A 72089-nucleotide genomic window follows, 5' to 3' on the forward strand; every position below is an offset into this window, starting at 1 on the left:
ACCTACTTGTTGTGTGTATGGGAACACAAAGGGGGGCAACCAGGGGAGTTCTGAGGTACCAGAACGCATGATCATTTTGTTTCTCATAATAAAGCATTGAATGCTGTTAGGTTCTAATTCTCAGAGTAAACCACTCAGCAGACATTATGAAAGCTTAACCAAGTGTATTGCTTCCCAGAGGGTCAATACAGCTGCATTCAGACAAAACAGGTTTCCACCACCACAAGTATATATACTCCAATTTAGGTACTCTTCCTTCTTGCAAATCCTTACATCTTTTAAGGTTTGACAGGAAGACGAAGTAATAGGGTAATAAACCATAATTTCTCCCTTAAGGGGATCTGACCTGACCTCAACCCCTCATGTGCCTAATCCACAGATGTCCATTCGTATCCCCTATAGCAATCCTGTGACTTCTTCCCGTCCACCCAACACATTCCAAAGCCATCTGGCTCCTACAGATAACCATTAACTTCTGATGTAAAAACCAGTCTCTTTCACCCCTCAGATATTATACTGCTGAGTATAACAATGTTCCAAGTTTAACCCAGAATCTAACAATCATTGCATTTGCATAGTGGCATAGAGCAGTAGAGTGGAGCCATCTACATTTTGGTATTTCATGCAAATCTACATCATTTTGAATAATGACTGGAGACTTTAGCAGAATGTTTTTTAATACCACACAAGTGATCGAAATGACAGGCTACTTTGACACTGACAAACTGAGATCAATAAAATCAGCATGGCTGACCATGTCACATGCTGACCACATGGATAGTGGCACATGATTGAGTGTTGCAAAATAAATGTACACATACATGTTCTTCAATCATTGCACCCACACTGCTCACGAGCGTCAGCGTAGCCAGGTGCTAAAATAGGTCTTGGTTCTATTTGTGACGCTTGACGAGCTGCAAATCCCGCCTCTCCCATCTCCTCATTGGTTTTTAGGAGCATATACCCACGTGGGGGATTGAAAGATGAACTGAGGTCCACACTCCAGTCCAGTTGGTATTGGTAATGCACCTTAAAGTTGGTTGCCAATCGCCATATACAGTCCAAAGAAGAAGCCTGAAGGAGGAGAGTTGACTAGAAACGAACTCGGTTTACACTTTTATCTGTGGATTAATTGTCAGAGTAGAGAACCTTGTGCATTTCAGGTAAAATAGCAACCCAATGTTTATATCCCAGGACAAATTAGCTAGCACCAGCAAGCTAAATTGCCATAAATGTTGAGTGCTTTTTGACCTGTCCCCAAATTAATAAAGTTGGTTCAGAGTTCATTTTGATATTTCAACCTGCGTGTCCTGATTGCATCTAGTGTGGGTGGAGAAAATAAACATGCGAGTGGTCTGGTCAGCACGCCAGGCTGCAGTCCAAACACGTTATTTTTATCCCCTCGGCCCTTGTGCCACTTTCCCTCGGGGGAATCCACGAAACCGGATGCAGTTTGATTGCCATCTTAAGTCGAGGTCCAATTCACTAACTTTGCCCCCTCGGTATGGAGACAGATACCTGCCAAAAGGTTGAACGTACGTATGGTTAGGATCGTAAGAAAATCCATAAGTAAATTGTTAGGATCGTAAGAAAAGCCATGTGTGAAACATGGAACGTAATGTTAAAATAGATGTACAAACCCTATGTTGACTATGAATGAACATTTATATGTTTAATTTTTACTATAGGGTTCCCTTTACTCGGCTACAGATATTTTTTATTCTGTACTTTTCTATGCTTACAAACTTTTGTTAGTAATGTGGCATCTGCTATGATGAAATTTCACATTTACTTTCACATTTCACGCATGGCTTTTCTTACTATCCTAACGATATTTACAGTGGGGAGAGCAAGTATTTAATAACCTGCAAAATCGGCAGTGTTTCCTACTTACAAAGCATGTAGAGGTCTGTAATTTTTTTACAATAGGTACACTTCAACTGTGAGAGACGGAATCTAAAACAAAAACCCAGAAAATCACATTGTATGATTTTTAAGTAATTAATTTGCATTTTATTGCATGACATAAGTATTTGATACATCAGAAAAGCAGAACTTAATATTTGGTACAGAAACCTTTGTTTGCAATTACAGAGATCATACGTTTCCTATAGTTCTTGACCAGGTTTACACACACTGCAGCAGGTATTTTGGCCCACTCCTCCATACAGACCTTCTCCAGATCCTTCAGGTTTCGGGGCTGTCGCTGGGCAATACGGATTTTCAGCTCCCTCCAAAGATGTTCTATTGGGTTCAGGTCTGGAGACTGGCTAGGCCACTCCAGGACCTTGAGATGCTTCTTACGGAGCCACTCCTTAGTTGCCCTGGCTGTGTGTTTCAGGTCGTTGTCATGCTGGAAGTCCCAGCCACGACCCACCTTCAATGCTCTTACTGAGGGAAGGAGGTTGTTGGCCAAGATCTTGCGATACATGGCCCCATCCATCCTCCCCTCAATACGGTGCAGTCGTCCTGTCCCCTTTGTAGAAAAGCATCCCCAAAGAATGATGTTTCCACCTCCATGCTTCACGGTTGGGATGGTGTTCTTAGGGTTGTACTCATCCTTCTTCTTTCTCCAAACACAGCGAGTGGAGTTTAGACCAAAAAGCTCTATTTTTGACTCATCAGACCACATGACCTTCTCCCATTCCTCCTCTGGATCATCCAGATGGTCATTGGTAAACTTCAGACGGGCCTGGACATGCGCTGGCTTGAGCAGGGGGACCTTGCGTGCGCTGCAGGATTTTAATCCATGACGGCATAGTGTGTTACTAATGGTTTTCTTTGAGACTGTGGTCCCAGCTCTCTTCAGGTCATTGACCAGGTCCTGTCGTGAAGTTCTGGGCTGATCCCTCACCTTCCTCATGATCATTGATGCCCCACGAGGTGAGATCTTGCATGGAGCCCCAGACCGAGGGTGATTGACCGTCATCTTGAACTTCTTCCATTTTCTAATAATTGCGCCAACAGTTGTTGCCTTCTCACCAAGCTGCTTGCCTATTGTCCTGTAGCCCATCCCAGCCTTGTGCAGGTCTACAATTTTATCCCTGATGTCCTTACAGAGCTCTCTAGTCTTGGCCATTGTGGAGAGGTTGGAGTCTGTTTGATTGAGTGTGTGGACAGGTGTCTTTTATACAGGTAACGAGTTCAAACAGGTGCAGTTAATACAGGTAATGAGTAGAGAAAAAGAAAAACTAACAGGTCTGTGAGAGCCGGAATTCTTAATTGTTGGTAGGTTATCAAATACTAATGTCATGCAATAAAATGCAAATTAATTACTTAAAAATCATAATGTTATTTTCTGGATTTTTGTTTTAGATTCTGTCTCTCACAGTTGAAGTGTACCTATGATTTAAAAAATTACAGACCTCTACATGCTTTGTAAGTAGGAAAACCTGCAAAATCGGCAGTGTATCAAATACTTGTTCTCCCCACTAAGTTCAACCTGTTGGCAGGTATTTGGCGCCATACCTCGGCCCTCGATTTAGCTCTATTTTTGGCATTTATAAAAAGTATGAAACTATCTTGATTAAATATATATATAGACATTCATTTTAGCTTTGGAAAATTGGCTTAGTCTCATAGTGAGGAGCCTATAAAACGTGGTTAGGTCATAAACATGTTTTTTGGAATTCTGAAATATATTGGAATAAATGACTAAACTATAAAACTAGCTTGCCAGCTATGGGTAACTGTAGCTAGCTACCTGACAGGATTGCTAGTTAGCTACATTAACTTACAAGGTACATTAATAGCTTTAGGTTGGTTGTTTTTTAAGCTCAACTTCAAAGATTTCCACCAAGGACGTTTCCTCTGTGATCGTCACTCTCCTTTGCTTGGGTAAGGGACATTTGAGATACATTCAGATATGACCATGTAAAACATCATTCAAGGGCTGAGGGTTTAGTGCCGATGGCTGTCTACTTTGAGTTTGAAACGCTGCCTTAAAATAGCAGTCCCGGCCTGAAAAATCTACTTTTTCATATGCATTTAAAAAAAAACGAATTAACAAAGAGGCTACTCGAAATTAACTTTGATCACTTTTATTAGAATTTTTACATTGCAGAAAGTCTAAATTATTTTTCAAACCAAGAGGTACCAGATCCAGACAAATATGTCCCAGAACAAAACAGTGCGGGATCCGGCTCAAATGAAGCACCGGCAACTGATAGATGCTCACTACATGTTCATGCTTTTTAAATGTATGCCAATTGTAAAGTCTTTTGACTGTAATGTCTTTTCCTTTACATGTCGGACCCCAGTAAGACTAGGCGTCACTATGGGGATCAGAATAAAACTAATCAAATCATGACATTGAAAGTCATTGCAATCTTCCTCAAAAATAATGTTTTATTAGTATCAGCATTCTGTGATTTAGTGGTCATAAATAAACAATGTTAAGGAGGGGTCTGTGTGTGTGTGTGAAATTGGCTTATTGTGCAACTTGTAAAAAACACATATTGAGAGAAGACGACAAAATGTCCTGACCAAGCTTCTGATTATCATACATATTTATTTTAAAATCAGATCTTGTGGACAGTGGTTCTTAGGTATGTGTGTGTTCTGTTTAATCTTCAGTGGGTGAATTCAAAGTCTGTCATCATCAGAAAGAAAAATGAAAGCGAGGGAAGAAAGGTGCATCTCATACAAAGGACAAAAAGAGGACACTACTAAGAAGAGAGCGCCACACACAGACACACGCAGCCTTCCCGCTATAACATTAACACACAGATTGCTCATCAAGTCTTCAGTCTAGACAGACGATCACTTCTCACATGAACAAAGTCCTAGGTTGCGTCCAAAATGGCACCCTTATTCACTATATAGTGCACTACAGTTGACCAGAGCTCTATGGGCCAAACATGGTGCACTATATATTGAATAAAGGTGCCATTTGAGTTGCAAGCTATGAAAGTTGACGTTTCAGTTTGTATATTTCTTTCAGCAGGCAGATGCAGCACTGAGTCGGAGGAGGAGCCTCAGAGATGGAGGGATGGGGTGGAGGGGTGCTAGGTCCCCCTGGCGGAACCCACTGACATGGTAACTTCCTGTAAGACAGAGGTCTCAGGGGAATGTTCACATGTTGGTGCTCATTCGTGATTGGCTGTTGGCAGAGTTAAGTTCGCCTTGGCTTCCCTCTCTGGGAGGAGACTGGAGGGAGATCGAGAGGGAGAGAAGGAGGGAAAAACAAGGTTGAGTGGTGGACGTTCTGGTGGACGTTCTCTATAAGCAAAGTAGGGAAAAATATATCTTAATTCTCATCCTGCATGCTGATGTGTTTACCAGTTTTCAGACGTAAGAACACATACAGTTAACTGCCAAAATAATAGAAACACTTGATGAAATGAGGGATACAAAGTATATTGAAAGCAGGTGCTTCCACACAGGTGTTGTTCCTGAGTTAAGTAATAAACATCTCATCATGCTAAGGGTCATGTATAAAAATGCTGGGCAGGCCATTATTTTGGCTACCATGGTTATTAGGCTTGGGTATTTGGAAATAGCCACGGGATGGTTTTTCAATACTGTCAAAACTATTTCTTTGATGTTTTCCCCCCAAAATAATTATATTAATAGCTACTTTTTAAGTAAATACCTGCAGTCAACTTGGGCAATACGTTAGGAGATAAAGCAAATCCTGTTCTTCATTTCACCTGTCACATTATGAAGCTTTCCATAGTTCCCCAGAACAGTTGAGCCAGTCATGTGTTTGTAAATAGCACAACGGGAGAACGCAGGAGCAGATGAGTCCAGCTGTGTATTGACAGGGGTCGCGTTTTATATTGAAAGTCAGTGAGGTTTTTTTTCATAATAGAGTTATGAGGGGCGTTTTCCTTCGCAGAAAATACATTAGTGCAACACATTCGGCAGAAAATATACTGAACAAAAATAAACGCAACATGCAACAATTTCTAAGATTTTACTGAGTTAAAGTTCATAAGGAAATCAGTCAATTGAAATATAAGTAATTAGGCCCTAATCTATTGATTTCACATGACTGGGCAGGGGTGAAGCCATGGGTCGGCCTGGGAAGGCATAGACCCACCCACTTGGCAGCCAGGCCCACCCACTGGGGAGCCAGGCCCAGCTAATCAGAATTAGTCTTTCCCCACAAAAGGGCTTTATTACAGACAGATATACTCCTCAGCAAAACTTGAGACATCTGTTTGTGTGTCATTGTGTGACAAAAATGCACATTATAGATTGGCCTTTTATTGTTCCCAGCACAAGGTGCACCTGTGTAATGATCATGCTGTTTAATCGGCTACTTGATATGCCAAATGTCAGGTGGTTGGATTATCTTGGCAAGGAGAAATGCTCACAAACAGGGATGCAAACACATTTCTGCACAAAAGTATAGAAAAATAATGTTTATGTACATCTGGAACATTTCTGGGATCTTTTATTTCAGGTCATAAAACATGGGACCAACACTTTACATGTGGCGCTTTTATTTTTGTTCAGTGTAGCTACCCAGATATATATTTAAAAAAAGTTAACCAGCGCTTGCTATTTTCCGCTGTTGCTATGCCCAAGGCTATAAATCCCTACCGCCAGCGGGTGAGTGCAGTTTGCCGTTCAAGACGTGATTTGCATCTCTGGGTAGCCCCCATTCAGTGGACTGCTAAGCCCTCGGCAGGCTGCTTTTGCATCTCTGGGTAGCCCCCATTCAGTGGACTGCTAAGCCCTCGGCAGGCTGCTTTTGCATCTCTGGGTAGCCCCCATTCAGTGGACTGCTAAGCCCTCGGCAGGCTGCTTTTGCATCTCTGGGTAGCCCCCATTCAGTGGACTGCTATGTCCTCGGCAGGCTGCTTTTGCATCTCTGGGTAGCCCCCATTCAGTGGACTGCTAAGCCCTCGGCAATCCAAATCAAACTGTATTTGTCACATGCGCCGAATACAACAAGTGTAGATTTTACAGTGAAATGCTTACCTCCAAGCCCTTAACCAACAGTGCAGTTCAAGATGAGTTAAGATAACATTTACCAAGTAGACTAAAATAAAAAATAATAATTAAAAGTAACATAAGAATAATAATAACGAAGCTATATACAGGCAGCACCGGTAAATGGTTCTTATGCAGTGAAAATGGCACTAAACCCTTGTTCATCCGGTACATCAGGTGGCAGCTGATAGAATGTCTGTTTGTGAATTCTCAGAGTGGAGAAGTGCAACAGAAACACAAAATTAGTTTGATGCCGAGCAAAAATTACAATAAGGATTTCAGATCCGTTTACAAAACGCTCGTTAGCATATTTAGCTAGCAACCTCGATGGAAGGTGACTATAACTTGTGCAAATTTTTGGAGCGACGGGGGGGGGGGGGGGGCAGAGACTCCTCTGAATCTAAGGTATTTTATTTCAAAACCCCTGATGTGTGGAAATGAGCTGTGGTGGGTGGCTGAGAGGAGAGGGGAAGGACAGCCTGGAGAGAAGACGGGGTGGACCAGAGGGCAACGAGAGAGAAAATGAAAGGAAGAAAAGCAGAGATGGGAAAAGGGAGAGACAGAAAGAATATAGATAGTACACTGAAAGGGAGGCTGTTGTGAGGGATGTCCATATCCCAGAGGGAGAAGAGCAAAGAGAAGGCTGCCATAAAACCCCTGGGAGATCCCATGCACAGCGGTACCTTGACGTGTATCTGGTTGCGCAGCACGGCAGCTCGTAGGATCATGGCTTTGGCTCGCCTCTGGAACTCTTTGCCCATGTGGATCGACTTCTCAAACGTGTGGCTCCGCTGATCGACATCCCGCGCATACAGGATCTAAGATGAGGAAAGAGAGCACTTCATTGTCTGTCTGTAGAGAAACGTGCTTGGCATCTCAAAGAGAGAAGGGTGGAGAGAGACATGCTGGGGATAAGAGTGATGTGACAAACCATTTGGATCACTGTCAAATCAATATACCATGTTGCATTACAAGTCTTGCATTACAAGACAATGAAAGAGTGATCTGAGCTCATTTTGTGTGCATGTGTGTGTGAGAGAGATGGGGGTGGATATGTGTCTTGACTCTTGAGTGTGGGTTACCTTGCTGTGAGAGTCTATACGTGTGTGTGTGTTACCTTGCTGTGAGAGTCTATACGTATGTGTTACCTTGCTATGAGAGTATATACTTGTGTGTGTTACCTTGCTGTGAGAGTCTATACATGTGTGTGTGTGTTACCTTGCTGTGAGAGTCTATACGTATGTGTGTTACCTTGCTATGAGAGTATATACTTGTGTGTTTGTGTGTGTGTGTTACCTTGCTGTGAGAGTCTATACATGTGTGTGTGTTACCTTGCTGTGAGAGTCTATACGTGTGTGTGTGTGTGTTACCTTGCTATGAGAGTATATACTTGTGTGTGTTACCTTGCTGTGAGAGTCTATACATGTGTGTGTTACCTTGCTGTGAGAGTCTATACGTATGTGTGTTACCTTGCTATGAGAGTATATACTTGTGTGTGTTACCTTGCTGTGAGAGTCTATACATGTGTGTGTGTTACCTTGCTGTGAGAGTCTATACGTATGTGTGTTACCTTGCTATGAGAGTATATACTTGTGTGTGTGTGTGTGTGTTACCTTGCTGTGAGAGTCTATACATGTGTGTGTGTTACCTTGCTGTGAGAGTCTATACGTGTGTGTGTGTGTGTTACCTTGCTGTGAGAGTCTATACATGTGTGTGTGTTACCTTGCTGTGAGAGTCTATACATGTGTGTGTGTGTCCTTGCTGTGAGAGTCTATACGTGTGTGTGTGTGTGTGTGTGTTACCTTGCTGTGAGAGTCTGTGTGTGTGTGTGTGTGTGTGTTACCTTGCTGTGAGTCAATACGTGTGTGTTACCTTGCTGTGAGTCTATACACGTGTGTGTGTGTGTGTGTGTTACCTTGCTGTGAGAGTCTATACGTGTGTGTGTGTTACCTTGCTGTGAGAGTCTATACGTGTGTGTGTGTTACCTTGCTGTGAGAGTCTATACATGTGTGTGTTACCTTGCTGTGAGAGTCTATACGTGTGTGTGTTACGTTGCTGTGTGTGTTACCTTGCAGTGAGAGTCTATACGTGTGTGTGTTACCTTGCTGTGAGAGTCTATACGTGTGTGTGTTACCTTGCTGTGAGAGTCTATACGTGTGTGTGTGTTACCTTGCTGTGAGAGTCTATACGTATGTGTGTTACCTTGCCATGAGAGTATATACTTGTGTGTGTGTGTGTTACCTTGCTGTGAGAGTCTATACGTGTGTGTTACCTTGCTGTGAGAGTCTATACGTGTGTGTGTGTGTTACATTGCTGTGTGTGTTACCTTGCTGTGAGAGTCTATACGTGTGTGTGTTACCTTGCTGTGAGAGTCTATACGTGTGTGTGTGTTACCTTGCTGTGAGAGTCTATATGTGTGTGTGTGTGTGTTACCTTGCTGTGAGAGTCTATACGTGTGTGTGTGTTACCTTGCTGTGAGAGTCTATACGTGTGTGTGTGTTACCTTGCTGTGAGAGTCTATATGTGTGTGTGTGTTACCTTGCTGTGAGAGTCTATATGTGTGTGTGTGTGTGTGTGTTACCTTGCTGTGAGAGTCTATATGTGTGTGTGTGTGTGTTACCTTGCTGTGAGAGTCTATACGTGCGTTGATCAGTCCCTCCAGTATGAGCTGGGTCAGTTCATCCTCCAGAGATAACACTGTGGTGTTGAAGGACTGGGACATCTTAGTCATGTCTGCAGACACGTACGGGCTGAAGTACTGACACACACACACACACATCCGCATGAAAAGTACAGAGATACTGTCGGCACACACACACATGCCCCTCACCCACACCACTATACCCACTACACCTAAACAAAACAACAGTATAGATTAGAGCAGACCTTCCTGCAAACACACCCAATAATACTGTCCATGGGAGCAGGGGACAGGAACTGCTGAATGTTTCATGTTCATTTTTTGACTACATATTTATAACATTACACCAGCGTAACTCACACAATCATCCCACTGTGGTAAAACAGAAAAGGCACACCAAGATGTTAAGTAGAACTAATTTAGTGCAAAGATTAAATAACCTTAGCAGAACCACCATTTTGGTGCCATCCACTACCTGCTGGTCCAGTTAACCCTGGTTGTCCATCCACTACCTGCTGGTCCAGTTAACCCTGGTTGTCCATCCACTACCTGCTGGTCCAGTTAACCCTGGTTGTCTATCCACTACCTGCTGGTCCAGTTAACCCTGGTTGTCCAAAGTGGCAGCCAATTGACACCCTAGAGCTCTGGTCAAAAGTAGTGCACCATATAGGGAAAAGGGTGCCGTTTGGGACTTATCCCCTGTAGATGTTTGCCACTAGGGGTCAGAGTTATTCAGAATCCTCAGCTAAATGTAGTTTTGATTGCTGCCTGAGCTATAAGTATGACAGAGAGAGAAGTTTTGTATCTGATTCTTTCCCTCCAAACGCATGATTGCCTATTATTTAAGTCGATGGGGGAACCCTTGATTGACAAATTGATTATTAGAACTCAAACGTAGTTGTGAGTGTTCAAGGAAGACAACACAATACCCAATGGTGATGTTCAGTGTTATATGGAGTACTGTCTCACCTGTATGAGAGCTCTGTTCCTGATCAGTGTGTAGAGCGTCTGTACGTGGGGGGCCAGGTACATGTCTAACAGCAGGTTATCCTGAGAGAAAAGAGGGTGGCAGTCTGAATTTAGGACAGCTTTCAAACACGTGTTATCAACATCATCATCAACATAATGAAAACGCATCATTGTTTTCAACGTATCAAATCATGTTACTTGCTTTAGTTACTTTGTTTCATTCCCGTTTCCAACTTCTACTCTACCTGTTTTGTGGCATTCACACCAATGTATCATTAGTATTGATTACTGACCGTACATCTTTAAAACATCAATCTCACCTTGATCTCGTCCAGCATTTTGAGACAGGAAGCGTACTTTGACTCGTAGAACTTAAAGATGATGTCACGGACCTGAGGTTCCAACTCTAGGAATAATTTAAAAGAGCTGGGACAACAAAGACATGAATCAATGACGGTGGACTGTTGGACATCTCAATTACGATACATGAACACACACAGTTTATACAGCAGAAACACAGGCGTACACACCTGCTTGAGATGACGTTTTTCTGCAGCTCCTGTCTGTCAAAGGTGGCGAGGGCACACATCCCTCCGTACACAGCTACATTACTGGGGGACAGGAGCTGGAGACGCACGCACACACGCAATCAATAGCGCCATAAAGTACAGGACATTGGTACATCAACAGAAACAATAATTAGCATTTGTCTAGTAGCAATTGTTGATAAACAATAACACATTATGGAGAACTCTCCATTCATCAACAGCAATATTTTGTTTTTTAAAATATGTTCTTACTTTCTCTGGCCACAGGGGACTGCGAAGGTACAGAGTTCACTTTTAAAAAGGCAACTCAGGGAAGTCACAGACTTCACCTTTAAGATACTACACAGACAGAAAGACAGGCAGACAGGCAAGCCGACAGACAGGCAAACCGACAGGCCTCAGTGAAGTCACAGACAGGAAGACTAACCTCAGCAAAGTCACAGTGGTCGAAGGAGGCCAGCAGGAAGCACTTGGCTGCTTGTTTGTACTTTCTGGAGGCCAGCTCTGCTAGGCCTGGGGGACAGAACCACAGACAGACGGGGAGGAGGAACAACAACGAGAGGTCAAATTAAACTGGGGAGAAAACCCGGTAAAAGCACAATGGATTAGTCGGTTTAAAACGAATCCATTTTCATTTAAACAAAGTATTAGCATGAGCGTCTGCACCCTTTAAAGGTTGGCATCTGTTGTTAGCGTGTTTGTTGAAGGTTGGCATCTGTTAGTGTTTTTATACCTTCTAGAGAACGGGTGAAAACACTTACAGTTGAAGTTGGAAGTTAACATACACCTTAGCCAAATACATTTAAAAACTCTGTTTTTCACAATTCCTGACATTTAATCATATTGAAAATTCCCTGTTTTAGGTCAGTTAGGATCACCACTATATTTTAAGAATGTGAAATGTAGGAATAATAATTATTTCAGCTTTTATGTCTCATCACATTCCCAGTGGGTCAGAAGTTTACATACACTCAATTAGTATTTTGTAGCATTGCCTTTAAATAGTTTAACTTGGGTCAAACATTTCAGGTAGCCTTCCATAAGCTTCCCACAATAAGTTGGGTGAATTTTGGCCCATTCCTCCTGACAGAGCTGGTGTAACTGAGTCGGTTTGTAGGGCTCCTTGCTCACACATGCTTTTTCAGTTCTGCCCACATATTTTCTATAGGATTAAGGCCAGGCCTTTGTGATGGCCACTCCAATACCTTGACTTTGTTGTCAACCTCTTGAGTGTAGGGGGCAGTATTTTGGATGAAAAACGTACCCAAATGAAACTGCCTATTTCTCAGGCCCAGAATCTAGAATATGCATATAATTGTCAGATTATGATAGAAAACACTAAAGTTTCCAAAACTGTCAAAATATTGTCTGTGAGTATAACAGAACTGATATTGCAGGCGAAAACCTGAGGAAAATCCAACCAGGATGAAACCCCTCTGTTCCATTGCATGCCTTCCCTCCAATTAAAGGGATATCAACCAGATTCCTATGGCTTCCACATGGTGTGAAGTCTTTAGACATAGTTTCAGGCTTTTATTCTGAAAAATGAGCGAGAAAGATCACATCGCGTCATTGGATGGCTGGGTGCCAGCAGAGTTTTGACCAGCTTGGAGCAGACATTTTCTCTCTCACTCCTATTGAAAAAGCTACGGTCCAGTTGAAATATTATCGATTATTTATTGTAAAAACAACCTGAGGATTGATTATAAAAAACGTTTGACATGTTTCTACGAACTTTAGGGATACTATTTGGAATTTTCATCTGCCCCATCGTGACCGCTCGAGCCTGTGGATTTCTGAACATAACGCGCCAACCAAAAGAAGGTTTTTGGATTTAGAAATAATCTTTATGGAACAAAAATAACATTTATTGTGTAACTGGGAGTCTTGTGAGTGCAAACATCCGAGGATCAAAGGCAAGCGATTCATTTTATTGCTTTTCTGACTTTCGTGACCAATCTACTTTGCTGCTAGCTGTTTGTAATGTTTAGTCTGCTGAGGGAGATGTCCTAACATAAATGCTTGGGTAGCTTTCGCCGAAAAGCTTTTTGAAATCTGACACGCCAGGTGGATTAACAACAAGCTAAACTGTGTTTTGCTATATTGCACTTGTGATTGCATGAAAATGTTATATTTTTTGTAGTTTAATTTGGCGCTCTGCAATTCAGAGGATGTTGACGAAAATGATCCCGCTAACGGGATGGGTGCGCCAATATTAAGCCGTTTTGCCACAACTTTGGATGTATTGCTTGGAGTCATTGTCCATTTGGAAGACCCATTTGTGACCAAGCTTTAACTTCCTGATTGATGTCTTAAGATGTAGATATATTGAAGCAACATTATTTTCCTACCTCATGATGCCATCTATTTTGTGAAGTCCATCAGTTCCTTCTGCAGCAAAGCACCCCCACAACATGATGCTGCCACCTCCGTGCTTCACAGCCTCCCCCTTTTTCCTCCAAACATAACAATGGTCAATATGGCCAAACAGTTCTATTTTTATTTCAACAGACCAGAGGATATTTCTCCAAAAAGTACAATCTTTGTCCCCATGTGCAGTTGCAAGCCGTAGTCTGGCTATTTTATGGCGGATTTGGAGCAGTGTCTTCTTGCTTGCGTAGCGGCCGTTCAGGTTATGTCGATATAGGACTCGTTTTACTGTGGATATAGATACTTTTGTACCCGTTTCCTCCAGCATCTTCACAAGGTCCTTTGCTGTTGTTCTGGGATTGATTTGCACTTTTTGCACCAAAGTATGTTCATCGATAAGAGACAGAATGCATCTCCTTCCTGAGTGCTATGACGGCTGCGTGGTCCCATGGTGTTTATACTTGCGTACTATTGTTTGTACAGATGAGCGTGGTACCTTCAGGTGTTTGGAAATTGCTCCCAAGGATGAACCAGACTTGTGGAGGTCTACAATATTTTTTCTGAGGTCTTGGCTGATTTCTTTCGATTTTCCCATGTCAAGCAAAGAGGCACTGCGTTTGAAGGTAGGCCTTGAAATACATCCACAGGTACACCTCCAATTGACTCAAATTATGTCAATTATCTTGTCAGAAGCTTCTAAAGTCATGACATATTTTTCTGGAATTTTCCAAGCTGTTTAAAGGCACAGTCAACTTAGTGTATGTAAACTTCTGACCCACTGGAATTGTAATACAGTGAATTATAAGTGAAATAATCTGTCTGTAAACAATTGTTGGAAAAATTACTTGTGTCATGCACAAAGTAGATGTCCTAACCGATTTGCAAAAACTATAGTTTGTTCACAAGAAATTTGTGGTGTGGTTGAAAAACGAGTTTTAATGACTCCAACCTAAGTGTATGTACATTTCCGACTTCAACTGTTGTACACAGCAAATTGGCCATTGTTACCTACGTGTTGATTTTTCAGTGTATTAAATGAACACTCATTGGTGTAAAATAACCCCAGTTTTGTTGTTAGAGTTGAATCAAAACCACACGCATCATTGTCATATTTCCCAGTATGCTCTTTTGCAGGCAGATTTTTTCAAATTGCTTGTTTCAATATCTATGTTTGTGCACATTGATTGAGTAATTAATCTTATGCTACTCAAATATAAAAAGGACATATATTTCTAAACTAATCCAATATAGTACTTACTACTGAAATGGTTGCTCCAGTTTAGATGCTTTAGGTAGTCTCAAATCTTAGTCTTAGCCAACCCTGGCAGTCATTGTGAATGCAGGTTGTGGGTGATTTTTGCCAAAGTTTGGATATCCCCACACTGGCTGGATTTCAATAGGAATTACACATCAATTTGCAAACCAGCATAATGTGACTTGCAGGCATGCTGTGGCCTGTAAGACATTAGTTTCAGGCCACTTTATTCGGGTAAAACTAGGACCTAAAATGAAGGCATATTAAATAAGTATTCTATTGTGTTAAAGGCCCAGTTTTTCCTGTGTTTTGTATAAAATTGTGCAACAGCTGATGAAACTAACACTTTAAAAAGTGTGAAAAGATTAGATCAGTGTTATTTCCTGAGAACCTTCTAATCAGCCTGTTTGCATGGGCGGGAGTTTCGGCTTGCCTGGTGACACCACCAGGCGGTAAATTGATTAATAAATAGAATTTGTAATGTGTTATTATTCAAATGACAATAAAGGTACTCAATTCGTCATTATGTTCTTCATTCTCTCTGGTAAATTTTACATAGACAAAAACAAACATTTGAAATCTGTCCCGAAATGCAATATATTTTTTACTTGAAATCAAATATTTAGTCAAATCTCTAGAATTAGTCAATAACAACAAAACATCTATGTATTCTTACAACTCTATCATAGGTGTAAACCACTGTAATCCCTGACTTGATTATATTTATATTATTTGAGGTACTTTAACTTTTGAAACGCGATTTCTATTTATTTGCTTTATTTTAATGTTATTGTATGTTTAAGAAAAATATATACTTGTAGTGATGTCCTATTTTTATTTGCTATTATTGTCATTTGAAATGTAATAACAAATAAATACAAATAAACAAAGAGTTCAAAATTTTTTTTTATATAAAGAGCTCTCTCCCAATAACACCTAGTATAAGTTCCCTTCCCTACCTCAGACCACTCCCAGACTGTCCTAGCAAAATTCTTGCCTGAGAAATATTTTTAGTTTGTTGCTAACATGCGATTTTTGTCCATTTTAAATGGAAAACTATTACAGTAAGGTATTTAATTGTTATCTAGAAATGATTTGATATACAAATGGTTGCATTGGGCTTTTAAAGAATAGCATTTTAATGTTGACATAATAGCTTAGGATCGGACTTGGTCAGTGGTGGAAAAAGTACCCAATTGTCATACTTGAGTAAAAGCAAAGACACCTGAATAGAAAATTACTCAAGTAAATGTCACCCAGTAAAATACTAATTGAGTAAAAGTATAAAAGTATTTGGTTTTAAATATACTTAAGTATCAAAAGCAAATGTAATTGCTAAAATATACTTAAGTATTAAAGTAAAGTATGAATAATTTCAAATTCCTTATATTAAGAAAACCAGTAGGCACAATTTGTAGTTTTTGTTTTAAATTTACAGATAGCCAGGGGCACATTCCAACAGTCAGACATAATTTACAAATGAAACATTTGTATTTAGTGAGTCCACCAGATCAGAGGCAGTAGGCATGGGCAGGGATGTTCTCTTGATAAGTATGTGATTTGGACACTTTTCTATCCTGCTAAGCATTAAACATGTAATAAGTATTTTTGGGTGTCAGGGAAAATGTATGGAGTAAAAAGTACATTATTTTACTTAAGAATGTAGTAAAGTAAGAGTAAAAGTTTTCAGAAATGTAAATAGTGAAGTACAGATACCCAAATATTTTTGCAACCGGAATTCTGGGCAGGTAAGCTGGCGGTAGTGTGAAAAGGCTGGGTTTTGATGAATAAACAAGTTGTAGGTGTGTCGAGGTTTGGCCCCTCAGTGGCCAATCAGAAAGCGCTCCATGGCTAAATATGTGGTTGCTTCAAGTTGTGCATTTACAGTCTTTTATGTATTGCGTTGTTATCAACTCCAATTCAAATGTTAGTCCATTAAATAGCCTGCCCCATATTTGCAAAATATTTTGAACATGTTTGCAGTCCACATTGTTCTAATTGCATTCACACTGATATAAGGGCTAGGCCTGTTGTAAATTGTAGTCTGGACATGGCAAACATAGTCAATAAGTAAGATTAAATTCACTAGGCTACTGATAAGGCCTAAAAAAAGACAGTGTACAATTATAATCTAATTCTAATAAAAATGTAACTTGTTTTAAAAAGGTAATGCCTGAAACTGTATTTAGACGCCATAAAGGCAGACTATGAAGGGTTTTATGCACAGCCAAACTTTTCACCGGAGCTGGATAAAGAGCCAATATACAGAGAGCGGGGGAATATCCACTCACCATTATACTGCTATAAATGTCATGTTTTATAAACATCATGGAACCATCTTGGCGATCACATTTGCACTTCTTCAGAAATAGCATTGCATTTGAGCCATGTATGTTCTCACCATAAACCCATGGATGGTAAATCTTTCTAATAAGTTTATTAATCAAATTAAACAAAAACAATCCGTCTTTTAAATTAACAACAATATTTCTAAATAGGATTGTGTCAGAAGCATGATGTCATAAATCACATATCCTGTGCCATGAGCATAAGGCACTGTGTGCACACGTAGGCCTAAGAGCTTTGGCAGGAGGCATGGATGTTTGTCCTATCCACTGAATATAGCTTATTCAATAGTATACACTAACCCTCCTTGCTCTGTACATCTCTTTGTAGCACAACAAAGAGTGAATTACCTGCAGCACATTTTAATTTGGTGAGGACTGACTGACTCTGGCAATCTCTCTCCCCTCGTTGCTGAAACAAAAAGAACAAAGATATTCCCTCAGTAAAGAAGAAGACATTCCTTCAGTAAAGAAGATGACATTCCCTCAGTAAAGAAGAAGACATTCCCTCAGTAAAGAAGAAGACATTCCTTCAGTAAAGAAGAAGACATTCCTTCAGTAAAGAAGAAGACATTCCTTCAGTAAAGAAGAAGACATTCCTTCAGTAAAGAAGAAGAGATTCCTTCAGTAAAGAAGAAGAGATTCCTTCAGTAAAGAAGAAGAGATTCCTTCAGTAAAGAAGAAGAGATTCCTTCAGTAAAGAAGAAGAGATTCCTTCAGTAAAGAAGAAGACATTCCTTCAGTAAAGAAGAAGACATTCCTTCAGTAAAGAAGACATTCCCTCAGTAAAGAAGACATTCCCTCAGTAAAGAAGAAGACATTCCCTCAGTAAAGAAGAAGACATTCCCTCAGTAAAGAAGAAGACATTCCCTCAGTAAAGAAGAAGACATTCCTTCAGTAAAGAAGAAGACATTCCTTCAGTAAAGAAGAAGACATTCCTTCAGTAAAGAAGAAGACATTCCTTCAGTAAAGAAGAAGACATTCCTTCAGTAAAGAAGAAGACATTCCTTCAGTAAAGAAGAAGACATTCCTTCAGTAAAGAAGAAGACATTCCTTCAGTAAAGAAGAAGACATTCCTTCAGTAAAGAAGAAGACATTCCTTCAGTAAAGAAGAAGACATTCCTTCAGTAAAGAAGAAGACATTCCTTCAGTAAAGAAGACATTCCTTCAGTAAAGAAGATGACATTCCCTCAGTAAAGAAGAAGACATTCCCTCAGTAAAGAAGAAGACATTCCTTCAGTAAAGAAGAAGACATTCCTTCAGTAAAGAAGAAGACATTCCTTCAGTAAAGAAGAAGACATTCCTTCAGTAAAGAAGAAGACATTCCTTCAGTAAAGAAGAAGACATTCCTTCAGTAAAGAAGAAGACATTCCTTCAGTAAAGAAGAAGACATTCCTTCAGTAAAGAAGAAGACATTCCTTCAGTAAAGAAGAAGACATTCCCTCAGTAAAGAAGAAGACATTCCCTCAGTAAAGAAGATGACATTCCTTCAGTAAAGAAGAAGACATTCCTTCAGTAAAGAAGAAGACATTCCTTCAGTAAAGAAGAAGACATTCCTTCAGTAAAGAAGAAGACATTCCTTCAGTAAAGAAGAAGACATTCCTTCAGTAAAGAAGAAGACATTCCTTCAGTAAAGAAGAAGACATTCCTTCAGTAAAGAAGAAGACATTCCTTCAGTAAAGAAGAAGACATTCCTTCAGTAAAGAAGACGACATTCCTTCAGTAAAGAAGATGACATTCCCTCAGTAAAGAAGAAGACATTCCTTCAGTAAAGAAGAAGACATTCCTTCAGTAAAGAAGAAGACATTCCTTCAGTAAAGAAGAAGACATTCCTTCAGTAAAGAAGAAGACATTCCTTCAGTAAAGAAGAAGACATTCCCTCAGTAAAGAAGAAGACATTCCTTCAGTAAAGAAGACGACATTCCTTCAGTAAAGAAGACATTCCTTCAGTAAAGAAGATGACATTCCCTCAGTAAAGAAGAAGACATTCCCTCAGTAAAGAAGAAGACATTCCTTCAGTAAAGAAGAAGACATTCCTTCAGTAAAGAAGAAGACATTCCTTCAGTAAAGAAGAAGACATTCCTTCAGTAAAGAAGAAGACATTCCTTCAGTAAAGAAGAAGACATTCCTTCAGTAAAGAAGAAGACATTCCTTCAGTAAAGAAGAAGACATTCCTTCAGTAAAGAAGAAGACATTCCCTCAGTAAAGAAGAAGACATTCCTTCAGTAAAGAAGAAGACATTCCTTCAGTAAAGAAGAAGACACTCCTTCAGTAAAGAAGAAGACATTCCTTCAGTAAAGAAGAAGACATTCCTTCAGTAAAGAAGAACACTTCTGGGTTTGTCTTTTAGAAGACAGTAGAAGACTTAAGCTTTCTCTCTCAGAGGAACCAATAACTTACCTCTGCTATCTCTGGAGTGGATTCAGCTTTGCTCACATAACTAAGGACGTGGGACCAGTTCTGGAGGTAGACACTAACCTGATAGATGAAAACACACATTTCAGTAAGAAAGCCTACAGGACACAAATTTCAAGACTGCCCTCTAGTGTTTGTCAGTGGAGTTAATCAGATCACAGAGAAAGCAAGAGTTCAAGCGAGTGAGGGAGAGAGAATGAGAGAGAGAGGAATATAAAATCTTATTGGTCACATACAGTGGTTAGCAGATGTTATTGCAGCGAAATTTGTAGCGAAATGCTTGTAAAAGAAATTGCCTTGAGGCTAGAAGCTCGGCTGCCGTCTCTATTGGCGCCCTTAAAAGAAATATCCCTTCTGCTCTCTGGACAAAAAATAATACATCAGAACATTGAACACTAACTATAATGGTGACATACCTTGATGACATTAAGACACATGTTTATGACATGCTTGGCGCTAGTGCAGTAGTCTCGGGCTCTGGAGTAGCACTTGAGGGCATTGCTGAGGTCACCGCAGTCCAAGTAGTGGTCCCCAAGATCATCATGACCCCGCCTGAAGTGAAAATAAATAGCATGGAGAGGGTTCGGGTCAATACCAGAGGGGTGGAAGGTAGCCTAGCTGTTAAGGGCGTCGGGCCAGTAACCAACTAGGTGGAAAATCTGTCGATGTGCACTTGAACGTAGCACTTAACCTTAATTGCTCCTGTAAATCGCTCTGGATTAGAGCATATGCAAAATTACTGAAATGTCAAATATAGGCAGGAACGGAAAATGTCTGTTTCTCCCCCTTTGGCCTGAACAAAACACTATGCAGAATGACTGATCTACAAATGAACTTTACAACTTTTCATTGCAAATTACCTTACATTAAAAACTAGTACTACTTGTCAACTACTCAGTGATTACTTCGAAGTGATCAATATTTAGAAATCAATCCAGCACCTTACTCAGGCCGATCCTCTTGGAGGTGAGGATTATTCAAATCGGGTTTATTATCTACTTGGTGCTAACAATCGTAGCTTCTCCAATCCACCTGATGCTCTCTTTGATGGAGTTGCCTTTGTAGTTCTTCAGGTCAGTGTCCAGTTTCTCCAGTTTGAGCAGGGCTTTTTTCCTGGTCGACTCGGCCCACGCTGTGTCTAGAGGAGGGGGATCGACTGCCCCGCCTTCCACAACGGCATCTGTAGCCACCTGGACCTCTCTGAACACACACACACACACACACACACACCTCAAATGAATCAAACACTCAACGAAAACAACTGAAGACACTTTCCAACAACAGAGTAAGCTAGGCCTGAGCTACAGCTACACGTACCTGGTGGCCTCTGTGAGTTTGCGGTGGATCTCCTCGTACACATCAACGTTGAAGGTCCTGTGGATAAAGGACAGGGCCATCTTCAAGGCTTCTGCCCGGAGCTGGGGACAGTGCTCTGCTATGAACTGCAGCCTCTCAATGCGCATCAGACCACTGTAGCTGGACGCATACTGCTCCAGGTCCTAGAGAGAGAAAGACAGAGACACACACACACCCCAGTGAGTGAGATTTTTCACTCAATATTACACATACTGATTCTATAGATTAATTTGATCTCAGTAGAATTTGTGTAATTTGTGTTGTATTGGAGTCCAGTCTACAGGAAACAAGTGGGCTTTTACAATATTAGTAGGGGGAAACCCTGGATAGATTCATACCAGTGTGGGGTTTTCCACCACATAGTTGACATCTGGTGCATTGTGCTGGTCCTCTTGTGGGTCAGCATCTATCTGCATGGGCTCCACAACCCCCTGAAGAAGAGAGGACATACACTGAAAAGTGTCATATAACAGTGTGGAACAATCAACGAGGGGAATACTGACTGCAATACGGCTGTCCCCGGCTAAACAAAATATTGGTTGACCTAGAGGGAGTCCGATAAGCAATTGATTTGATTGTGCCCATCTGGGCTCAAACTTGCTGCTCTGGTTTTTTTTTTTAAAGACAGCGAGTGACTGTGTGACTAGCACCTGTTGTCACTCTTTCCTCCCTGCTGCAGTCATCACCAGTGTTTATCGTGATGTCCGTGTTGCTGAAGCTGCAACATAATTACAGCCATTTGACTGAAAAGTTCTGTTACTGAAATCCCATTTGTTTAGGAAAAACATTACCTATTCCTTCAACTTTTGCTCTCATTACGTGACACATGTAAGCATCGCATGGATGTGACCAATAGGGCCTGACCTAAAGCCCATCAGAATCACATCAATAAATTGGTTATAACAAACTCGGAACAGCAAAATGGATGCAGAGGACGTGACAAACTTGAAACAGGGGTGTGTTTACTGGTTGCTAATGAGGTAAATGGGGAAGTCAGATGTGTGGAATAAATTTAAATAAAGTTGTGGAAAATACTGGAGATCAAAAAATTCAAGGTAAGGAACAGGCACATATTATGTGTTCCAATGTGGTGCTCCAAACAGGTGCAGTTAGATTACAATATCATTTTTCTGACCGTTTAGAACAATGTAAACAAAACAAATTATAAGCATACCAGAGAGTGTGTTGTAACATTTTTATTTGTAAAGCCTTTATTACGGCAAAGACTAATTTCCAAAATGGAACAGTTTATTGTTTAAGCTAATTATTCAAGGCTTGCTTTATTTTAAAACTAGAATGCTTGATTGCATTTTAAATCATGAATGACTCGTATGCTGTGTGATGACATGAATGAATAAATGATACAGTAGCCTATATAAAGTATTGAAATACAGGCCTAAGTAAGTTACGGTATTAAGACTAAACAGGATGTACTCTTTGGCCTACAGCTTGATGGTGGTTATACAAGGCTGCTATTTTAAGCCTACTAATGATATTACTTATTAGAAGTTATGATAATATAAATGACAATAAGAGGACAAGTAAAAGGCGTGTTACTACTTGTATTATTTTTCCGACCCTTTGGAACAGTGTAAACACTAAGTCAATTATAAATAATACCAGAGAAAAGTCTTTATTACAGCAAAGCAAAGAATTCACAAAATTTGGGAACTTGTTTACTTAACATGTCATTGAGTCAGGCTTGGTGCTCACAGAATAAGTAGGCTATGAAACAAACACTCAAACAGGCAACAGAAGCAGGATCGGTCTTATTTCTGTAAATATACAGTACCAGTGAAAAGTTTGGACAAGGGTTTTTCTTTATTTTTTACATTTTTCTACACTGTAGAATAATGAAGTCACCAAAACGATGATATACCACATGGAATCATGTAGTAACCCAAAAAAGTGTTCGGATGATCGCCGCATGTGTAATTCCCACCGAGAAGCACGGAGGAGGAAGTGTGATGGTGCTTTGCTGGTGACACTGTGATTTATTTAAAATTCAAGGCATATTTAACCATCATGGCTACGACAGCATTTTGCAGCAATACGCCATCCCATCTGGTTTGTGCTTAGTAGGACTGTTTTTCAACAAGACTGATTCAAAACTCCTCCAGGCTGATCAAGGAGCGTGATGGATTGCTGTATCAGATGACCTGGCCTCCACAATCACCCAATTGAGATGGTTTGGGATGAGTTGGACTGCAGAGTGAAGGAAGAGCAGCCAACAAGTGCTCTGCATATGTGGGAACTCCTTCAAGACTGTTGGAAAAACATTCCAGGTGAAGCTGGTTGAGAGAATCCCAAGAGTGTGCAAAGCTGTCAAAGGCAAAGGGTGGCTACTTTGAAGAATCTCAAATATAAATTATATTTGGATTTGTTTAACTTTTTTGGTTACTACATGATTCCATATGTGTTATTTCATAGTTGTGATGTCTTCACTATTATTCTACAAGGTAGAAAACAGTACAAATAAAGTGTGACACATTCATATTATGGTATTCCATTAAAAGAAGAACTTACATATTTAGGCATAACCATTACAAAGGATCAGAAGTCTAGAGGCTTACTAAATTTTAACCCGCTTATTAAAAAAAAACAGAAGAAACTAAATCAATGGCTACAGAGGGACTTATCTTTAAAAAGGTAGAGTCCTAATAACCAAGGCTGAAGGTATCTCTAGACTAACATATGGTGCTCTATCTTTATATCTTGACTGTAAAATAAGCAAGGAGATAGACCAGATGCTTTTCAACTTTCTTTGGAGAAACCGTACCCATTACATTAGGAAAACTTTTGTAATGAACACTTATGAGAATGGTGGACTGAATTTTCTGGATTTTACTACTTTAAATAATATTTTCAAGATCAATTGGATAAAACAATTCCTAAGAAGACCCACTTCTATCTGGAATTTTATTCCTCATCATGTCTTCTCTACTTTTGGTGGCCTTAACTTCATGTTGTTTTGCAATTATAATATTGACAAAGTTCCATTGAAACTTTCTGCTTTTCATCGGCAGGTTTTCTTGTCATGGTCCTTAATTTATAAACACAATTTTTCTCCACACAGATATTATATATGGAATAATCGGGATATATTGTATAAAAATACCTCTCTGTTTTTAGAATATTGGTTCAGAAATAATATCCTATTGGTGAGCCAACTGGTAAATGCAGAGGGTATTTTACTCAGGTATAAAGAATTCACTTTACAAGGTCCCTGTAACACCTAAAGATTTTGCAATTGTTTTAGATGCCATTCCCTCAGGTGTTGCTATGTTATTCAGGAACATGTCAAGACCTGACCCTCAGAGCCTACCTTCTATTGACCCTGTTGACTCATCAGTAGGAAAGATTTGTTTCACTTTTGGTCCATTCAACAACAGAGCGATACAATCCTTATTTCAGCAGGATGTTGTATCTATACCTTATGTCATGCCTTATTGGAATGGATTTATTGATAATATCTGTTGGAAAAAAGTTTGGATGTTGCCACACACATACCTACTTGTTAACAAAAATTAAGGAAGTTTCCTTTAAAATTATTCATAAATATTATCCTGCCAACCACTATATGAAGAAGTTTAAGGAAAACATCAACTCAAATTGCTCCTTTTGTAATGACCACCCAGAAACAGTTGTGCATCTTTTTTGGCATTGTATGCATGTAAGAAAACTGTGTCAAGACATCAGTAGGTTTATAATTGAACACATTTATGAAGATTTTACACTATTGTGGAGAGATGTACTGTTTGGATTCTTTACATACAATAGAAATAAGCGGAATCATTTTTATGTAATTAATTTCATTATTCTTTTGGCCAAATTTCATATACACAAATGTAAATTTACAAACAGAAAACCACATTTTCGTACCCTACAAAAAGAAATTGAACTGTATTTTAAGACAGTTAAATGCTCTACTAACAAAAAAGCTGTTAGAATTGTAAGTATATGCATGTCCCTTAAGGTCCTTGTGTAATTGTAATGTGATATTGTGCCCCCTAGCTCGATTGTCTATTGTTTGTAATCTATGTATGCTTGTGTTCCCTCATGTGCTTTATGTATTGATTTGATATTAAAAATTAAAAATTAAAATAAAAAACAGTACAAATAAAGAAGAACCCTGGAATGAGTAGGTGTGTCCAAACTTTTGACTGGTACTGTATATATATATATATATAAAACAATTTTTTTGCTGCTGCTCGACAAAAAGTCGAGTTGACTAAAAAACATCTCGGTCGACCAACAGCCTATTGACCAAACAATCGACCAGTCGACTAAATGGGGTCAGCCCTAGTCTGCAACCAGGTTAACAAGGTAATCAATAGTCATACACTAACGTTACACTCCCACAGTGGCCAGATCGCGCATGTCCTACTGGATATTTACATTGGAGACACAATGTAAATAAATAAAAAAGGGCTTGCTAAACTACTAGCTGTTAGCTAGCTAGTTAAATACCCCATGACTGTCAAAAGTGTCTGAACTGAAGCCATAAATTACCAGCGAACAGCTTCCTGAAATGCATAGGCACCTTTCTCAAAAACGAGTAGATCATTCTAACACTTAGTTGGTATGGAATAACAATGAATGGAAATATAACACGGTATATTTAGCTATATGAACTTGCGAAAGTTAGCCTAGCTTCCCAGTACGGCTAGCGGCCCTAACTAGCTACTCAATTGATCATTGCAAGGAGGCTCTCGTGCTTATCGAATTTTCCTCGCTCCAAAGTAAACGCGGGCACAGCCTTCTCCACGTACATCACCGCCACACCGTTGCTAGGTAAAAATGCATTAAAATCGATTATTAATTACCTGAAAGTTGAATACTTGCACAGGCAAAGGCATCTTTTCCCGTTGCTGTCGTTCTGCATCAACAGCGGTTATCACATCCGGCGCATGGGTTCACAGCAGGGATCGTTACGTAACGACGTCTGCTCCGCTCCAGATGTGTCGGATGCAGACGAAAAAAAGATGAAACATGGTCGAAAACTGATAGGTAGCCTAGCTGTAGCCTGGGGCGTAATCATTTGTCCAAACAGTTTGCTTCCGTTTAAGAAAAGTTTTGCAACAGACTTGGCGTAATGAATACACCCCTAGGCTACTATGCTACAGGGACAGATTCATTATGCGGAAATCGATCCGCCATTTCCTGGTTGCAAAAATCCTGATAGTTCGCTTCGCCTAATTTCAGTTTGTGACAAAACAAGCAGTCATTGGATATAGAATCAGTGTACGCTCTAAACCGCTGTGAAACGTATATTTCCATAACCAATAATATTGTATATTCATCTGTTTGAAGCCGGCGTGTAAAACCGAATGTAAAAGACGCAAAACGAAACTTCAGCACGGGAAGCATAGAAGTAGCACACCTAGAACAGAAGTACCGCTTCGTATACTTGCTTTCAATATGAATGAAATATCTATAACTCATATTTCTATGTGAACGTGTTCGATTCTCCCAAAAAGTTACATATTGTAGCAAGGGCCAGGTCAGCATCACCAGCCAGAGGGCGCTCAGTTTCAGATGATTTTTATTTTGGAGAGGAAGTTAATAGTAGGTGGTTTGAGAGGAATCAGAGAAACATAATCCGTTTTAATCGCAATGGAAACACATGATGTTGTTTAATTCACTTGCATTTGACTTGCGGAGTGCACAGCTTGGCTACTTTGAATCGCGGTCGTATAAGCGAGCTGTTGAAAGCGATGGTTAAAGTTTGAGACCGATCGAATCAAAATCAAGACGATGAGACAAAAAAGAGACGATCGTTGAAGAGGATTAAAAGCGCCCGGAAACCTTTATTTATCTCTTCTTTGGTCAGATTCTGCTCACTTAATTCATTATTGGTGACCAGTTCCCTGGTGTTTTGTTTTACAAAATATAGAAGATGTAAATCCACAGCCATGTGGTTTATTTTCTTTCCATGTGAGTAAGTTATTAGGCCTACAATGTAGCTATTTTCTTAATCACAGAATACGTGTTTTAAGTAAATCGGCATACTTAGGGTTATTGTACTTTATTGCCACAAGATCGATTAGAAAGTGCTACATTTTCATAAAATGTAGCCTAATTCAAAATAATTTATTAGACCACAGACTCTTGCCTCTCTTGTTTACCGTAGGACAGCCTACATGCACGAAATGGACACAAAACAACCCATAAACATCCTTTTAAACTTTAAATGGACGTTTAAAGAGCCGATAATGTTGCTAAATCGCATTGCTTTTGCATTCATACATTTTTTAAATCACCAAGCCCACAGCAGTCAGACCTGTTTCAGTGCCCCAATCTGCCAGATTTGCTATGCATAATCATCAGAGGAAAAAAACGATTTATATTTTTGACTGTTTTAGATAATCCCAAACTAGGCAAATTAACATTTATTTTATGCATTAGGATTATTTATTTACATCCATCCTGTAAATGATTCATATCTAATTCATAAACCATTCTTTCTCCTTCATGCTATATCCACATATCTATATGTGCTAAGAGCTCATATTTCTCTAAGGAGGCTAATTTTAGTAAAGAAAAAAAGGGTTGGATTTCATCCCTCTGCTTCCTACAACAGACATCTGTTACCAGTTGAAGTATCATTCCCTCTGAAAATAGCAGCAAACAGGAAATTGCTCACACACTGAAGGTAAATCTTGCTATTTAATGTGACACTTATAAACGGACAAATTGCAGGGCGTGAGTTATGATGTGCCAAGAGGAGAACTTCCAGACTCTACATGCCTGTCTTTGCCAATTCAGCAAAAGTTAGTCGTCAGACAGAAGAGATAGTTTCTGCCATTTGAGATGGACAGAATATTTATACAGTTGTACAGCGAAAACTTGGTCCTTTTACGTAGAAACAGTCTGGTCTGTCTGTCACCCAGGCTACAGTAAACCCAGTGCAGGAGCCAGTTTCCAGCTAGATTATGTTCTCAAGTGTGTCACTGTCATTTTATGATCAAATCAAATCAACCTTCATTTGCCATATGTGTAGACTTTACCGTGAAATGCTTACTTACAAGCCCTTAAACAACAGTGCAATTCAAAAATAAAATAATATTTACCAAGTAGGCTATAACAAAAAGTAACAGAATAAGAATAACGAGGCTGGTGCCCCCTGCACCAGTACCGAGTCAGTGTGCAGGGGTACAGACTAGTTGAGCTAATCTGTACATGTAGGTGGGGGCGAAGTGACTATGCATAGATGGCAAACAAACATCGAGTAGCAGCAGTGTACAGGGGTGGGGGGGTCGTCAATGTAAATTGTCCGGTGGCGATTTTTATGAATCAGTCTAAGGCTTGGGGGTGATGATGATGATGATAATGATGATGTTGTGTGTCAAAGTCTCTTCAGGTTCCCGTGTGAGGTCATAAAGATGGGACACGGTGGTGTGGGGAGCAAAGCTGGCGCTGGCGGCTGACAGACCCCTCCAGTGGCCAATCAGGATGCATGTCTCCTCAATGGGTGCCAGCAAGCTCTGCTTCCTGTTCTCCCTGGCTCTCTGTGCCCTGTTGCTCCTCATCCCCACCCTCCAGCCCTCACAGCATCAAGGGGACCTTCCCCGGCCCCGGGCCCACAACAAGCCTGCCCGGCACCCTGGACGTCTGATGGTTCCTCTCCAGGCAGATATGGGGAAAGTGACAGTGGGGCGTAATGGGATTGATGGTGACTCTATGGGGCAGAGTACACCAAGAGAGACCAAGAGGACTGTGGATGGGGACTGGGTGTATACAGCTCGTCGAGCTGACACCCAGGGCTCTGGGAAGCATATAGACTCTCAGACAGGGTCAGAGGGGGACTTCCTCCACAGAACTGGGGGTGTGATGGGGGCTGGAGGGTCTTGGCCCAGGAACCCTCTGGAGCTAAAAGACATTTTCATAGCGGTGAAGACCACCAGGAAGTACCACAAGTCCAGATTGGATCTGCTGTTCCAGACCTGGGTGTCCAAAGCCAAAGAACAGGTAGGGAGGAACACACGTAGGCATACACACACATTTTGTCCACAGGGTAGATTTGTCTTGTACTGTTACCAAGTCCTCCAGGACACCTTTCTCTCTTTCTCTCTCTTAAAATATCATATAGAACATATAATTAATTAAGCATCCCGGGGCAACAGGGTAGCCTAGTGGTTAGAGCGTTGGACTAGTAACCGGAAGTTTGCAAGTTCAAACCCCCGAGCTGACAAGGTACAAAATCTGTCGTTTTGCTAGTTAAATAAAGGTTACATTAAAAAAAGACCACATATAAAACACTATATTATAGAACCTACTGTATCATAGAGAACACATCATGTAGAACATATAATATAGAACACATAATATAGAACACACTGTATTATATAGAACAAATCATTTAGAACACACTGTATCATATAGAACATACTGTATCATATAGAACACACTATTATATAGAGCATATAATATAGAACATACTGTATCATATAGAACACATCCTATAGAACACACTGTATTATATAGAGCACACTGTATCATATAGAACACACTGTATCATATAGAACACACTGTATCATATAGAACACACTGTATTATATAGAACACGCTGTATCATATAGAGCATATCATATGAACAAATCATATATAACACATTATATAGAACACACTGTATCATATAGAACACACTGTATCATATAGAACACACTGTATCATATAGAACACAATGTATCATATAGAACACACTGTATCATATAGAACATATCATATAGAACACGCTGTATCATATAGAACACAATGTATCATATAGAACACACTGTATCATATAGAACACATCCTATAGAACACAATGTATCATATAGAACACAATGTATCATATAGAACACACTGTAATATATAGAGCATATCATATAGAACACATCATATAGAACATACTGTATCATATAGAACACATCATATAGAACACACTGTATTATATAGAGCACATCATATAGAACACACTGTATCATATAGAACACACTGTATCATATAGAACACAATGTATCATATGAACAAATCATATGGAACACACTGTATCATATAGAACACACTGTATCATATAGAACACAATGTATCATATGAACAAATCATATAGAACATACTGTATCATATAGAACCCATGTATCATATAGAACACACTGTATCATATAGAACACGCTGTATCATATAGAACACGCTGTATCATATAGAACACACTGTATTATATAGAACACGCTGTATCATATAGAACATGCTGTATTATATAGAACACACTGTATCCTATAGAACACACTGTATCATATAGAACACAATGTATCATATAGAACACAATGTATCATATAGAACACACTGTATCATATAGAACACAATGTATCATATAGAACACACTGTAATATATAGAGCATATCATATAGAACACATCATATAGAACACACTGTATCATATATATAGAACACATCATATAGAACACACTGTATCATATAGAACACACTGTATCATATAGAACACACTGTATCATATAGAACACATCATATAGAACACACTGTATCATATAGAACACACTGTATTATATAGAACACATCATATAGAACACACTTAATATATAGAGCATATAATATGAACAAATCATATAGAACATACTGTATCATATAGAACATATCATATAGAACACACTGTATCATATAGAACATATCATATAGAACATACTGTGTCATATAGAACACGCTGTATCATATAGAACATATCATATAGAACACATCATATAGAACATACTGTATCATATAGAACACATCATATAGAACATACTGTATCATATAGAACATATCATATAGAACACACTGTATCATATAGAACATATCATATAGAACACACTGTGTCATATAGAACACACTGTATCATATAGAACATATCATATAGAACACACTGTATCATATAGAACATATCATATAGAACACACTGTATCATATAGAACACATCATATAGAACACACTGTATCATATAGAACACACTGTATTATATAGAACACATCATATAGAACACAATGTATCATATAGAACACACTGTATTATATAGAACACATCATATAGAACACACTTAATATATAGAGCATATAATATGAACAAATCATATAGAACATACTGTATCATATAGAACATATCATATAGAACACACTGTATCATATAGAACATATCATATAGAACATACTGTATCATATAGAACATATCATATAGAACATGTCATATAGAACACACTGTATCATATAGAACATATAATATAGAACATACTGTATCATATAGAACATATCATATAGAACATATCATATAGAACACACTGTATCATATAGAACATATCATATAGAACATACTGTGTCATATAGAACACGCTGTATCATATAGAACATATCATATAGAACACATCATATAGAACATACTGTATCATATAGAACACATCATATAGAACATACGGTATCATATAGAACATATCATATAGAACACACTGTATCATATAGAACACATCATATAGAACACACTGTATCATATAGAACATATCATATAGAACACACTGTATCATATAGAACACATCATATAGAACACACTGTATCATATAGAACATATCATATAGAACATACTGTATCATATAGAACGTATCATATTGTATCATATATAACACATCATATAGAACACACTGTATCATATAGAACACACTGTATCATATAGAACATCATATAGAACACACTGTATCATATAGAACACACTGTATTATATAGAACACACTGTATCATATAGAACACACTGTATTATATAGAACATCATATAGAACACACTGTATCATATAGAACACACTGTATCATATAGAACATCATATAGAACACACTGTATTATATAGAACATCATATAGAACACACTGTATTATATAGAACACACTGTATCATATAGAACACACTGTATTATATAGAACATCATATAGAACACACTGTATCATATAGAACATCATATAGAACACACTGTATTATATATAACATCATATAGAACACACTGTATTATATAGAACACACTGTATCATATAGAACACACTGTATTATATAGAACATCATATAGAACACACTGTATCATATAGAACATCATATAGAACACACTGTATCATATAGAACATCATATAGAACACACTGTATTATATAGAACATCATATAGAACACACTGTATCATATAGAACATCATATAGAACACACTGTATTATATAGAACACACTGTATCATATAGAACACACTGTATTATATAGAACACATCATATAGAACACACTTAATATATAGAGCATATAATATGAACAAATCATATAGAACATACTGTATCATATAGAACATATCATATAGAACACACTGTATCATATAGAACATATCATATAGAACATACTGTATCATATAGAACATATCATATAGAACATGTCATATAGAACACACTGTATCATATAGAACATATAATATAGAACATACTGTGTCATATAGAACACGCTGTATCATATAGAACATACTGTATCATATAGAACACATCATATAGAACATACTGTGTCATATAGAACATATCATATAGAAGACACTGTATCATATAGAACATATCATATAGAACATACTGTGTCATATAGAAGATGCTGTATCATATAGAACATATCATATAGAACACACTGTATCATATAGAACATATCATATAGAACACACTGTGTCATATAGAACACATCATATAGAACACGTTGTATCATATAGAACACATCATAAAGAACACACTGTATCATATAGAACATATCATATAGAACATACTGTATCATATAGAACGTATCATATTGTAGCATATAGAACATTTCATATAGAACATGTCATATAAAACGTATCATATAGAACATACCATATCGAACATACTGTATCATACAGAACATATCATATAGAACATACTGTATCATATAGAACGTATCATATTGTAGCATATAGAACATTTCATATAGAACATGTCATATAGAACATACTATCATATAAAACGTATCATATAGAACATACCATATCGAACATACTGTATCATACAGAACATATCATATTGTAGCATATAGAACATATCATATATAACACACTGTATTATATAGAACACATCATATAGATTATAGAACATACTGTATTATAAAGAACATACGGTATCATATAGAACATATCACATAGAACACACTGTATCATATAGAACATATCATATTGTAGCATATAGAACACATATAGAACATACTGTATCATATAGAACACATCATATATAACACACTGTATCTTATAGAACATACTGTATTATATAGAGCATATCATATAGAACATACTGTATCATATAGAACACATAATTTAGAACACACTGTATCATATAGAACGTATCATATAGAACATACTGTATTGTAAAGAGCATACTGTATCATTTAGAACATACTGTATGATATAGAAAACATCATATAGAACATACTGTATCATATAGAACATAGAACATACTGTATTATAAAGAACATACTGTATCATATAGAACATATCATATAGAATATAGAACATACTGTATTATAAAGAACATACTGTATTATAAAGAGCATACTGTATCATATAGAACATATCATATAGAATATAGAACATACTGTATTATAAAGAACATACTGTATTATAAAGAACATACTGTATCACATAGAACATATAATACAGAACATACTGTATCATATAGAACATACTGTATCATATGGAATATATTATATATAACATACTGTATTATATAGAACACATTATATAGAACATACTGTATCATATAGAACATACTGTATCATTTAGAACATACTGTATTATATAGAACACATTATATAGAACATACTGTATCATATAGAACATACTGTATCATTTAGAACATACTGTATTATATAGAACACATTATATAGAACATACTGTATCATATAGAACATACTGTATCATTTAGAACATACTGTATTATATAGAACACATCATATAGAACATACTGTATCATATAGAACATACTGTATCATTTAGAACATACTGTATTATATAGAACACATCATATAGAACATACTGTATCATTTAGAACATACTGTATTATATAGAACACATCATATAGAACATACTGTATCATATAGAACATACTGTATCATTTAGAACATACTGTATTATATAGAACACATCATATAGAACATACTGTATCATTTAGAACATACTGTATTATATAGAACACATCATATAGAAAATACTGTATCATATAGAACATACTGTATCATTTAGAACATACTGTATTATATAGAACACATCATATAGAACATACTGTATCATATAGAACATACTGTATCATTTAGAACACATCATATAGAACATACTGTATCATATAGAACATACTGTATCATTTAGAACATACTGTATTATATAGAACACATCATATAGAACATACTGTATTATATAGAACACATCATTTAGAACATACTGTATTATATAGAACACATCATATAGAACATACTGTATCATATAGAACATACTGTATCATTTAGAACATACTGTATTATATAGAACACATCATATAGAACATACTGTATTATATAGAACACATCATTTAGAACATACTGTATTATATAGAACACATCATATAGAACATACTGTATCATATAGAACATACTGTATCATTTAGAACATACTGTATTATATAGAACACATCATATAGAACATACTGTATCATTTAGAACATACTGTATTATATAGAACACATCATATAGAACATACTGTATCATATAGAACATACTGTATCATTTAGAACATACTGTATTATATAGAACACATCATATAGAACATACTGTATTATATAGAACACATCATTTAGAACATACTGTATTATATAGAACACATCATATAGAACATACTGTATCATATAGAACATACTGTATCATTTAGAACATACTGTATTATATAGAACACATCATATAGAACATACTGTATCATATTGAACATATCATATAGAACACATCATATAGAGGTTATTTTTGTTTGGAATACATTTTTAAGTGAAAAATAGCCAGCGTAATTCTGTTGACATGGACTTGCCCCTTGCCAAGAGTATCAGCTCATGTGGTTCAGAATGAAAATAAGCGCGTCAAGAGCATAGAGGTCATTTGGAATCAATTGACTCTTTGGATCTGGTTCTATAACTCTTCTAGCAAACCACACGATGGTACAGAAGGACAGAACAGATGTTGGAGTAGAGATGGTACAGAAGGACAGAACAGATGTTGGAGTAGACAGTAGTAGAGGTGGTATAGAAGGACGGAACAGATGTTGGAGCAGAAGTGGTACAAAAGGACAGAACAGATGTTGGAGTAGACAGTAGTAGAGGTGGTATAGAAGGACGGAACAGATGTTGGAGTAGACAGTAGTAGAGGTGGTATAGAAGGACGGAACAGATGTTGGAGTAGACAGTAGTAGAGGTGGTATAGAAGGACGGAACAGATGTTGGAGTAGACAGTAGTAGAGAGGGTATAGAAGGACGGAACAGAATTTGGAGTAGACAGTAGTAGAGATGGTATAGAAGGACGGGACAGATGTTGAAGTAGACAGTAGTAGAGATGGTATAGAAGGATGGGACAGATGTTGAAGTAGACAGTAGTAGAGAGGGTACAGAAGGACAGAACAGATGTTGGAGTAGACAGTAGTAGAGGTGGTATAGAAGGACGGAACAGATGTTGGAGTAGACAGTAGTAGAGATGGTATAGAAGGACGGAACAGATGTTGGAGCAGAAGTGGTACAGAAGGACAGAACAGATGTTGGAGTAGACAGTAGTAGAGGTGGTATAGAAGGACGGAACAGATGTTGGAGTAGACAGTAGTAGAGAGGGTATAGAAGGACGGAACAGAATTTGGAGTAGACAGTAGTAGAGATGGTATAGAAGGACGGGACAGATGTTGAAGTAGACAGTAGTAGAGATGGTATAGAAGGATGGGACAGATGTTGAAGTAGACAGTAGTAGAGAGGGTACAGAAGGACAGAACAGATGTTGGAGTAGACAGTAGTAGAGGTGGTATAGAAGGACGGAACAGATGTTGGAGTAGACAGTAGTAGAGAGGGTACAGAAGGACAGAACAGATGTTGGAGTAGACAGTAGTAGAGGTGGTATAGAAGGATGGAACAGATGTTGGAGTAGACAGTAGTAGAGGTGGTATAGAAGGACGGAACAGATGTTGGAGTAGACAGTAGTAGAGGTGGTATAGAAGGACGGAACAGATGTTGGAGTAGACAGTAGTAGAGAGGGTATAGAAGGACGGAACAGAATTTGGAGTAGACAGTAGTAGAGATGGTATAGAAGGACGGGACAGATGTTGAAGTAGACAGAATTAGAGATGGTATAGAAGGATGGGACAGATGTTGAAGTAGACAGTAGTAGAGAGGGTACAGAAGGACAGAACAGATGTTGGAGTAGACAGTAGTAGAGGTGGTATAGAAGGACGGAACAGATGTTGGAGTAGACAGTAGTAGAGAGGGTACAGAAGGACAGAACAGATGTTGGAGTAGACAGTAGTAGAGGTGGTATAGAAGGACGGAACAGATGTTGGAGTAGACAGTAGTAGAGATGGTATAGAAGGACGGAACAGATGTTGGAGCAGAAGTGGTACAGAAGGACAGAACAGATGTTGGAGTAGACAGTAGTAGAGGTGGTATAGAAGGACGGAACAGATGTTGGAGTAGACAGTAGTAGAGAGGGTATAGAAGGACGGAACAGATTTTGGAGTAGACAGTAGTAGAGATGGTATAGAAGGACGGGACAGATGTTGAAGTAGACAGTAGTAGAGATGGTATAGAAGGATGGGACAGATGTTGAAGTAGACAGTAGTAGAGAGGGTACAGAAGGACGGAACAGATGTTGGAGTAGACAGTAGTAGAGGTGGTATAGAAGGACGGAACAGATGTTGGAGTAGACAGTAGTAGAGAGGGTATAGAAGGACGGATATTCTACTGAAGTGTGTGTGTGTGTGTGTAACCATGGCTGGCAGGGGGTATGGAATGGTTAAGCACATGACAGCTTGTGTATGTGGTGGAAAGGCATGGCAGCTGCTGGTTGTATGCCCTGGGTGTGTCTCGGTAGGGTTGGGAAGCATGTGTGTGTGGTGGTAGACCCTGGGTTCCCAGAGGGAGGAAGTTCCTGAGCAACTAGAGGAGAGCAGGAGACGTAAGTAGGAGGAACACACTGCTGTGTTTGTTCTCTCACTCTACAGGAATCTGCCCCCTCCTCCTCCACCACCCCCACCTCCCCTTTAGATGGCAGGGGTGCATTGGGAATCTGTGGGAGACGGGTTGGGTGGGTGAACTGGGAAGGAAGGGGGAGAGGGTGCTGGGTGGGTTGGGGAGAGGGGACATGTCTTTAGGTAAAGGGGTTGGGATAGGAGCAGGAAGAATGAGCAGGGGGCTGGGGGTCAGGAGAAATGTGTTTACTGGATAAGTCAGGGTGAATAACAAGGGAGGGAGAAAGGGGGAGAATTCTCTGGTGTAATCCCTCTCCAAACACAGGGCCCCCCAGTCCCAACCCAGGGATCTATAGGAGGCTGTAGAATATATTATATCAAATCAAATATATTTATATAGCCCTTCGTACATCAGCTGATATCTCAAAGTGCTATACAGAAACCCAGCCTAAAACCCCAAACAGCAAGCAATGCAGATGTAGAAGCACGGTGGCTAGGAAAAACTCCCTAGAAAGGCCAAAACCTAGGAAGAAACCTAGAGAGGAACCAGGCTATGTGAGGTGGCCAGTCCTCTTCTGGCTGTGCCGGGTGGAGATTATAACAGAACATGGCCAAGATGTTCAAATGTTCATAAATGACCAGCATGGCCGAATAATAATAAGGCAGAACAGTTGAAACTGGAGCAGCAGCTCGGTCAGGTGGACTGGGGACAGCAAGGAGTCATCATGTCAGGTAGTCCTGGAACTAGAACTGTGTCATGGGGTAGATCCTGAACTGTGTCATGGGGTAGATCCTGAACTGTGTCATGGGGTAGATCCTGAACTGTGTCATGGGGTAGATCCTGAACTGTGTCATGGGGTAGATCCTGAACTGTGTCATGGGGTAGATCCTGAACGGTGTCATGGGGTAGATCCTGAACTTTGTCATGGGGTAGGACCAGAACTGTGTCATGGGGTAGGACCAGAACTGTGTCATGGGGTAGATCCTGAACTGTGTCATGGGGTAGATCCTGAACTGTGTCATGGGGTAGGACCAGAACTGTGTCATGGGGTAGATCCTGAAGTTTTCCCTTAATGAAAGATTCCCATGTGTCAAATAGGTCAAATAGTGTGTTTAAAGTTGGAATGGGTTCCCATTTGTCAGTTCTGATTAACTTGAAGAGAAAGGAGTGAAGGGCTACTTCATACTCTTTCCATAGCCAACATAGTCACATTAAAACCCACTTTCACACTTATGGTTATTTCACACCCAGAATACTTTAAATACACTGCATCTTGAAACGCATCTTGAAACGCACATAAAGTACTCTGCTTCACACCTATGCAACTTTTTTTATGCCAGCACACATTTGCACTGCTTGAGTAAACAGCAGGGGTGTTAGTTTAGGGACCAACCGAAGTTTAGGGACCAACCAGAAACTGATGTGCATCCCAAATAGCACCGTATGGACCCTGATGTACTACATGTGCGCTATATAGGGAATAGGGTACCATTTGAGTCAGAGAGAGAATGTGACTGTGGTTAATATCACCGGTCTGTTCTGAGCCTATAAAACAGATCAGCAGTGAGGCCCTACAACACAAAGAGTTCCAGTGTTCAGCTGCACATTAACAGGACCAAACACACTGACCCAATTTGCTCAGTAACTAACGTCACAGATGTTGGACCACCGTCTCTAACCAGCTCCTTTTGTGTTGACATAAAAATATTCTACCTCCCAGGCTGCTCCAGCAGTATGTCCCAAATGGCACCCTATTCCCTTTATAGTGCACTACTTTTGACCAGGACCATAGGGATGCCATTTGGGACAGCCCAGAAGATGACTGTTCAAAGACTGCATTGTGCCAAAGGCCCAATGTGTGTCTACAGTCTACTAACCACCTGCACAACTATTGACTAGAAGTATTTTTGTCCAAGTGTGACAACCTACCTATCATGTTAACTGTTGGCTCAGACTGGTGTAGCTCTCATAGGCTTTAGGTCAACAAGGTTGAGCCACTCAACAGACAATTTTAGGAGCATCCGTTAAGAGCAGCAGCTGGGTTGTTCTACAAATTTGTAGATCATGTGGATGTGTCAGACTCTTCAGTTGTTTTACTGTTAGGAAACCCAGATGGTTTGAAGAGTAGTGGGATCTATATAGGGACAGGGCTCTGATTGGTGTCTGAGGTTCGATGGAATGGAGCTTTCAAACAGTCAGTCTGGCTCATGCAGGGTTTATGGAGTAGTATGAAGTTGCTAGAAGACACTGATCTAAGGTCTGTTTTGTGTTTCTCCTCACTAATGGTTAAAGTTAGAATTTATGGTGGGTAAGCTGATCCTAGATCTGTGACTATGGGCAATATCTACCTAGAGCATTTAAAGGATGCCTGCTGTGTTTATTTGGGCCTGTTAAAACCCTGTGAGAGAGCAGCCATTTCTCTTCAGCCCCTATCTTGCTGAGTGAACACAATCTCAAGGCTAACCTTGTCTCTGTATAAGTGGGAGGGCTTCTCTGAAGAAATGAGAGAAATGGAACCACACTGAGTCACAGCTTTACTCTCTGGGTCTTTCAAATGTGGAAACTTATTCTAGGAATCCTTCTACAGTGTTCATAATAAAGTTGGTGGAAAAGGACTTGAGGGAAGGATGAAAGTTACTGTAGAATGAAGGGATTGGAAGCCTTCACCTGCACGGTAAAGCACCATTTAAACAACTAGAGTAGAACCATGGTATTTTGAAATGTTTATACAAGATGTTATCACTTTTGTCGTGTGTGGGTGCATGCATGTGCGTTGTTTCAACAGCCTGTCAGAGAATGTACAGTGCCTTCAGAAAATATTCATACCCCTTATTTTATTGCAGCCTGAATTCAGAAAGGATTTTAAAAAATAAATGTAAATCACCCATCTCCACACAATACCCCATAATGATAGCTTTAAAAAATGATTTCAATTTTATGTGGGAATAGTCACTGTATTCTTGCTAACTCCCCAGTCCTTAACGATTACAAGCATACCCATAACACATATAATGTTGCAGCCACCACTATGCTTGAAAATATGGAGAGTGGTACTCAGTAATGTGTTGTATTGGATTCGCCCCAAACATAACACTTTGTATCAGGACAAAAAGTGAATTGCTTTGACTTTTTGTTTTCAGTATTACTTTAGTGCCTTGTTGCAAACAGGATGCATCTTTTGGAGTCATTGTATTCTGTACAGGCTTTCTTCCGGTCACTCTGTCAATTAGGTTAGTATTGTGGAGTAACTCCAATGTTGATCCATCTTCAGTTTTTTCCTATGACAGCCATTAAACTTTTAACTGTTTTAAAGCCCCCATTGTCCTCATGGTGAAATCCCTTTGTTTGCCTGGCATGGCCTGGCTCGGCCTGGTAGGCTATTTGTGTGTGTGTGTGTGTGTCACATGTCTGTGGTGTCCTGTGTAGTTTTCTGGCAGGAATGCCCGGCGTCTCCCAGGGCACAGAAGAAAAAGAGGGCATGCCTCTGGGCAGAGGCAGGGATGAGACAACTGAATTATAAAAGAAGGGGGGATGAGGGACAGGATGGAGGGAGGATGACTGAGGGGAGGGAGGGAAGAATAAATGACAGTAGGAACGGGTAAGGGACAATAAGGAGAGAGAGGGAGGAGGAAAGGAAAGAGGAACCATGGTTGAGGCAAGCAGGGTAAAGGAGAGAGAGAGAGAAAGCCATGGTTGAGGCGAGCAGGGTAAAGGAGAGAGAGATAGAGAAATCCATGGTTGAGGTGAGCAGGGTAAAGGAGAGAGAGAGAGAAAGCCATGGTTGAGGTGAGCAGGGTAAAGGAGAGAGAGCGTGCCATGGTTGAGGTGAGCAGGGTAAAGGAGAGAGAGAAAGCCATGGTTGAGGTGAGCAGGGTAAAGGAGAGAGAGAAAGCCATGGTTGAGGTGAGCAGGGTAAAGGAGAGAGAGAGAGAAAGCCATGGTTGAGATGAGCAGGGTAAAGGAGAGAGAGATAGAGAAAGCCATGGTTGAGGTGAGCAGGGTAAAGGAGAGAGAGTGTGCCATGGTTGAGGTGAGCAGGGTAAAGGAGAGAGAGAAAGCCATGGTTGAGGCGAGCAGGGAAAAGGAGAGAGCGAGGAAGCCAGAAAGCCATGGTTGAGTTGAGCAGGGAAAAGGAGAGAGCGAGAGAGCCATGGTTGAGGAGAGAGGGAGAGGGAGAGAGCGCCATGGTTGAGGTGAGCAGGCTAAAGGAGAGAGAGAGAGAAAGCCATGGTTGAGGAGAGAGAGAGAGGGAGAGATCGCCATGGTTGAGGTGAGCAGGGAAAAGGAGAGAGAGAGAGAGAAAGCCATGGTTGAGGCGAGCAGGGTAAAGGAGAGAGAGAAAGCCATGGTTGAGGCGAGCAGGGTAAAGGAGAGAGAGAAAGCCATGGTTAAGGTGAGCAGGGTAAAGGAGAGAGAGAGAGAGAAAGCCATGGTTGAGGTGAGCAGGGTAAAGGAGAGAGAGAGAGAGCCATGGTTGAGGCGAGCAGGGTAAAGGAGAGAGAGAGAGAGAAAGCCATGGTTGAGGTGAGCAGGGTAAAGGAGAGAGAGAGAGAGAAAGCCATGGTTGAGGCGAGCAGGGTAAAGGAGAGAGAGAGAGAGAGAGAAAGCCATGGTTGAGGTGAGCAGGGTAAAGGAGAGAGAGAGCCATGGTTGAGGCGAGCAGGGTAAAGGAGAGAGAGAGAGAGAGCCATGGTTGAGGCGAGCAGGGTAAAGGAGAGAGAGAGAAAGCCATGGTTGAGGCAAGCAGTGTAAAGGAGAGAGAGAAAGCCATGGTTAAGGTGAGCAGGGTAAAGGAGAGAGAGAGAGAGAAAGCCATGGTTTAGGTGAGCATGGTAAAGGAGAGAGAGAAAGCCATGGTTGAGGTGAGCAGGGTAAAGGAGAGAGAGAAAGCCATGGTTGAGGTGAGCAGGGTAAAGGAGAGAGAGAGAGAAAGCCATGGTTGAGGTGAGCAGGGTAAAGGAGAGAGAGCGTGCCATGGTTGAGGTGAGCAGGGTAAAGGAGAGAGAGAAAGCCATGGTTGAGGCGAGCAGGGAAAAGGAGAGAGCGAGGAAGCCAGAAAGCCATGGTTGAGTTGAGCAGGGAAAAGGAGAGAGCGAGAGAGCCATGGTTGAGGAGAGAGGGAGAGGGAGAGAGCGCCATGGTTGAGGTGAGCAGGCTAAAGGAGAGAGAGAGAGAAAGCCATGGTTGAGGAGAGAGAGAGAGGGAGAGATCGCCATGGTTGAGGTGAGCAAGGTAAAGGAGAGAGAGAGAGAGAAAGCCATGGTTGAGGCGAGCAGGGTAAAGGAGAGAGAAAGCCATGGTTAAGGTGAGCAGGGTTTAAGGTGAGCAGTAGAGAGAGATAGCCTGGTTGATGTGAGCAGGTAAAGATAGAGAAGATAGCTATGGTTGAGGGCGAGCAGGGGTAAAAGAAGAGGAGAGAGAGAAAGCAATGGTTGAGGTGAGCAGGTAAATGAGGAGAGAGAGAGGAAAAAGCCATGGTTGAGGCGAGCAGGGTAAAGGAGAGAAGAGAGAGAGAAAGCCATGGTGAGGTGAGCATGGTAAAGGAAGAGAGAGATGAGCCATGGGGTGAGGCGAGCAGGGTAAAGGAGAGAAGGAGAGAGAGAGCCATGGGTTGAGGCGAGCAGGGTAAAGGAGAGAGAGAGAGAGAGAAAGCCATGGTTGAGGCGAGCATGGTAAAGGAGAGAGAGAAAAGCCATGGTTAAGGTGAGCAGGGTAGAAAGGAGCGAGAAGAGAGAGAGAGAGAAAGCCATGGTGTTAGGTTGAGCATGGTAAAGGAGAGAGAGAAAGCCATGTTGAGGTGGAGCAGTGTAGAAGGAGAGATATAGAGAAAGGGGCCAGTGTTGTCTGACTTAGAATAGTCTGGTTATTGTTTAAGCCACATTTCTCCTCTCTCTCCCCCTCTCCTCTCTCTCTCTAAAAGGTTTGAAAAATATAGCCATTTCAAGTGTTCTATTATCAGCTATGTACAGTGTTTTAGCAAGGTGCAAATAGCTGTAGTACGATTTGTGGGGGGAGATAAACAGATAGATATTGGCGGTATTTATAGTGTTGTTTGTGCTCCAGTAGTTGCCCTTTCCTCATTGCAACAGGCCACAAATCGTGCTGTTGTGATTGCACATTGTGGTATTTAACCAAACAGATATGGGAATTTATTAGTGTTTGATTTGTTTTCAAATTCTTTGTGTATCTGTGGGAAGTGTGTCTGTAATACATTTGGTAGGAGGTCAGGAAGTGCAGCTCAGTTTCCACCTCATTTTGTGGACAGTGTGCACATATCCTGTCTTCTCTTGAGAGCCAGGTCTGCCTACGGCGACCTCTCTCAAGAGCAAGGCTATGCTCAATGAGTCTGTACATCAAGGATTTCTTTAATTGTGTGTCAGTCACAGTGGTCGGGTATTCTGCCACTGTGTACTGTCTGTTTAGGGCCAAATGGCGTTCTAGTTTGCTCTGTTATTTTTAGTTGACCCTTTCCAGTTTGTCAAATAGTTGTCTTTTTGTTTTCTCGTGATTTGGTTGGGTGTAATTATGTTGCTGTCCTGGGGCTCTGTGGGGTCTGTTTGTCTTTTTGAGCCCTATAACTGAGCCCCAAAACCAGATGGCTGAGGGGACTGTTCTCTAGGTTCATCTCTCTGTAGGTGATGGCTTTGTTAGGGAAGGTGTGGGACTTTCTTCCTTTTAGGTGGTTGTAGAATTTAACGACTCTTTTCTGGATTTTGATAACAAGTGGGTATATTCCTAATTCTGTATATAAAGTATATTTTTGTATATTCTGCATGTAGAGTCTCAATTGGGTGTTTTTCCTATTTTGTGAATAATTGGTTGGAGAGCGGACCCCAGACCTCACAACCATAAAGGGCAATGGGTTCTATAACTGATAGAAGTCATTTTTTTGTCAGTTCCTAATTGGGATGTCGAGTTTTATGTTCCTTGTGGTGGCATAGAAGAAGGCCCTTCTCTCCTTGTCTCATAGATCGTTCACAGCCTTGTGGAAGTTACCTGTGGTGTTGAGGTAGGTATAATTCTTTGTGTGCTCCAGGGCAACGGTGTCTCGATATAATTTGTATTTGTGGTCCTGGCCACTGGACCTTTTTTGGAACACCATTATCTTTGTCTTGCTGAGATTTGTCTGACAGAATCTGTGCAGAAGATCTAGGTGCTGCTGTAGACCCTCCTTGGTTGGGGACCGAAGCACCAGATCATCTGCAAACAGTAGACATGTGATTTCCGAGTCCAGTAGGGTGAGGCCAGATGCTGAGGACTGCTCTTGTGCCCTTGCCAATTCATTGATATACACTGAGTGTACAAAACATAACAGACTGAGCAGGTGAAAGCTATTATCCCTTATTGAGGTCAGTGTAGATGAAGGGGAAGAGACAGGTTATTGAAGGATTTTAAGCCTTGAGACAATTGAGACATGGATTGTGTGTGTGTCATTTAGAGGGTGAATGGGCATGACAAAATATTTAAGTGCCTTTGAATGGGGTATGGTAGTAGGTGCCAGGCGCACTGGTTTGAATGTGTCAAGAACTGCAACGCTGCTGGGGTTTTAACACTCAACAGTTTCCTGTGTGTACCAAGAATGTTTTTACAAAAACAAATAAACAGGACGATGAACAAAAAATTATCAACTCAAAAGACAATAATTACATTGGATGAGCTACAAGACTAAATACAAACTCTCCAACCCAAAAAGGCCTGTGGTGTTGATGGTAACCTAAATTAAATAGGAAAATATACAGACCACAAATTCCAAACAAAAGTTGAGACAAATTTGATCCCAATAATGACAGTGCTGTTGATACAGATTCCAATCTCTGAATAATCCTTTGCAGTATCATCAACAGCATCCTCCAACATTTCCTCATTGGGGTGACCAGACCTTGGTTCAAATATTGGAGAAGATGCCAGAGCTGAGGATAATGTTGAAGAGTTTAAGAATAGCCCATTTGAATTTGTGGTCTCTATATTTTCTCATTTTGTTTAGGTTACCATCAACACCACAGGACTTTTGGGGTTGGAGGGTTTGTATTTTGTCCTGTAGCTCATTCAATGTAACTATAGAAACCAGTTTGTTTTCGTAGTCTTTAATAACTGATTCTAAGTTTAGTAAATTATCATTTATATGCTTTTGTTCTTGGTTCTTTGTTATGTGGCTGAAAGGGTTGGAGAAGGGGTTTATCTGTACATCTCCATTTTGGATAGGTAGCTCTTCGTAGTTTTTTTTCTTCACATGAGTGATTTGATTCTATGGATTCTTCAGTCACATTGAGCTGTTATCTGTCATGATGTTCCTTCTTTTTTCATAGTGTATTTCTGGACTGTTCTAGTGCTTCACCATAGTGAAGGACTAAGCTATGTTTTTCTGGGTAGTTTGTTGGATAGTTTTCTCAATTTTTTGTTTGATGCATTCTTCATCAAACCATTTTTAATTGTTGTTAGTTTTCTTAGGTTTTCTGCTTGAATATTTAAATGTGATATGTTAAATATACTGTTCAGGCTTCCTACTGCTAAGTTTACTCCTTCACTATAGCAGGGAAACATTTTGTCCAGGAAGTTGTCTAGAAGGGATTGGATTTGTTGTTGGCCAATAGTTTTTGGGTAGGTTGTGATTTTGCTGTGGTCTGATAGGTGTGTCAGTTGGTTGGCCGTGAACACTCTGAGACTCTGGGTTATGGTCAATGATAAAGTAGTCTCCAGCACTACTGCCAAAAGATGAGCTATAGTCTGGTGTACCTACTGTATGAGTCCTATTGAAGCCTACCATTGACTATGTACAGACCCAGCGTGTGACAGCTGCTGGAATTGTGACCCTCATTTTAGCATCGTATGAAATTACAGTAGGCTACCGGTAGCCTGTATCAATTACGGTTTTCAGACATAATGGAATGTGGCCCCTTGAAAGCGCCTCAGCTAAGGCATGTTTGTTTGTCTGTCTTTTAAAAAAATTTTTTTTTTTAAATGCCGACACAAAACCTTCTCTTGTGATATTAACTGACATTTTACTTGTCTGTAAAGAACTTCTGAAGCAGGACTTAAGTCCATCACTAGGCAACCAGAACGGTCAATCAAAATATCTTAAGCTGACCACTATCTCCTAAAAGAAACATAGGCAGGGCAGTTCAAGCATAGCCAGTATGCAGTGATATTGCTACAGAACTTGTTTTAATTGGTTAATGTTGCATAGGCTTATGTTGTTTTAAGTCATGTAAAAAAAACATCTGAGTGGTTGACCTCAGCTTGCATCTTTTGGCTCTCCTCTTGGGGCTGCTCGTCTGTGGGGCTGTTTGAGGAGTGGGTGTGATCCGACTCGCTCGGGATGGTGGGTTCGTCACCACAATTGAGCTTCTCCTGCTGTTCTCTCTTTAATCCTGTGAAAGTCCTGCTGAAACGGTTTGAGGTTTCCCTGCACCATAACTGTTCCAGACGTGTACATGTTGAAACAGGCTGTCTCGGTGTCCTCAATGTCCAGTATTCTGAGTTTCCACCCTGAATTAAACCCTCTCTCCTGACAGAGGGGTAGTGTGTTCTTATGGCCCTGTGCTGTGCCAGGGGACTGGTCGGTGTGGAAGATGAGGTTGTTTCGCAAATAGTGTCTCTGGATATTCCTTTTGGAGCTTCTATTTGTACTTTTTACATACAGGATAATTTTTAAATTCTGGGGTGAACTGAACTTTGATTGCCTCTGCGTAGGGGTGTGGCCTCTGCATAGGGGTGTGGCCTCTGCATAGGGGTGTGGCCTCTGCATAGGGGTGTGGCCTCTGCGTAGGGATGTGGCCTCTGCATAGGGGTGTGGCCTCTGCATAGGGGTGTGGCCTCTGCGTAGGGGTGTGGCCTCTGCGTAGGGGTGTGGCCTCTGCGTAGGGGTGTGGCCTCTGTATAGGGGTGTGGCCTCTGCATAAGGGTGTGGCCTCTGCATAGGGGTGTGGCCTCTGCATAGGGGTGTGGCCTCTGCATAGGGGTGTGGCCTCTGCATAGGGGTGTGGCCTCTGCATAGGGATGTGGCCTCTGTGTAGGGGTGTGGCCTCTGCATAGGAGTGTGAGGCCTGTTCATTTGGGTTGAGGAGGCTTTGGTGATCTGCTGCCATTGTTGTATTCAAGGGAATTCACACCTCTCACTTCACACCTCCGTGTAAATTGAAGTTGCTGCCGGGATGTCTGTCCTAACTAAGCATTTGAGCCTTCATATAGTAAAATACCGTATCTTCTAGTAAAATCTCTAGAGATTATTGTAACATCGTTCAATTAATTCTCGGCCTGGGAAGTAGCTACAGATTGGAAATCTACTCAATCAGTTATAGGTTGGGCGGTATTTAGGTTTTTGCTGTGCTTTTTCTGCTGGTTGCTGGTTAGTCCTTAGCAGTCTTTACCTGCTGGTTGTTGTGTTGCTGGGTAGTCCTTGGCAGTCTTTACCTGCTGGTTGTTGTGTTGCTGGGTAGTCCTTGGCAGTCTTTACCTGCTGGTTGTTGTGTTGCTGGGTAGTCCTTGGCAGTCTTTACCTGCTGGTTGTTGTGTTGCTGGGTAGTCCTTGGCAGTCTTTACCTGCTGGTTGTTGTGTTGCTGGGTAGTCCTTGGCAGTCTTTACCTGCTGGTTGTTGTGTTGCTGGGTAGTCCTTGGCAGTCTTTACCTGCTGGTTGTTGTGTTGCTGGGTAGTCCTTGGCAGTCTTTACCTGCTGGTTGTTGTGTTTTTAGGTTGTCCTTGGCAGTCTTTACCTGCTGGTTGCTGGGTAGTCCTTGGCAGTCTTTATCTCCTGGTTGTTGTGTTGCTGGGTAGCCCTTAGCAGTCTTTACCTGCTGGTTGTTGTGTTGCTGGGTAGCCCTTAGCAGTCTTTATCTCCTGGTTGTTGTGTTGCTGGGTTGTCCTTGGCAGTCTTTACCTGCTGGTTGTTGTGTTGCTGGGTAGTCCTTAGCATTCTTTATCTCCTGGTTGTTGTGTTGCTGGGTGGTCCTTGGCGGTCTTTACCTGCTGGTTGTTGTGTTGCTGGGTAGTCCTTGGCAGTCTTTACCTGCTGGTTGTTGTGTTGCTGGGTAGTCCTTGGCAGTCTTTACCTACTGGTTGTTGTGTTGCTAGGTAGTCCTTGGCAGTCTTTACCTGCTGGTTGTTGTGTTGCTGGGTCGTCCTTAGCAGTCTTTACCTGCTGGTTGTTGTGTTGCTGGGTAGTCCTTGGCAGTCTTTACCTACTGGTTGTTGTGTTGCTGGGTAGTCCTTGGCAGTCTTTACCTGCTGGTTGTTGTGTTGCTGGGTAGTCCTTGGCAGTCTTTACCTGCTGGTTGTTGTGTTTTTAGGTAGTCCTTGGCAGTCTTTACCTGCTGGTTGCTGGGTAGTCCTTAGCAGTCTTTATCTCCTGGTTGTTGTGTTGCTGGGTAGCCCTTAGCAGTCTTTACCTGCTGGTTGTTGTGTTGCTGGGTAGCCCTTAGCAGTCTTTATCTCCTGGTTGTTGTGTTGCTGGGTAGACCTTGGCGGTCTTTACCTGCTGGTTGTTGTGTTGCTGGGTAGTCCTTGGCAGTCTTTACCTGCTGGTTGTTGTGTTGCTGGGTAGTCCTTGGCAGTCTTTACCTGCTGGTTGTTCTGTTGCTGGGTAGTCCTTGGCAGTCTTTACCTGCTGGTTGTTGTGTTGCTGGGTAGTCCTTGGCAGTCTTTACCTGCTGGTTGTTGTGTTGCTGGGTAGTCCTTGGCAGGCTTTAGCAGTAAAAATCCTTTCCAAGTGTTTCTGTCCAAATTCAGGTTGCACGTTTGAGTTCCGTTACGTCTGTGTCTGTCTGTGTCCTCAAGACCTTTATATTGAGTTCCTTTAACACCATCTCTCTTTCTCTGTGTCTGTGTCCTCAAGACCTTTATATTGAGTTCCTTTAACACCATCTTTCTTTCTCTGTGTTTGTGTCCTTAAGACCTTTATATTGAGTTCCTTTAACACCATCTCTCTTTCTCTGTGTCTGTGTCCTCAAGACCTTTATATTGAGTTCCTTTAACACCATCTCTCTTTCTCTGTGTTTGTGTCCTTAAGACCTTTATATTCACAGATGGGGAGGATCAGGAGCTGAGGAGGAGAGCAGGTAAGACAATACACTTTTCCAAAGGTGGACAATGGAAGTACAAATGGGAGAGCAATTATTGTGTCACTGTACCTTTGTGATTGATGTTCTTAGAGAGGCTCATAATATGTTATCAGGGATATGTGTATTTGATACTCCATTATAACTGTCTCAACACCCTTTCTTATTCTCTCTGTCAGGGGCTAACGTCATCAACACCAACTGTTCAGCAGCACACACACGGCAGGCCCTGTGCTGTAAGATGTCTGTGGAATACGACAAGTTCATCGAGTCACAGAGGAAGTGAGTGTTCAGTCACACTTTACCTTACTGCCTGTGTAACCGGTGGGATTTGAACACAGGTCTCCCACGGGAGAAACCCAGGTCTTGACCATAACACCAAGAGGAAATTGGTGACACTGATTTTGATCTCGCAGGCGAGGCTACCTCATTACGTGACCATGAGTAGCCATGTCTGCTACACCTGTTATTCCCCATCACATTACATGCTAAGAACTTAACTATAGATTAAGTCATTTATTATAATTGGCCAATAAGAAGCCAATTCAGAAGAAGTTCATGTTTACTCCTGCCTTGATCAGAGACCTAACGAAGTCCCACTTGCTCTGTGTTTAAAGCCCATTGCAGTCAAAACATGATTTTCCTGTATTTTATATTTATTGTATTTCCATACTATGAGGTTGGAATAATACTGTTGAATTGTAAAATGATGAGCTGTTTGAAAAGACCACCTGAAGTTTCAGCTTGTTTTGGAGAGATGGAGTTTTGGCCTGATTGGTGACATTCCAGGCAGTAGATTAGTTAATAGACCAATAAAAAGAGTTCCAAAGATCTCTGCCAATGTATTTATTTAGGCAAGTCAGTTAAGAACAAATTCTTGTTTTCAATGACGGCCTAGGAACAGTGCATTGTTCAGGGGCAGAACGACAGATTTGTACCTTGTCAGCTCGGGGATTCGATCAAGCAACCTTTCGGTTACTGGCCCAATGCTCTAACCACTAGGCTACCTGCCATCAATAACAACTTCAGTTTTCCTCTCCCCACTCTGACCACTTACAGACAGTCCTAGCAACATTCTGGCTTGAGAAATGGCTCCTTGGTAAGAATCTATTCTTGTTTCCTTTTGACGATTTGAATTGAAAACAATCACAGTAAGATTTTATACTGGGAAATGGCTGCATTGGACCTTTAATCCTGCTGCCTTTGTCAAGAGTACTGAGCCCCCTCAGTTTCAGTAGACTGTAAAGAAATACGTCTCTTTCTTTAATGCTGAGAAAAGGCCTATTTTCAGTTTGGACACACCTACTCATTCCAGGGTTTTTCTTTATTTCGACTATTTTCTACCTTGTAGAATAATAGTGAAGACATCAGAACTATGAAATAACACATATGGAATCATGTAGTAACAAAAAAAATGTTAAGCAAATCAAAATGTATTTCTTCAAAGTAGCCACCCGTTGCCTTGATGACAGCTTTGCCCACTCTTGGCATTCTCTCAACCAGCTTTATGAGGTAGTCACCTGCAATGCATTTCAATTAACAGGTGTGCCTTGATAAGAGTTAATTTGTGGATTTTCTTTACTTCTCAATGCGTTTGAGCCAATCAGTTGTGTTGTGACGAGGTAGGGTTAGAATACAGACGAAAGCCCTATTTGGTAAAATACCAAGTCCATATTATGGCAAGAACAGCTCAAACAAGCAAAGAGAAATGACAGTCCATCATTACTTTAAGACATGAAGGTCAGTCAATCTGCAAAATTTGAACAAATTTGAAAGTTTCTTCAAGTGCAAACACAAAAACCATCAAGCACTATGATGAAACTGGCTCTCATGAGGACCGCCACAGGAAAGGAAGACCCAGACTTACCTCTGCTGCATAGGATAAGTTCATTAGAGTTACCAGCCTCAGAAATTGCAGCCCAAATAAATGCTTCACAGAGTTCAAGTAACAGACACATCTCAACATCAACTGTTCAGAGGAGAGTGTGTGAATCAGGCCTTCATGGTTGAATTGCTGCAAAGAAACCACTACTAAAGGACACCAATAATAAGAAGAGACTTGCTTGGGCCAAGAAACATGAGCAATGGACATTAGAACGGTGGAAATCTGTCCTTTGGTCTGATGAGTCTAAATGTGAGATTTTTGGTTCTAACCACTGTTACTTTGTGAGACGCAGAGTACGGATGATGTCCACATGTGTGGTTCCCATCATGAAGCATGGAGGAGGTGGTGTGATGGTGTGGGGTTGCTTTGCTGGTGACACTGTCTGTGATTATATTAAGAATTCAAAACACACTTCACCAGCATGGCTACCACAGCATTCTGCAGCGACACGCCATCCCATCTTGTTTGCGCTTAGTGGGACTATAATTTGTTTTTCAACAGGACAATGACCCAACACACCTCCAGGCTGTGAAGAGCTATTTGACCAAGAAGGAGAGTGATGGAGTGCTGCATCAGATGACCTGGCCTCCACAATAACCTGACCTCAACCCAATTGAGATGGTTTGGGATGAGTTGGACCGCAGAGTGAAGGAAAAGCAGCCAAGTGCTCAGCATATCAAATGAAATGTGGGAACTCCAAGACTGTTGGAAAAGCATTAAAGGTAAAGCTGGTTGAGAGAATGCCGAGAGTGTCCAAAGCTGTCAAAGGCAAAGGATGGCTGGCTACTTTGAAGAATCTCAAATATAAAATATATTTTTATTCAACACTTTTTTGGTTACTCCATGATTTCAATTATGTTATTTAATAGGGTTTGTCTTCACTATTATTCTAAACTGTACAAAATAGCAAAAATAAAGAAAAACCCTTGAATGAGTTGGTGTTTCCAAACCTTTGACTGGTACTGTATATAGAAAAGTATGTGGACACCCCTTCAAATTAGTTGATTTGGATATTTCAGCCAGATCCGTTGCTGACAGGTGTATAAAATAGAGCACACAGCCATGCAATCTCCATTGACAAACATTGGCAGTAGAATGGCCATACTGAGGAGCTCAGTGATTTTCAACATGGCACCATCATAGGATGCCACCTTTCTAACAAGTCAGTTCGTCAAATTTCTGCCCTGCTAGAGCTGACCCGGTCAACTGTACGTGCTGTTATTGTGAAGTGGAAACGTCTAGGAGCAACAACGGATCAGCCGCATTTGTCTGTCCTCAGTTGCAACACTCTACTGCGTTCCAAACTGCTTCTGGAAGCAGCGTCAGCACAATAATTGTTTGTTAGCAGCTTCATGAAATGGGTTTCAATGGCCGTGCAGCTGCACACAAGCCTAAGTTCACCATGCGCAATGCCAAGCGTCAGCTGGAGTGATGTAAAGCTTGACGCCATTGGATTCTGGAGCAGTGGAAACTGGGTTTAGCGGATGACAGGAGAACACTACCTGCCCCAATGCATAGTGCCAACTGTAGAGTTTGGTGGAGGAGGAATAATGGTCTGGGGCTGTTTTTCGTGGTTTGGACTAGGCCCCTTAGTTCCAGTGAAGGGAAATGTTAACGCTATAGCATACAATGACATTCTAGACTATTCTGTGCTGTTCTAGACTTCCAACTTTGTGACAACAGTTTGGGGAAGGCCCTTTCCTGTTTCAGCATGACAATGCAATGCGAGGTCCATACAAATAGGTGTGGAAGAACTTTACCCGCACAGAGCCCTGACCTCAACCCCGTCAAACACCTTTAGGATGAATTGTAACACCGACTGTGAGCCAGGCCCAATCACCCAACATCCGTGCTCTAATGATCTTTTGGCTGAATGGAAGTCCCCGCAGCAATGTTTTACAATCTAGTGGAAAGCCTTCCCAGAAGAGTGGAGGCTGTTATAGAAGCAAAGGGGGGGACTAACCATATTAATGCCCATGATTTTGCAATGAGATGTTCGACAAACAGGTGTCCACATACTTTTGGTCATGTAGTGTATATCTTAGATTCTCTGTGTGGTTGGTTAAGGAGGTCAACAAATTAATAGGACTATATGTCTCCACATACCTCTGCTAATCACAGGCATTATTTGAAAACATGGACACATTTCTTCCAGTCCCATGTCCTGTATTTGTTACTTGATGAACACCATCAACAACTTCTCAGTAACACTTGTATAACTGTTTATGTAATAGCTTGCATCTACCCCCCCCCCCCCCCCCCCCCCCCCCCCCCCAGGTGGTTCTGCCATATGGATGATGATAACTATGTGATTGTACCCAGTCTGCTGAAGCTGCTGTCCTCCTACCACCATACGCAGGATGTTTATCTGGGCCGGCCCAGCCTCGACCACCCCATAGAGGCCGCAGAGAGGGTCAAGAGTGACGGATCTGTGAGTACATCCAGTGTCAGTCTGTTTGTCTCTTTCTCCATCTGTCGTTCGGTCTATACCTCCCTTCCTGTCTCTCTCTAACCCTCTCTCGTTCTCTCGAACCCTCTCTTGTTCTCTCTGACCCTTGTTTTCTTCTCCCAGGTGTCAGTGAAGTTCTGGTTTGCTACAGGAGGAGCAGGGTTCTGTATCAGTCGTGGTCTGGCCCTCAAGATGAGTCCATGGGCTAGGTGAGTTTTAACAGTTCAACGTTTTTCCATGTTCTTCAGATGCACATATTATTGTGGCTGTTCAAGGTTAATTAAATGTAAAGGCAAAAATGTAGATTTCCGCCTAAATAGACACACTCAAAAGTAACTGCTTTTAATGAGCAGTTAAATAAGGACATGCATTGAACTTGGTATCACACCTGATAAGGACATGGTCAGAACATAGGAATGGCACAGTTCAGATCACACAAGATCAAGCACACACAAAGTAACTGTTTTTTAGTGTGATCTTTCATGGACAAGCTGTAAGTAGATGATTGATGAATAGAGTTGGAAACTCATCAGATGCCTTCCACAACAAGTCAAACACTTCTGGGAAACAAATGTGATTTATAGAAACAACAGCTCTAACTTTACAGATGTTTTAGTAAGAGGTATAAAAACAACATTTCTACAATATCAACTTCTTCCAAACATTGTGGTGGTGTCAGGGAACATCCAAGTGTCCTTTCAACCTCCCAAACATCATCATCCTCTCTATGGGGAATAAAATGCAGGAAAATAATAGGATCAATATTGCACTTGACAAATTTGACAAAAGTGCATTATTCTAATATAAAAGCAATATACTAAAAGATAAACTGTGTTACACATTCCCTGCTGGTGACTTGTGGCATCTCAGAGACTAACTCTAAATGTCTAACTTCTTCAGTAGGCTCCCCTCCCCACTGGACATAGCTGGCCAGGGGGATTGTATACTGTCCCTTCACAACTGGCCAGGTGAGTGCAGCAAGCTCACCTCTGTCCACAAAGCATTTCTGAGTAGGAGTGCTGATCTAGGAGCAGTTTAGCTTTTTCGATCATAATGAATAAGATTATTTGGACACTGTCTGGAAAGTGCCTCAGACAGAGGTGTGAAACACATGCAGGCACAATGCAAATAGTGGGGAGGGGGGCAAGGCTGAGTAGTATTTTTGTTTTCAGCCATCAATAATGTGTTGTTTTTGTTCACTCTGGGTGGGCCTGGCAGGGACTGGCTCCCCAGTGGGTGGGCACAGTACTCCCCTGCCTCCTAGTGGAAAACTAATTTGAATTATATTGCACAAACAGGACACAGTTACATAGGCCTATACTGTGTGTAGGCTATACATACAGTTCAAAACACCAAAAAGCAGACCATAACAAAACAACATGACTGTTATGTAAAAGCCATATACTAGCATATACAAAGCAAACAGTGGGACACAGGTAGCCTACCTTTAGAAACAAAGTAGCAAAGGCCATGATCATTTGGTTACACAGAATATATCCAACTTTTAGCAGCCTAGAAGGCCAGCATCCCGGAGTCGCCTCTTCACTGTTGGCATTGAGACTGGTGTTTTGTGGGTACTATTTATGAAGCTGCCAGTTGAGGACTTGAGGCATATGTTTCTCAAATTAGACAGTCTAATGTACTTGTCCTCTTGCTCAGTTGTGCACTGGGGCCTCCCATTCCTCTTTCTATTCTGGTTAGGGCCAGTTTGCGCTGTTCTGTGAAGGGAGTAGTACACAGCGTTGTACGAGATCTTCAGTTTCTTGGCAATTTCTTGCATGGAATAGCCTTCCTTTCTCAGAACAAGAATAGACTGAGTTTCAGAAGAAAGGTTTTTGTTTCTGACCATTTTGAGCCTGTAATCGAACCCACAAATGCTGATGCTCCAGATACTCAACTAGTCTAAAGAAGGCAAGTTTTATTGCTTCTTTAATCAGAACAACAGTTTTCAGCTGTGCTAACATAATTGCAAAAGGGTTTTCTAATGATCAATTAGCCTTTTAAAATTATAAACTTGGATTAGCTAACACAACATGCCATTGGAACACAGGAGTGATGGTTGCTGATAATGGGCCTCTGTACGCCTATGTAGATATTCCATAAAAAAAATCTGCCGTTTCCAGTTACAATAGTCATTTTGCGGCGGCAGGTAGCCTAGTGGTTAGAGCGTTGGACTTGTAACCGAAAGGTCACAAGATGGAATCCCCGAGCTGACAAGGTAAAAATCTGTCGTTCTGCCCCTGAACAAGGCAGTTAACCCACTGTTCCTAGGCCATCATTGAAAATAAGAATTTGTTCTTAACTGACTTGCCCAGTTAAATAAAGGTAAAATAAAAAATTATACAAATTTACAAAATTAGCAATGTGTACACTGTATTTCTGACCAATTTGAGAATGCTGTTCATCGACTACAGCTCGGCATTCAACACCATAGTACCCTCCAAGCTCGTCATCAAGCTCGAGACCCTGGGTCTCGACCCCGCCCTGTGCAACTGGGTACTGGACTTCCTGACGGGCCGCCCCCAGGTGGTGAGGGTAGGCAACAACATCTCCACCCCTCTGATCCTCAACACTGGGGCCCCACAAGGGTGCGTTCTGAGCCCTCTCCTGTACTCCCTGTTTACCCACGACTGCGTGGCCACGCACGCCTCCAACTCAATCATCAAGTTTGCGGACGACACAACAGTGGTAGGCTTGATTACCAACAACGACGAGACGGCCTACAGGGAGGAGGTGAGGGCCCTCAGAGTGTGGTGTCAGGAAAATAACCTCACACTCAACGTCAACAAAACTAAGGAGATGATTGTGGACTTCAGGAAACAGCAGAGGGAACACCCCCCTATCCACATCGATGGAACAGTAGTGGAGAGGGTAGCAAGTTTTAAGTTCCTTGGCATACACATCACAGACAAACTGAATTTGTCCACTCACACAGACAGCATCGTGAAGAAGGCGCAGCAGCGCCTCTTCAACCTCAGGAGGCTGAAGAAATTCGGCTTGTCACCAAAAGCACTCACAAACTTCTACAGATGCACAATCGAGAGCATCCTGGCGGGGTGTATCACCGCCTGGTATGGCAACTGCACCGCCCTCAACCGTAAGGCTATCCAGAGGGTAGTGAGGTCTGCACAACGCATCACCGGGGGCAAACTACCTGCCCTCCAGGACACCTACACCACCCGATGCTACAGGAAGGCCATAAAGATCATCAAGGACATCAACCACCCGAGCCACTGCCTGTTCACCCCGCTGTCATCCAGAAGGCGAGGTCAGTACAGGTGCATCAATGCTGGGACCGAGAGACTGAAAAACAGCTTCTATCTCAAGGCCATCAGACTGTTAAACAGCCACCACTAACATTGAGTGGCTGCTGCCAACACACTGTCAATGACACTGACTCAACTCCAGCCACTTTAATAATGGGAATTGATGGGAAATTATGTAAATATATCACTAGCCACTTTAAACAATGCTACCTTATATAATGTTACTTACCCTACATTATTCATCTCATATGCATATGTATATACTGTACTCTATATCATCGACTGCATCCTTATGTAATACATGTATCACTAGCCACTTTAACTATGCCACTTTGTTTACATACTCATCTCATATGTTATACTGTACTCGATATCATCTACTGTATCTTGCCTATGCTGCGTTGTACCATCACTCATTCATATATCCTTATGTACATATTCCTTATCCCCTTACACTGTGTATAAGACAGCAGTTTTTTTGGAATTGTTAGTTAGATTACTTGTTCGTTATTACTGCATTGTCGGAACTAGAAGCACAAGCATTTCGCTACACTCGCATTAACATCTGCTAACCATGTGTATGTGACAAATAAAATTTGATTTGATTTGATTTATTTTAATGGACAAAAAACTTTTCTTTCAAAAACAAGGACATTTCTAAGTGACCCCAAACTTGTGAGCAGTAGTGTATATAAAATATGTAAGTACTTTGGAATGATAGACAGAATATAGGATACACAGGACTGGACACAGCTATACTGTAAATACAAAGAACAAGACCACAACTATATAAAACATACTAAATACATATAGTATAGAAAGTTTACAAAATAATTTACCTACAGATATTAAACGGGATCCAATACTTCTCGAAAACATTTTTCTCAGCCGAGTCAGTCATCTTGGTCCTCGGCATCTGTGTTTGACTCCCAAAACATTTCCTCCAAAGCCTCTTTCTCGGTATACCTGGTTTTGTCATATTTTTACCCCCCTGTTGGGTAGTTTCCAACTGTTGCATTCATTAGAATTGTTGTTAAAACCGTTGCTACATATACTGTAGAGATACAGTACACATGAAAAGACCTCGGGAATCGATAGAACATCACTCAGAGATACACTAATACGAGAACATTCAAAATGGGGGAATCTTTCCTTTAAGCTATTATGCCAAACTGTTTTGAGCAGTTCACTCACTACCTCTTCTTCTCTCTCCTTTCTTTTCCTCTCATCCTCTCCCCTCCTCCTCCCCCCAGTCTGGGCAACTTCATCAGCACGGCGGAGAAGATCCGTCTCCCTGACGACTGCACCATGGGTTACATCATCGAGGCGCTGCTGGAGGTGACACTGACACACACACACCTCTTCCACTCCCACCTGGAGAACCTGCAGAGGCTTCCCACAGACACCGTGCTGGAGCAGGTAGGGGTGGGGAGGAGAGAAATAGAGGGAGACTGAGAGAGAAAGAAATACAACAGATCCCAATTGTTTTCAGCCATCAAAGAAAAACTGTGTGTCTGTGTCTAGGTCACTTTGAGCTACGGGGGTTTTGAGAACAGGAGGAATGTGATCAGCATTGGAGGAGCCTTCTCTCTGGTGGAGGACCCGTCACGGTAAACAGACAAACATTCTCCCAACATCCATCCAACATTTACCCAACATTGTCAGGCACTAGAAAATGACATGACACTGGTTTGCTTAACCTCTGCTGAATTGTGAGTGACATGTAAATGGTTATCCCCTCTCTCTCCACCAACACTTTTCTTTGTCTTACCATTTCCCTCTCTCCCCCCCTCCGTATCCCCTCTCTCTACTTCCATCTGCCCTCTCTCGCTCTTTCTCCCTCCCCTCAATATCTCTCTCCCTCAATCTCTTTCTGCCTCCATCTCTCCTCTCTCCCTCCGTCTGCCCTCTCTGTCTCGCTCTCTAGGTTTAAGACTGTCCACTGCCTCCTCTACCCAGAGACTGACTGGTGTCCTAGTATGGGTCACCATTGATGACCACTACAGTACAGCATATCTACAATAATTCCTACCGGCCTGGTTGACTGGTGTCCTAGTATGGGTCACCATTGATGACCACTACAGTACAGCATATCTACAATACTAGCTATATCATTGCCATGGCAAAATTATGACAAGGCCAAACAGGTTCACTGGCACCCAGGCTAACCCTACAGAACCACTTCACTCAGATCAAATGGCTAGACGTCTGTGGGTCTTTGAGAGGACATGAGGCGAGAGAAGATGAGGTAACTGGAGTGAGGATCGCTTTGGTCATGGTGGGATGATGAAGAAACACCCCACTATTCTTTATTATCACTAGTGTACCCTCCAGTCGATGCAGGAAGTTGCCACTGTTGGCTGTTGCCATAGCGATGATTCACCACTCATTGCTTTTGTTGTAGCTTTGAATCCCAAACATACTATTGTGGTCCAGATATACAGTGGGGCAAAAAAGTATTTAGTCAGCCACCAATTGTGCAAGTTCTCCCACTTAAAAAGATGAGAGAGGCCTGTAATTTTCATCATAGGTAGACTTCAACTATGACAGACAAAATTAGAAACTAAATCCAGAAAATCACATTGTAGGATTTTTTATGAATTTATTTGCAAATTATGGTGGAAAATAAGTATTTGGTCACCTACAAACAAGCAAGATTTCTGGCTCTCACAGACCTGTAACTTCTTTTTTAAGAGGCTCCTCTGTCCTCTACTCGTTACCAGTATTAATGGCACCTGTTTGAACTTGTTATCAGTATAAAAGACACCTGTCCACAACCTCAAACAGTCACACTCCAAACTCCACTATGGCCAAGACCAAAGAGCTGTCAAAGGACACCAGAAACAAAATTGTAGACCTGCACCAGGCGGGGAAGACTGAATCTGCAATAGGTAAGCAGCTTGGTTTGAAGAAACCAACTGTGGGAGCAATTATTAGGAAATGGAAGACATACAAGACCACTGATAATCTCCCTCGATCTGGGGCTCCACGCAAGATCTCACCCCGTGGGGTCAAAATGATCACAAGAACGGTGAGCAAAAATCCCAGAACCACACGGGGGGACCTAGTGAATGACCTGCAGAGAGCTGGGACCAAAGTAACAAAGCCTACCATCAGTAACACACTACGCCGCCAGGGACTCAAATCCTGCAGTGCCAGACGTGTCCCCCTGCTTAAGCCAGTACATGTCCAGGCCCGTCTGAAGTTTGCTAGAGAGTATTTGGATGATCCAGAAGAAGATTGGGAGAATGTCATATGGTCAGATTAAACCAAAATATAACTTTTTGGTAAAAATTCAACTCGTCGTGTTTGGAGGACAAAGAATGCTTAGTTGCATCCAAAGAACACCATACCTACTGTGAAGCATGGGGGTGGAAACATCATGCTTTGGGGCTGTTTTTCTGCAAAGGGACCAGGACGACTGATCCGTGTAAAGGAAAGAATGAATGGGGCCATGTATCGTGAGATTTTGAGTAAAACCTCCTTCCATCAGCAAGGGCATTGAAGATGAAACATGGCTGGGTCTTTCATCATGACAATGATCCCAAACACACCGCCCGGGCAACGAAGGAATGGCTTCGTAAGAAGCATTTCAAGGTCCTGGAGTGGCCTAGCTAGTCTCCAGATCTAAACCCCATAGAAAATCTTTGGCGTGAGTTGAAAGTCTGTGTTGCCCAGCAACAGCCCCAAAACATCACTGCTCTAGAGGAGATCTGCAAGGAGGAATGGGCCAAAATACCAGCAACAGTGTGTGAAAACCTTGTGAAGACTTACAGAAAACGTTTGACCTCTGTCATTGCCAACAAAGGGTATATAACAAAGTATTGAGAAACTTTTGTTATTGACCAAATACTTATTTTCCACCATATTTTGCTAATAAATTCATTAAAAATCCTACAATGTGATTTTCTCAATTTCTCATTTTGTCTGTCATAGTTGAAGTGTACCTATGATGAATATTACAGGCCTCATCATTTTAAGTGGGAGAACTTGCACAATTGATGGCTGACTAAATACCTTTTTGCCCCACTGTATCTTTGAAGAAATATGAATGTATTTAGATGAAAAGGTACCTTAAGATGCTGAACATGGTGAAATGTAAATGTATTTGCTTTTAGGTCCCAAAAATGTACTGGACTGGTGTTTTATTATGAGGGCTGATGACCAGAAATCATCAGAGGTGAATATCTGATATCAGTGTTACAATAAGTAATGCCTGAGAGCCGTTTGTGATTGTTTAACGGAGTCAAGAACGTAGCGTAAGCTCTCTCCACAGCTTGCTTGAAATGATCCTTTTGTATAGGTCAAATGTGTGTTTGCAAGCAGAGGATCACTAGTCCCCTGGTATGGGGACAGGGACAGTGGAGGAAGCCATACTGTTAGCAGCATATTGAGGTTCACTTTAGACAACCCTTGATGTGCCCCTCATGTCCGAAAGTTAATTTCTTACCAGAAGAGGTTTCAAACTGGTGTCTGTACATGTGTGTGTGCAACCTAACTACTCAGTCAGAATGATTTTAACGTCTTATAGCCAAAGATGATGCCAGTGCCTTATGTTTCAGTCAACTAGACTTTGGAAATGCACATGACAAATGTTTTAAAGGAATGAAACTGTGATCATACTGTATGAATAAAAATGTGTGCACCCCACACACACACACACACACACACACAGCCCTGCACTAACCAAAACAGACTCTGAACATGAGCACACTATTTTAAAGATCATTCATGAGATATTTGTTGTTGCCTCTAAGTGTTTCCCACAATGCATGTTACAAGTTATTTCTCTGTCAAAAAGACAGGTTTTGCACTCATCTCAATTCCTGTGTATAATATTTCTGTGTATTAAAAGTTACGGTAGTGTTGTAATGTGTGAGCTTGAGCTGGAAGTACATGTCTTTTCCTGATGGCTCCCGCTCTCCCTTTTTGCACAAAAACACTAGAATCCAAAACCAGAATCTCTTTCCCCGCTGCAGGTCAGTGTCAGAGAGGGAGATAGTCTGACTCAGACTCCAGTCAGGATGTGATTTTTCCTAATCTTTTGTCCTCCTTTTTACCGTTGATGTATTATTTTGTTTTGTGTTGAATAAAGCACGTTTTGCAGCATTACAAAACAACACCACTACTCTCTCGTCCCTTTGCTTCAGATTCATAGTTGTTTTTATTATAATTATTAAGACAATCTCAAGTACATACACAGTGATGCACAACAGGACAGTGGAACAATGCTGGCGTACTTACTGTTCTTATTACAGAAAGAACTAATGAAAGAGGCAGATCTGTTTGAGGTAGCATAATCAGCTTGGTTCTCACCGTTTGGAACAATATGTTCTTGGCCCATGAAGTTTGTCAGTGAGCTAATCCAGTGTTTCCCAACTCCCCAACAGTACACATTCACATTTTAGCTCTGACAAACACATGATTCCACTTGTCAACTAACCATCAAGCCTTACCTCTATACATATCTACCTCTATCACTCCAATATCCCTGCACATTGTAAATATGGTACTGGAACTGACCCTGTTTATAGTATGCTTACTTACTCTCTCATGTTCTTATTTTTTTTATTGTGTTTTTGTTTTGCCTTATGTAATTTTTTGTATTACATTTATTAAATACTGCATTGTTGGGTTTAGCGCTTGAAAGAAAGGCATTGCACTGTACTTGTGCATGTGACATTGAAACTTGATTCAACTCATTGAGGGATTCAAGTGTGTTTGTCCAGGGCGACAACAAAAATGTGTGTTGTTGGGGGTTCTTGAGAACTGGAGTTGGGAAAAACTGAGTTAATGCATTGAGGCCTATGTAATGTTTGACTGGAACATAATTGTCCAGATGGCATTAGATTTATGCCTGATTACGTCACACTCCACTTTACCCTATCACAAACTGCCATCAATACAACCTCATTTTCAGCAGAGTGGAACGATTACTCTGAGATAATTGCTTTATGCACTGGGGTAGTAATTTCTCTCTCACGAGCTATGATTCCATCCAATTGACGACAGATTTTCATGTGAATATTCTAAAATCGGCATAAAGAAATATGCACATTTTCCCACCAGAGATGTTTACATCAAATTGACTTGCTGCGGGGAAAGGTTTGTGCGTGATGAGGTAGTGCACATAAAAATACATTTAGCAGTTACACGTGTACCGAATAAAAAAATACAAGTAAAATTGGCTTCCGTTGTATTTTCTATGGTTTTCTCTCAAAAAATGTTGCGTTCTATAGCGAGTGCGCCCACTCTGGTATTGACACATGCACTCTTGCCAACAGCGGAGTCTAACGTGGAGGACTAAACACCATATCATTTTGTGACTTCCAAATGTACTTTTATGATGGTTAGTATATCAATAATTGCACATTAATACATTTCCACATAATTAATTTGACAGAAAAAAAGATCCCATCATGTCGAACAAACAAATGATCTGTCTGCATTTTCTTACGAGATGTCGCCAAGCCAATATATGACGCTGCTGTTATGTATATCTGAATGTGATACTATATAGTACTATTGAGCCAAGTTAAGCATAAAGCCTTTATAATCAACATTACCTTGCTCTTGTATAGACTAAACATCATACAAAACATGGTGTCAGAGCCACATAGGTATATCCTTGACGAATCAAAATATCAAAACAACACAGGGATAAATGCACAGTAGGAAGGGACGTGCCAACTAGCTACAAAAAATGACAACGACAACAGTGGTTTACCCAGTAATTCCAGTACCAGAGCCTATGGGCATGAAAGGCGATACATACAATAACTGGACATTCTTTCCAGCGCAAAGGGAAAACTATGAGATAGCTGCCAGTCTGGACAAAAAGGAATACAAAGTCTGCATAGTAACTCTGCTAACTGTGATGGGAAAGGAATGACATCTCTTACAGCGGCATCTTCATATGCCCGAAGCAGAGAAAACTGACCCGGTAAAAATGAAAGAGGCGCTACAGAAACAGTTTGAGCCATCCAGGAACGTGATTTAATGCTTGTCAACAAAGTCAGTGTGAAACATCAGAGCAGTACATTGCAACATCTGAGGAAGCTAGCAGACGATGTTTTGCGCATTACAAGAGGAACTAGTTCGTGACAGGCTTATCATAGGCACTAAAGATAAAGTTGCACGATTGCGAATGTTCAGAGAATCGACACTCACACGGAACAAAACCATTTACGTGTAGTTCAAGTGAAATAGCACAAAGGCAAATCAGGAAAATTGGTGGAGGTGAACCAGAGACTGTACATTATACCTCCTGTGAGCAACATTCAGAATCAAAACGCCAAACATATAACAGACAGAGTTTACAGGAGATAAACAAAAATAGAATGCCAAATGACTTGGCATGTTATTGCTGTGCCCAGCAAATGGTGTCACCTGTAAATCATGTGGCAAACAAAACCACTTAGCCAGAATGTGTAAACAAGCACAACACAAACCTCAACTCAATCTATTAGAGGAAGAATGAGTCAGATGACTAAACAACAGATGAAAAGTCTCACAGGATAATTCTGTGGAAGACAAGGCAGAAAAATGGTTCATTAACTTTAAGCTAGCTCCACTCAGTGATGAGCCATTGACATTTGACCCCAGCCATACAATTACATGTCAACTAGACACAGGATCAACAATGAATGTCATCAACTATGGGGACCTCCAGCGAGTCATGCACGATAACAATCCAGTTCTCCTACCCAGGAAATCTCCACTCAAACTATATGACGGCACACTGATAAAGCCAACAGGAGAACGCAATCTCAAAGCAGATCATGATGTAAAAAATGTAACATCAAATTTCAGGTCATGGAGACATCCCAGCTTCCTCTGCTGTCAGCTGACACGTGTGAAAGTCTCAACCTACTACATGTGAACCACAGCCATGTGTTACATCACGTCGACACCCCAAGCACCACATCCACTGAGGTCATCATGACAACTGAGGAGATCATCTCCAAGTACAAGGAAGTGTTCGATGGGCTCGGCTGCCTTCCTGGAGAGCTACACCTAGAAGTAGACAGTGCAGCCTGTCTTATGCAGCAGGTACCAAGACATACCTATTTCACTGAAGGAAAGGATCACAAAGGCCATACATTCAATGGACAATGCAGACATCATCACGAAAGTCAGAGACAACACCGTGGATCACCAACATGGTTGTCATTGAAAAACATGATAAACCATGAATATGTATGACCCACAGTGCACTCAACAAAGCCTTAATGAGATTGCACATCCAGTTCAAAGCTAATTATATTTGTCACATGCGACGAATACAACAGGTACAGGTACCTTACTGTGAAATGCTTACTTACAAGCCCATAACCAACAATGCAGTTCAAGAAATAGAGTTACGAAAATATTTACCAAATAAGATAAAGTAAAAAATGTTATAAAAAGTACCACAATAAAATAACATAACAATAACAAGGCTATATAGGGGGTACAGGTACTGAGTCAATGTGCAGGTTAGTCAAGGTAATTTATACATGTAGGTAGGAGTAAAGTGACTATGCTTAAATAATAAACAGAGAGTAGCAGCAGTGTAAAAACAAAGGGGGGTCAATGTAAATAGTCCTGGTGGCCATTTGATTAATTGTTCGGCAGTCTTATAGCTTGGGGGTAGAAGCTGTTAAGGAGCCTTTTGGACCAAGACTTGGCGCTCTGGTACTGCTTGCTGTGCGGTATCAGAGAGAACAGTCTATGACTTGGGTGACTGGAGTCTTTGACACATTTTTGGGCCTTCCTCTGATACTGTCTAGTATATCCTATACATTTGTAGTCGGAAGTTTATAATACACTTAGGTTGGAGTCATTAAAACTCACACATTTCTTGTTAACAATCTATAGTTTTGGCAAGTCGGTTAGGACATCTACTTCATCTACTTCAAATCAATCAGATTTGTGAACATGGTCCCTAGCTGTGTGTTGCCGCTTTCCATGTTGTCTATAGCTTGTGAGGTGTGGAAACACTTTGTTGCTTTTATGAATTTTGTCTTGCTGCTTTTTGTTCTATGTTGCTATGTCTGTATGCTATGTCATGCTTGTCCTATGTTGCTATTGTCTATATTGTAATTGTTTTTAATAACCTAACCAGGGACTGCAGTTGAAAATTAGCCGGCTGGCTAAAACCGGCACTTTTACTGAAACGTTGATGTGCACTGTCCCTGTAAAAAATCAAATAAACTCAAACTCAAACTTTGTGCATGACACAAGAAATGTTTCCAACAATTGTTTACAGACAGATTATTTCATACTGTATCACAATTCCAGTGGGTCAGAAGTTTACATACACTAAATTGACTGTGCCTTTAAACAGCTTGGAAAATTCTTTAGAAGCATGGCTTTAGAAGCTTCTGATAGGCTAATTAACATAATTTGAGTCAATTGGAAGTGTACCTGTGGATGTATTTCAAGGCCTATCTTCAAACTCAGTGCCTCTTTGCTTGACATTATGGGGAAAATCAAAAGAAATCAGCCAAGACCTGAAGGTACCACGTACAACAATCTTACGCAAGTATAAACACCGTGGGACCACGCAACCGTCATACCGCTCAGGAAGGAGATGTGTTCTGTCTCCTAGAGATGAATGTACTTTAGTGCGAAAAGTGCAAATCAATCACAGAACAACAGCAAAGGACCTTGTGAAGATGCTGGAGGAAACGGGTACAAAAGTATCTATATCCACAGTAAAACGAGTCCTATATCGACATAATCTGAAAGGCCGCACAGCAAGGAAGAAGCCATTGCTCCAAAACCGCCATACAAAAGTCAGACTATGGTTTGTAACTGCACATGAGGACAAAGATCATACTTTTTGGAGAAATGTCCTCTGGTCTGATGAAACATAAATAGAACTGTTTGGCCTTAATGACCATTGTTATGTTTGGAGGAAAAAGGGGGAGGCTTGCAAGCCGAAGAACACTATCCCAACCGTGAAGCACGGGGGTGGCAGCATCATGTTGTGGGGGTGCTTTGATGCAGGAGGGACTGGTGTACGTCACAAAATAGATGGCATCATGAGGGGGGAACATTATGCAGATTTATTGAAGCAACATCTCAAGACATCAGACATCAGGAAGTTAAAGCTTGGTTGCAAATGGGTCTTCCAAATGGACAATGACCCCAAGCATACTTCCAAAGTTGTGGCAAAATGGCTTAAGGACAACAAAGTCAAGGTATTGGAGTGGCCATCTGAAAGCCCTGACCTCAATCCTATAGAAAATGTATGGGCAGAACTGAAAAAGGAATGGGTCAAAATTCACCCAACTTATTGTTTGGAAGCTTGTTGAAGGCTACCCAAAACGTTTGACCCAAGTTAAACAATTTAAAGGCAATGCTACCAAATATGAATTGAGTGTATGTAAACTTCTGACCCACTGGGAATGTGCTGAAATAAAGAAAAGCTGAAATAAATCATTCTCTCTACAATTATTCTGACATTTCACATTCTTAAAATAAAGTGGTGATCCTAACCGACCTAAAACAGGGATTTTTACTTGGATAAAATGTCAGGAATTGTGAAAAACTGAGTTTAAATGTATTTGGCTAAGGTGCATGTAAACTTCCGACTTCAACTGTTGGTCCTGGATGGCAGGAAGTCATGCCCTCTTCACGATTGTCTTGATGTATTTGGACCATGATAGTTTGTGATGTGAATACCAAGGAACTTGAAACTCTCGACCCGCTCCACTATAGCCCCATCGATGTTAATGGGGGCCTGTTCGGCCCTCCTTTTCCTGTAGTCCACAATCATCTCCTTTGTCTTGCTCATATTGAGGGAGAAGTTGTTGTCCTGGCACCACACTGCCAGATCTCTGACTTCCTCCCTATAGGCTGTCTCATCATTGTCGGTGATCAGGCCTACCACTGTTGTATCGTCAACAAACGTAATGATGGTATTGGAGTCGTGCTTGGCCACTCAGTCATGGGTGAACAGGGAGTACAGGAGGGGACTAAGCATGCACCCCCGTAGGGACCCGTTGTTGAGGATCAGTGTGCCAGATGTGTTGTTGCCTACCCTTACCACCTAGTGGTGGCCCGTCAGGAGGTCCATGATCCAGTTGCAGAGGGAGGTATTTAGTCCCAGGGTCCTTAGCTTAGTGATGAGCTTTGTGGACACTATGGTGTTGAACGCTGAGCTGTAGTTAATGAACAACGTTCTCACATAGGTGTTCCTTGTGTCCAGGTGAGAAAGGGCAGTATGGAGTGCGATTGAGATTGCATCATCTGTGAATCTGTTGGGGCGGTATAAGAATTGGAGTGGGTCTAGGGTTTCCGGGATGATAGTGTTGATGTGAGCCATGACCAGCCTTTCAAAGCATTTCATGGCTACCAACGTGAGTACTACAGGGCGGTAGTCATTTAGGCAGGTTACCTTCGTATTCTTGGGCACGGAGACTATGGTGGTCTGCTTGAAACATTTAGGTATTACAGACTCGGTCAGGGAGAGGTTGAAAATTTCAGTGAAGACACTTGCCAGTTGGTACGCGCATGCTCTGAGTACACGCACTGGTAATTTGTCTGGCTCCGCAGCCTTGTGAATGTTGAGCAGTTTAAAGGTCTTACAACGGCTACGGAGAGCGTTATCACGCAGTCGTCCTGAATAGTTGGTGCTGTTATGCATGCTTCAGTGTTGCTTGCCTCAAAGTGAGCATAAAATATGTTTCGCTCGTCTGGTAGGCTCGCATCACTGGGCAGCTTGCGGCTCGGCTTCCCTTTGTAGTCCGTAATAGTTTGCAAGCCCTGCCACATCCGACGAGCGTCAGAGCTGGAGCAGTAGGATTCATCTTAGTCCTGTATTGACACTTCGTCTGTTTGATTGTTCGTCTGAGGGCATATCGGGATTTCCTACAAGTGTCTGGATTAGTGTCCCGCTCCTTGAAAGCGGCAGCTCTAGCCTTTAGCTCAGTGCGGATGTAATCCATGGCTTCTGGTTGGGATATGTACGTACGGTCGCTATGGGGATGCCCACAATAGAAGAGATTCTACCAGAGATATCAAATCAAATTGTATTTGTCACATGCGCCGAATACAACAGTGAAATGCTTACTTACAAGCCCTTAACCAACAATGCAGTTGTAAGACAAAAATACCCCCAAAAAGAATAAGAAATCAAAGTAACAAATAATTAAGTAGCAGCATGTTGCTTTGAACATGTTGGTATTACAGACTCAGACAGGGTCCAACGCAAGGGTATTCTCAGTACTCGATGCCAAAGATGGATATTGACAAGTCAAACTTGATTAAGTGAGCAGCTATTTAAAACATTTCTGGACACCTATAGGAAGGTATAGATGGCTGAGAATGCCATTTGGAATCAAGCCAGCAGCTGGAGAATACCAGCGCAAACAGTGTGAAGAACTACAGGGACTTAAAGGAGTGAATGTGATCACAGATGCCATTCTACCCTATAGATGTGGTGACACACACGAAGAAGCGATGGCAGATCATGACAGAAACCTCACAGCGCTCCTTCAGAGAGCAAGAGATGTCTACCTGAAGCTGAACAAAAATAAACTCTTGTTAAAGCTACCTAGTGTGACATACATGGGTCATCTTCTCACAACAGAGGGCCTTTGTCATGACCCAGAGAAAATAACAGCCAGTCGGAGCATGGGTACACCGTTCTGCAAAGTTCATGCCCTGCCTATCTGATGTGTGTGAGCCGCTTAGAAGACTAACAAGGACATTGAATCAACATGGCTACCACAGCATGACGCAGCAGTTGAGACTACCAAACAGTTAGTCACACAACACCCAGTGCTCAAATACTGCGATCTGAATGATGCAGTTATACTGCAGTGTGATGCCAGTTAGACAGGTTTGGGGGCAGCCCTTCTACAAAAAGGACAACCTGTTGCATTTGCCTTCAGAGCATTGACTCAGACAGAACAAAGATATGCACAGATTGAGAAAGAATATCTCTCCATTTTTTACATGTGATAGGTTTGACCAGTACCTGCATGGCAGAGAGTTCATCACAATACACAGCATGCGACAATTTTTAAGAAATCCCTACTCACATCACCTAAGCGACTGCAGAGAATGCTGCTAAGATACCAACACCACACGCAATACAAACTTGGCAAAGAACTACATGTAGCTGACTTCCTGTCCAGTACAGCTTAATCAACCACAGAGCACAGACAAATGCAAACACCAGCCACAGTCTGCACTATGAGTCTTTTTTATTTTATTTAACTAGGCAAGTCAGTTAAGAACACATTCTTATTTACAATGACAGCCTAGGAACAGCCTTGGCAAAGGCAGAAAGACAGATTTCTACCTTGTCAGCTCAGGGATTCGATCTTGCAACCTTTCGGGTTACTAGTCCAACGCTCTAACCACTAGGCTACCCTGCCGCCCCAGTCTAGCCTCAACAGATCTGGAACAAGTGGGTCACACCAGTGATGTCAACATCTCAACTAAGACAATGGAGTCAATCAAAGCACACTGTTCCCAGGATCCACTGTTTCAGGCTCTATACTCACAAATCAACAACGGCTGGCCTGGAACCAAACAGGCTGTGAGTCACACACTGAAACGGACGTACAAAGAGGAGCTCATCGTAGAAAGGAAACAGGGTCTTCATCCCTAACATATTACGTGCTGACTTTCTACACAAAATACACTCTGGCCACTCAGGCATAGAGGCCAGTCTCAGAATGCTATTTTCTGGCCATTGATTACGGAGGACATAAAGATCTTTATCAGCATATGCGCAACATGCAACTCCATCCAGAAGAGACAACAAAAGGAGACACTCATCCCCCACCAAATCCTTCCCCTCCCATGGTCCAAGATCGGGATGGACTTTCTTACAGTCAACAAAAGCAACCACCTCATCATGGTCGATTATTACTCAGACTACTGGGAGCTCGACGAGCTGACTGACACCACATCAGACACCATCATTGAATGCTGCAAAAAGCAGTTCAGCAGACATGGCGTTGTCCACATGGTCGTTTCTGATAATGGCCAATCCTCCAGAATGGACTGAAACATTTGCTGATGAGTGGAACTTTAAACAAGGGACGTCATCACCGTATCACAGCCAAAGCAATTGAAAAGCGGAATCAGCGGTGAAAATTGCCAAAACGCTCCTTAAAAAGGCTGCGATGGATGGTGAAGACCCATGGAAAGCAGTGTTGGCATTGCGGAATACTCCAACAGAGGGACTTAACAGTTCTCCTATACAGTGACTCATGTCCAGATGCACACAATCCTACCCACCATGAAGAAACTGCTCAAACCCCATGTAATTCCAAGAAAACAAGCCAAAGGGCTGACAGCAAAACACCACTATGACACACATGCCTGTGACACGCCCAACATCACCCAAGGAAAAACAGTAAGGGTTCCTCTCCATCCAACAACTCAGCCAGCACTTGGACGCTGGGCATATGCACTGATCAACTCAGTATGAAGTACTATTGAACAGTAAAAAATACAGCAGAAACAGAAAAGACATTAATCCAGTGATTTAACAACTCAGCATCCCCCCCGAACGACTACCAAACAAACATGGATGAGGATGACTGGGGACCATCGACCGAACCTGCCATCCAAGCAGGTGGTGAACAACACGCTGCTGATATGGAAGCAGCCCCACTGCCTGAAAATATAACTCTGAGACACACCAGAACCAGGACAAATATCAGGCCGCGTGTGAGATACTCCAGACACTTTGCTGTTCAGGTCCTGGACAGCTTGCTATCAGACGGAAAAATGAATTCCCAAGTTTATCAAGACATTTTGCAGGAGAATGTTAGGCTATCTGTCTGCCAATTGAAGCTCAACAGAAGTTGGGTGATGCAAACAGGACAACAATCCAAAACACAGAAGTAAATCAACAACAGAACGGATTCAACAGAAGGAAATATGCCAGTCAGAGTCCTGACCTCAACCCGATTGAGATGCTGTGGCATGATCTCAAGAGAGCGGTTCGCACAAGACATCCCAAGAATATTGCTGAACTGAAACAGTTTTGTAAAGAGGAATGGTCCAAAATTCCTCCTGACCTTTGTGCAGGTCTGATCCGCAACTACAGAAAAGTTTGGTTGAGGTTATTGCTGCCAAAGGAGGGTCAACCAGTTATTAAATCCAAGGATTCACATACTTTTCCCACCCTGCAGTGTGAATGTTTACACGGTGTGTTAAATAAAGACATGAAAAAAATCATTTGTGTTTCTGTGTTATTAGTTTAAGCAGACTGTTTGTCTATTGTTGTGACCTAGATGAAGTACCGATCAAATTGTATGACCAATTTATGCAGAAATCCAGGTACTTCCTAAGGGTTCACATACTTGTTCTTGTCACTTTATATGTTTTTGTTAGCAGTGTAATGTTTTCACAGGCAAGGGTCTAACCCCAGGT

General features: G+C 41.1%; 2 protein-coding genes across 3 annotated transcripts; one reads left to right on the plus strand and one right to left on the minus strand.

Moving 5' to 3' along the window:
* Window positions 1-4024: 4024 nt before the first annotated feature.
* Window positions 4025-25861, minus strand: LOC109900062 (COP9 signalosome complex subunit 1). Its single transcript, XM_020495787.2, has 14 exons — window positions 25668-25861; window positions 21180-21272; window positions 20803-20984; window positions 20518-20685; window positions 19902-20037; window positions 19471-19548; window positions 17422-17482; window positions 11528-11613; window positions 11083-11177; window positions 10873-10978; window positions 10553-10633; window positions 9563-9700; window positions 7626-7760; window positions 4025-5148 (listed from the first exon to the last, which is right to left on the minus strand). Exons 1-14 carry the CDS (start codon window positions 25698-25700, stop codon window positions 5074-5076), a joined length of 1467 nt encoding a protein of 488 aa, XP_020351376.2. The 5' UTR covers window positions 25701-25861; the 3' UTR covers window positions 4025-5073.
* Window positions 25862-26049: 188 nt separating this feature from the next.
* LOC109900061 (beta-1,3-N-acetylglucosaminyltransferase radical fringe) lies at window positions 26050-59212 on the plus strand. Of its 2 annotated transcripts, none has more exons than XM_031835249.1 (9): window positions 26050-27496; window positions 28196-28812; window positions 49054-49102; window positions 49282-49384; window positions 53265-53418; window positions 53560-53645; window positions 57956-58121; window positions 58227-58312; window positions 58630-59212. In XM_031835249.1, exons 2-9 carry the CDS (start codon window positions 28297-28299, stop codon window positions 58694-58696), a joined length of 1227 nt encoding a protein of 408 aa, XP_031691109.1. In that variant the 5' UTR covers window positions 26050-27496; window positions 28196-28296; the 3' UTR covers window positions 58697-59212. The 2 variants fall into 2 exon arrangements, with proteins under 2 accessions (XP_031691109.1, XP_020351374.1); XM_020495785.2 differs by having other exon boundaries at window positions 26050-26778.
* Window positions 59213-72089: the final 12877 nt, after the last annotated feature.

The sequence above is a fragment of the Oncorhynchus kisutch genome, linkage group LG11 (assembly GCF_002021735.2).
Source record: "Oncorhynchus kisutch isolate 150728-3 linkage group LG11, Okis_V2, whole genome shotgun sequence".
NCBI lineage: Eukaryota > Metazoa > Chordata > Actinopteri > Salmoniformes > Salmonidae > Oncorhynchus > Oncorhynchus kisutch.

What these genes read in the sequence shown, in the direction of transcription:
- LOC109900062 (XM_020495787.2), bottom strand. Translation starts at nt 25,700, where the DNA reads ATGCCTTTGCCTGTGCAAGTATTCAACTTTCAG. An exon ending in AAAAACGTCATCTCAAGCAG is followed by an intron (nt 10,979 to 11,082) that starts GTGTGTACGCCT and finishes TTGTTGTCCCAG; the next exon opens with CTCTTTTAAATTATTCCTAG. An exon ending in GGAACAGAGCTCTCATACAG is followed by an intron (nt 9,701 to 10,552) that starts GTGAGACAGTAC and finishes TGTGTGTGTCAG; the next exon opens with TACTTCAGCCCGTACGTGTC.
- LOC109900061 (XM_031835249.1), top strand. Translation starts at nt 28,297, where the DNA reads ATGCATGTCTCCTCAATGGGTGCCAGCAAGCTCTGCTTCCTGTTCTCC. An exon ending in TGTCCAAAGCCAAAGAACAG is followed by an intron (nt 28,813 to 49,053) that starts GTAGGGAGGAAC and finishes TGTGTCCTTAAG; the next exon opens with ACCTTTATATTCACAGATGG. An exon ending in GGGTCAAGAGTGACGGATCT is followed by an intron (nt 53,419 to 53,559) that starts GTGAGTACATCC and finishes TTCTTCTCCCAG; the next exon opens with GTGTCAGTGAAGTTCTGGTT.